Source organism: Mytilus californianus, unplaced genomic scaffold (genome assembly GCF_021869535.1).
Source record: "Mytilus californianus isolate M0D057914Y unplaced genomic scaffold, xbMytCali1.0.p SCAF_15, whole genome shotgun sequence".
NCBI classification, from domain to species: Eukaryota; Metazoa; Mollusca; class Bivalvia; order Mytilida; family Mytilidae; genus Mytilus; species Mytilus californianus.
This window is the reverse complement of record NW_026262637.1, coordinates 29,828,824-29,900,912: the sequence shown is the minus strand read 5'-3', so window position 1 is coordinate 29,900,912 and position 72,089 is coordinate 29,828,824. Positions and strand designations below refer to the sequence as shown.

Here is a 72,089-nt window from a genome sequence, read left to right as displayed (position 1 = left end):
TGAACTGGCTGTTGATTTATGTCCATCTGTACCGTCCTCCTGCTTAATGAACTGGCTGTTGATTTGTCCATCTGTACCGTCCTCCTGCTTAATGAACTGGCTATTGATTTCTGACCATCTGTACCGTCCTCCTGCTTAATGAACAGGCTGTTGATTTCTGACCATCTGTACCGTCCTCCTGCTTAATGAAGTGGCTGTTGATTTCTGACCATCTGTACCGTCCTCCTGCTTAACGAACTGGCTGTTGATTTCTGTCCATCTGTACCGTCCTCCTCCTGCTTAATAAACTGGCTGTTGATTTCTGACCATCTGTACCGTCCTCCTGCTTAATGAACTGGCTGTTGTTTTAACCATCTGTACCGTCCTTCTGCTCAATGAACTGGCTGTTGATTTCTTTCCATCTGTACCGTCCTCCTGCTCAATGAACTGGCTGTTGATTTCTGACCATCTGTACCGTCCTCCTGCTTAATGAACTGGCTGTTGTTTAACCATCTGTTCTATCCTTCTGCTTAATGAATTAGCTGTTGATTTCTGACCATTTGTACCGTCCTCCTGCTTAATAAACTGGCTGTTGATTTCTGACCATCTGTACTATCCTCTTGCTTAATAAATTGGCTGTTGATTTCGGACCATCTTATCGTCCTCCTGCTTAATTAACTGGCTGTTGATTTCTGACCATCTTTACCGTCCTCCTCCTTAATGAACTTGCTGTTGATTTCTAACATCAAGTTCTCTCTACGAGTTACAATTATAACTACCATTATACTTTAACCAATATAGGAAAATCAACATGGAAAGACATGAAACAAACCGGGATGCGGTAATCAGTACGTAGGTGAAACTGGGCGATATTTATCTAAACGCACGCAAGAACACCTTTGTCGTTTAAGAAGCACAATCATCCTTTTAAATATTTAACAGTTCAAACTTTAGAAGTAAATTAATAAGCAGCCTGAGGAGTCTCATTCAAAATTTGTACGATCACGAAAAATAATTGAATGAAATTCGATTAAAAATTACAGACAGTCTATCCTCTCGGTCTTAACGACAATATCATGGGAATTGGTAATATATCTAGAACAGATTCTGTTAACATTTTGGATATAGTTTCTAAAACAGTACGTAAAAACCGTTCTCATGGGCGTAAAATAAATCGCAATCAAAGAAAATTTCGTAATAACAATACAAATATTTCGGACCTAATTTCTATTTCAAAAAACAACGGTAGACACTATCTATTAACCAAGCTCTGTTCTTTGCCTGTTAATAAATTACATCGAATTTTGGAGGAATGCAACACAATTCCATATTGCAGTCCTAAGTATGAAATCGTCCAAATTATAATTGCATATTGTTATTCTAATTTGTTTCCCAAAATTGATCGTCCTGAAGATCACAAAAAACATTTTATTAAAATTAAATATGTCAATGAAGGTTTTGATTTTGTAAATATTGCCGGTATTTTTAATGATCATTCTGTTAAAGAACAAATTCCTGGCTATTTTGATAATACTGAACTTTTTTTTAAATATATTTGTTATGTTTACAAAAAATCTACCTAGAAATATGTGTTTAATTACAGCGAAGTGTGTAAATATGTTAATATCAGTGACAATACACCTACCTCATGAAATTGCAGTAATTCCGAATACATTTATGGCCCCAGTTCCCATGTTATAACAGGAGACCTTAACATCGTTCGTGACCGAGAGTTGAAATCATTCCTCAGTAAAGGACCTAAATATCGTCCCCCGTCAATTACTAATTGGAATGAGTGTCGTAATATCATCCACGACTCACTCCGTATACGTACTTATTGCTCTAAATGGATAAAACGAGAAAAAGCTGACAAGAAATCATTAGATTCTTTTTTTAAATCGGTAATCAACATAGTTGATATACGTATTCAACATTTTAAAGATCATTTTACTCCAAACAACAACCATAATAGCCCAATTTCCCGTATCAAACATAAGCTAAAAGAACTCGCCAAGGAATATATTTTTTGTCCCGGCTGAAAAGGTTGCTAACAATTATCATTGTTGTTTGACGTAAATTTTACATTGATGTTCTACAAAAGAAAATCACGAATTCACCAACATTCCAACTGACTTCATTTTCGAAAAATGACATCTGTAACAAACATAAACTTTTAGCTACCTCTTTACAAGCAGAACCAAATACAATGAAAGTTCCAACTATGTACTGGCTTCCGAAGCTGCACAAAACACCTTACAAATATAGATTTATTTCGTTTTCAAGTCATTGTTCCACTACTAAACTATCTATTCTACTTACTAGTACACTAGGTACAATCAAAAACCTGGTAATAAATTGTTCAAATAAGGCCTTTGAAAATAGTGGAATTAATTACTTTTGGAGTGTCAAAAATTCGTTGGAAGTACTTGATAAGTTACATGCTTATATTGGTGATTTCGAATCTGTTCAAAGTTTTGATTTTTCTACCCTATATACCACGTTGCCTCATAATCTTATTAAGAAAAAATTCACACACCTGATTAAATGGGCATTTAAAAAGTCGGAATGCAAATATATATGTTCAAACTCTTTTAGGTTATTTTTTAGTAACAACAAACAAAAGAACTATGTCAATTGAACCTGCTTTGATACTATAACTGCCCTTGAATTTTTACTAGATAACATTTTTGTTCGCTATGGAGATTCCGTATATCGTCAGTTTATCGGAATTCCCATGGGGACTAACTGTGCACCACTTATTGCGGACCTGTTTTTGTATTGTTATGAGTTACAATTTATGACTAAAATCAGCAAAGACCCATCGAAACAACATCTGATTCAAAAATTTAATAACACTTTTAGATATTTAGATGATATATTGGCTCTCAATAATGACGACTTCAGTATGTACACTAAAGAGATTTATCCTGCCGAACTGACTTTAAATAAAGCTAATACTAACAATGAACACTGCCCTTTCCTGGATCTTGATATCTTTATCTTTAACGGGAAGCTTAATACCAAAATTTATGATAAAAGAGATGATTTTTCATTTCCTATTATTAATTATCCATTTTAAGATGGTGATGTTCCCTTGTCGCCATCTTATGGTGTATATATATCTCAACTTGTTCGATTCGCTCGTGAATGTAACAACGTATTTGATTTCAACGAAAGAAATCTCTGTATTACTGAAAAATTATTACACCAGGGTTTTCGATATCACAAACTAGTCAAAACATTTACTAAATTTTATCATCGGTACAAGGACATCATTCGTAAATATAAATCAACATGCAGACATCTTATACGTTCAGGTATTTCACATCCAATATTTTATGGTAATATTCTTTAAAAAGCACAAAAACGTCGGCATTTACCTCAAAAACTAACCAAACCTTTAAACAGACTTATTCGGAAAGGATATAGTTACGATACTGTTGTCAAGTCATTAAGGATTGCATATTTTGGTATTAGTATTATTCACTCATAGGGCCTTTGCATCGAAAATAAACACATTTATTCTAAAACCAGTTGTTGGCATGATACGGGTTATGTTCTTCTCATATATTTTATGATGGTATGATACTAAACCCCTAACGGGAGGGATTGTACTTGATTTTCATATGATGAAGACATAATCTTTCAATCAGTTTAATTGAGGTCTGGAGCTGGCATGTCAGTAACTGTTAGTAGTCCTTTGTTCATTTATGTATCATTGTCATTTTGCTTAGTTTCTTTTGTTTCCTATTTTGACATCGGACTCGGACTTCTTTTATACTGAGTTTTACTGTGCGTATTGCTATGTGTTTCTTTATTCTACATTGGCTAAAGGTATAGGGGGAGGGTTGAGATCTCACAAAACATGTTTTAACCCCGCCGCATTTTTGCGCCTGTCCCAAGTCCGGAGCCTCTGGCCTTTGTTAGTCTTATGTGTTTTTTTAATTTTAGTTCATTTATATGTTTTGCGTTTAGTGTGACGTCCATTTTCACTGAACTAGTACACAATTTTATTTAGGGGCCAGATGAGGAACACCTCCGGATGCGGGATTTTCTCGCTGCGTTGAAGACTTTTTGGTGGCTTTCGGCTGTTGTCTGCTCTTTGGTCGGGTTGTTGTCTCTTTGACATATTCCCCATTTCCATTCTCAATTTTATTTTATGAACATGCACGTTTTGTACTATGGTAAACTAGCTGACGAAATAACTATACACTTATTGTACCATGTTAAATAACATAGAAAGACATGACCATACACATTTTGTACTATGGTAAAAAAACAGAAAGACATGACCATACACGTTTTGTACTATGGTAAACTAGCTGACGAAATAACTATACACTTGTTGTACCATGGTAAATAACATAGAAAGACATGACCATACACGTTTTGTACTATGGTAAAAACACAGAAAGACATGAACATACACGTTTTGTACTATGGTAAAAAATACAGAAAGACATGACCATACACGTTTTGTACTATGGTTAATAATAGGGAAAAGACGACCATAGACCTTTTGTACTATAGATAATAATATGGAAATATATGATCATACACGTTTTGTACTATGGTTAATAACACAGAAAGACATGACCATACAAGTTTTGCAATATAGTAATAACATGGAAAGACATCACCATACACGTTTTATAGTATGGTTAATTACAGAGAAAAACATTACCTAATCGTTTATAACAGGTATACATGCCCATAGACCTGTTGTACTGTATATAGTAAATACATGGAAATATATGACCATACACATTTTTTACTATGGTAAATTACATGGAAAGGCAATGTGGTTACAAAAACAAACAATCATTTCCTGTGACATTCAAATTTGGTACGATGGCGTCCGTAATACTTTTGAAAAAAGTAAAATAACAAAAATACCGAACTCTTATGGTGTTTATATATCTCAACTTGTTCAATTCGCTCGTGTATGTAACAGCGTATTTGATTTCAACGAAAGAAATCTCTGTATTACTGAAAAAATATTACACCAGGGTTTTCGATATCACAAACTAGTCAAAACATTTACTAAATTTTATCATCGGTACAAGGACATCATTCGTAAATATAAATCAACATGCAGACATCTTATACGTTCAGGTATTTCACATCCAATATTTTATGGTAATATTATTTACAAAGAACAAAAATGTCGGCATTTACCTCAAAAACTAACTAAACCTTTAAACAGACTTATTCTGAAAGGATATAGTTACGATACTGTTGTCAAGTCATTAAGGATTGCATATTTTGGTATTAGTATTATTCACTCATAAGGCCTTTGCATCGAAAATAAACACATTTATTCTAAAACCAGTTGTTGGCAGGATACGGGTTATGTTATTCTCATATATTTTATGATGGTATGATACTAAACCCCTAACGGAAGGGATTGTACTTGATTTTCATATGATGAAGACATAATCTTTCAATCAGTTTAATTGAGGTCTGGAGCTGGCATGTCAGTAACTGTTAGTAGTCCTTTGTTCATTTATGTATCATTGTCATTTTGCTTAATTTCTTTTGTTACCTATTTTGACATCGGACTCGGACTTCTTTTATACTGAGTTTTACTGTGCGTATTGCTATGTGTTTCTTTATTCTACATTGGCTAAAGGTATAGGGGGAGGGTTGAGATCTCACAAAACATGTTTAACCCCGCCGAATTTTTGCGCCTGTCCCAAGTCAGGAGCCTCTGGCCTTTGTTAGTCTTGTATGTTTTTTTTTATTTTAGTTCATTGATATGTTTTGGAGTTTAGTGTGACGTCCATTTCACTGAACTAGTACACAATTTTTATTTAGGGGCCAGGTGAGGAACACCTCCGGGGGGCGGGATTTTCTCTCTGCGTTGAAGACCTATTGGTGGCTTTCGGCTGTTGTCTGCTCTTTGGTCGGGTTGTTGTCTCTTTGACATATTCCCCATTTCCATTCTCAATTTTATTTTATGAACATGCACGTTTTGTACTATGGTAAACTAGCTGACGAAATACCTATACACTTGTTGTACCATGGTAAATAACATAGAAAGACATGACCATACACGTTTTGTACTATGGTAAAAACACAGAAAGACATGACCATACACGTTTTGTACTATGGTAAACTAGCTGACGAAATAACTATACACTTGTTGTACCATGGTAAATAACATAGAAAGACATGACCATACACGTTTTGTACTATGGTAACAACACAGAAAGACATGACCATACACGTTTTGTACTATGGTAAAAAATACAGAAAGACATGACCATACACGTTTTGTACTATGGTTAATAACAGGGAAAAGACGACCATAGACCTATTGTACTATAGATAATAATTTGGAAATATATGATCATACACGTTTTGTACTATGGTTAATAACACAGAAAGACATGACCATACAAGTTTTGCAATATAGTAATAACATGGAAAGACATCACCATACACGTTTTATAGTATTGTTAATTACAGAGAAAAACATTACCTAATCGTTTATAACAGGTATACATGCCCATAGACCTGTCGTACTGTATATAGTAAATATATGACCATACACATTTTTTACTATGGTAAATTACATGGAAAGGCAATGTGGTTACAAAAACAAACAATCATTTCCTGTGACATTCAAATTAGGTACGATGGCGTCCGTAATACTTTTGAAAAAAGTAAAATAACAAAAATACCGAACTCCAAGGAAAATTCAAAACGGAATTCCCTTATCAAATGGCAAAGTCAAAAGCTTAAGTGATGACCTCAATCTTACCATTTATAACCTTTCAATAATTCAATTGTAAGCAGCAATCCTATATATCTTACAAGTTATTGTTGTAGATTCAAACACATCAAATTTGTATTATTGCAGAGATCATAATTGCTAGTTTATCAGAGGTACACAAATTTGGCACTGTCAAAAAAGGAGTGAATAATGACAGAAATGTATGCAATATTTCGCAGTATATTAGATCTGATGTGTCCCCATCGAATATAAATTATAAAACTGATTAAGATGACAACGAACACATTTAGAGGAAAGACTATTAATAAAAGATGTATTTACTGATAGAAACAAGCTATACAAGTTATTGGAATTGCTTTTGTTAATGATAAGATTTGTTTGGCGCCCTTTTATATTACATTTTTAATAACATATTATTCATAAAATGAAAACTGATACGATATTATTGACACAAATATGAATACAAGAAATTTAAACAAAACATGTATTAAAATACTAATTTATCATTAATTCGACTACATATAGGTTTTAGTTATCATTATTTAATAATGTTGAACAATATTGAATAACTGGAATCGATATATTTTAGTGCGAAACAGATATTTTACGCAATGTAAACATGAAGAAAATATTTCTTTCAGGTTTAGCAGTTTAAAGCTTGACATACAGTATATACACTTGTCAATTGCTTAAGATCATATTGTGATCTCTAGATTTCTGTGTGGTTTTTGTGTCGTTAAAAAGATGTCTTATTGAGCCATACCTCATATCCTCTCATATTATGCCAATGTCATCATAATTCACCACATAACGTTTGGTTTAGCGGTCGGACGCATTTCACTTGATTTAATCTATATAAAAAAATTGAGTTTTGTTATATTTACTTCATTTATTTTAATAGTTAAAATCTTATACATTTTTGTCTACCTGATAAGATCATTTCTGTGGGATCTCTTGTTCTATTAAGTTGTCTGTATTTTGGTACTATCATCCGAATTGTTGTATCAGTCTGGCGTACCCATTTTTACGCACCACAACCGGTTATACATTTTCAGTTTCTTAATATTGGTGAAAATGTTGTGAGTTCTAACCTCGCTTATGGCAGTTACGTTCGACACAGATCTTGATTGACTAGCAATGCCAGTTTTCCTGCCAAAGGGCGATTGTTCTCTTCTGATATTTCACAAATAAAAACTCGCCGCCATGATGTAGCAAAGAAAACACCATCAATCAATCAATCATAAAACATTTTGTTTCTCATATAACGACCATTTATGCCAGTAATATCGCGTATATATCTAGTTATTATTAATAAGTGATTAGTTCTAGCTAGTAACAAAAATTTCGTTTAGAAAGTCAAGAAAGGTAAAATATAGTAACTTCATTGAGTCTTGTTTGGTCCTTATTATCTAAAAATCATTTATTATTATAAATCCATCAAATACCACTCTTCAGATGTTTACAGACAATTGCCTGTAAAATATCAGTATTTGTATTTTTGATATTTGTACTGCATATTTTCTTTTGGTTTCAAACTATTTCATTTAATGCCTTATTTAATCAAAAAGTGAAAAAAAAACGGCCAAAATAGCGTCAATTTGAGAACTTGATGTTAATACGCGTATTAATATATAAACAAATCTTACCGGGGTAGGTATTTTGTCTCGAGATGTCTAATACAAAAATGTAGATGAAGTTATACTATCCTGTGTGGTAAAGTACTATTTAGTTTTGAGAAAAACAACACGAAAAAGATAATTGTAGGTCATATATATATAATACGCCCGATTTTGGTGGTTTTGCTCAGTCTTTAGTTTTTTCTAAGTAGTGTTATGTAGACTGTTGTTTGTCTTTTGGTTTTTTCCATGATGTTTGTATTTTTTTTTCAACTTATGAATTTTGTTTCTTTCTTTAGTATGTTTTGCCTCTTTCTTCGATATATGTAAGACGTCACAGTAATAACACAAATGACACTCTGCAAAGTGTCCAGATTAAATCATATTGTTATTCTTTTATAATTTCAGGTACTAGATAATTGCCCTATCATACCTTCTCCTTTTGAATAATTCTAGACATACTTTGCTATCTTAAGTTACTTTACATTACATTTATAACCACAAAATGTACCATGTATGTATGACATTGAATGTGGACCATTACCGTAAAGTAAGAGTTTATCGAATTATTATATTTTTATGTTCCTAGACAAATTAAAATGGACACGTTCTATTACAAACTTTGCTTTTAATGAAATACATTTCACGTAGAAGTAAATATAACATATTTTATTGTTTCATAAAATTTGCTATGGGTTATTTTACTCATTTGACTACATTGAATAATAACTACGTTTTAGTGGGCCTATTTTTAACATTCTGATATCTTCACTAAGAATTTATATATTATAATATGGTAACTCCCTTATTTTCTGTTGTAGTTGTTTTCTGGCATAAGACAAATGTGTTGAATGAATTTCCCTGTTTTTCAACATTGACTAGTGGACTACCAGGATTTTAATATTCCTCTGAAGGTAGGTCTGAATCGTTTCTTATGTGTAAACAAATTAATATATGTCTCATTGCAAATCAGTCTTAAGGATGTACTTAGGTGAGGTTTTGGAATTTGTGTCAGATGTTCGGACTCCTTGGTGTTTTCCCCTACGATACAAGGTAAAATAGTTTGCCCCATAACACCCATTTATCTTTTCATATAAGACTTAATAGCTCATAAAAGGTCATTTACTAATATTTAAGCAGATTCTTGATTTTCTTTCTTTAGATTTGAGACCAAAATAATACCAATTCAAATATAAGGTAAAAGTCAGCTTTTTCCCGCCAGATTTTAAAAATCAAATATCTCGAAAAGGAGCTCCATGACCTATCGATATTTTTAGCTTATTTTGATCCTTAACTAATGCTCTTCCGGCATATAGTATTAATTTTAAATTCTTGATTTATTTAATTTCACCTAAGTACATCCTTAAGTGTTTTGTGTAGTTTTCTGTAGATTTGTTAGACTTTTCGCCGTTTTTAGGTTTTTGCCGCGGCGTTGTCAGTTGCTCTCCAACTGTTTGAATGCCCTCTTGGTATCTATCGTCTTAGTATATGTCATAGAAAATCAATGTCCGTTTTCTGAATTTATTTAGATATTATATTTGCATATACTTATAATGTAGGACCCAACCCCAGTTATCAAGTTTGTGTTTCATTGAGATAAAAACGAATCAGTTTGTCTGTCATTCAAATGAAAACACAATATTTTGATATTCATTTATGAACAACTTATAATTATGAGAAACTGACAGGAGAAAAGTGAACACAACATTTTACTTTGAGAAAAGCGTTTCTTCAATGAATACTTCTTAAGATCCGTCTTGTTCTATACAATCAAACGATATTCGATACTCGGTTTATTCAAGGAGAGGCTAAAAAATATTTCATAAATGTGTTTATGATAAAGTATCAAAATCAGCTGCAGATCTGAAGGCATTTAAATGAAGTTTTGAGAAGATCAATTGGCGCTAGTTTAGTATACGTTTATGTAGTTCCGGTAAATTGTTTTATATTGATACACCGAATCAACACAAATTACTTCGCCTATACTTAACTTACTTAAAAAAATTGCGCTTAATTTACTATGGAGAACAGGTTCAACAGGTCATAAGAAAGCATATTGTTATATCAGCAAGTCGACAGGTTGCCAAGCAATAACATTGTCCTGATAAACAGGTCAATAGGCCAGCAGGTTGAAAAGTCTTGCGGTCAATCAATAGGTTAACTGATCCACAGATCAGCAAGTCGACATGTCGACAGATTAGCATACCGACATGTTTAAAGGTCAACAAATTGACAGGTAAGCCGTTAATAGGTTAACTAGTCGATGTATAGGCAAATGGACATGTAGACAGGTCGACTGATTGACTGGTCGTTAGGTCGACACGTCGACAGGTCAGCAAGTCAACATGTCCACAGAACAAATATCAAGTATTCTTCATTTCAATTCGTTATATGTTTTATAATTATTTGAGAACAGTTCAAAAAGTCAGAACGACAGTAATTTTACATGTCGACAGGTCAGCAGGACAAATATCAATAATTTTAAGTATCAATTCGTTTCATGTTTATAAAATTTATTTAACAACCCTTAACCTAGTCCCAACGCAAACTTTTTGCACTAACGTAATCCGAAGCCCCAACCGTAAACATAGCCCTGACCCTAACCCTACCTATAATCCCAGCCCTAACCTAGTACCTTATCCCAATCACTATCCCATACCCTAACTTTAATCCTAACCCTATTCCCTTAACGTAACTATAACCGGTACCCTTAACCCTAACCTAACCTAGCCCTGACCCTTATCCTTACCGTAACCAAAAACTTAACCTTTAAACCTAAACATATTGACCTGCTAAATTTCTAACTTGTCGGCCTGTTGACCTGTCAACATGCTTACATGTCGACACGTCGACGTGTGGACCTGCTTACTTGTCTACCTGTTAACTTGTCGACACGTCGACCTGTGTACGTTTCGACCTGTCGACCTTTTGACAAGATCCTTTCTCGACATGATAAAAGAATAAATAAGAACCGAATTGCTCATCTTAATATTTTGATCCTACCACATGGACTATAATATCGTATTTCATACTTAATCCGAACAATTTTAAAAAATATTTTATATAAGTACAATTTGCTAAAACGTTTCTAGGTCAAAGGGCCGTTATTTCGCAAATATCAGCGTGCTGGAACAGTAAATAGTCACTTCGAATTTCGAATACAATGTTAACTAAGAATTATAATGGGCAAAGTAAAAAGTTTTAAATTTTCTATCTTATGTTAAAAAGACTTCCGACTCTTTTCTAACAAAAATATTAATTTTAACTCTAACGTCGACGTCTCAACTTATAAAGAACAGATACAGCTAGTTCTTCCTTATATCTTGACATACATCTGAGACTGACAATTAGGGTCGGAGGATAAAACTTTACGACAAAAGAGATGATTTTAGCTTTCCATTTGTAAACTCTCCATTTCTATGTAGCAACAGTCCAGCAACGAATTCATATGGAGTATATATCTCCCATTCGTTGATACAATTTTCCAGAGCGTACATTTCCTGTTATGACTACTTTGATAGAGGGTTGCTGCTTAAAACGAATTTATTGAACCAAGGATTCCAGGTGGTAAAGTTGAAGGCATCCCTAGGACTAGGACTATTGTTTTAATAAAAAATAAAAAAATGGAACACCCAAGTTGCTGTATATAATCTTCTTGTATACTAGAAGCGCGGACCTCGATGCATAAGATCATTTGACATTTTCCTAATCCAACATTAGCGATTCCTAGAAAGCAACGATACGATGGTTGCTTTGACCACCGTTAATGATGATGCAGAGTTCTGTCGATTGTCTTTGGACGGGTTCTACTTAAAAATTATCGATACCTTAAACAAACGAATCCTATTTTATCACAATCACCTATTATAAGACAACTATACAATTTTAAATACGAAAACAAAACTAACTTTTGTATTAAAGTAAATCAGTACCGATACATTAACGGCTGAGGCGGGGGCTTTCCTAACACCAATAATTCAGTCAAACCGACAATAATGATAGTCTTTTGACATAACAATATCATATAAATAAACACCGTTGTCTCCTATGAACAACAGTGTTATAGACAATTTAGATGTCATATGTAGTCCTCCCACTCATTATTTGAAATCAGATGCTAGATGGGATATGAGTTGAACACACATTGAGAATCGTCACGTTAAACATTAGGGAACAGTATCTAATTCGTTAAGTTTCAAGATAACTTTCGTCTCGCATTCAATGGATGATATATATGTTCCATCCGAGGAGGGTTGTTGTTCTATCTTAATATCAATGTTGTACACGAGTTGTGAAAACAAACTAAACAGGTCTTAATTGATTTTCATTGGTTGTAACCAAAGTACTGAAGACTTAAATATGGCTCGGATAATCACATTTATTTATAAGTCCTCGTTAATCTAACTGTATATTACCGATGTTTAAATCTCAAATTTCATTTAAAAGATAGAAATTAAGGTTACAAACAAAAACTGGGAGAATCGCATGAACTCAAAAAATAGGAAGACGGGTACGTCGACAGGGTAGGCGTCTCCCGATAAAGCTGCAGCACCCGCCGTAGGATTTCTCACTCAATCAAAATGTCACAGTAGGGAATAAGACACACTATCGATACAATTACACTGACGACTATTCTAGTATCTGAGTTCGTAGAACGCAAACACATGTAGGTAATGATTTCAGTCTCGGACACATCGTATGGGTCAACTTATTCATCATGATGATCATAAAACTTATATAGTGTTGATTTTCGTCGTTTTGCCTAATAACTCTGTTGGAGTTGTTTTTTTTTCCTGCTGATGTACACTCCTGCTTATGAAGTCCATTTAGTGCGACAATGCACTAGCATACTGTATTTATTGAGACCATAAACGCCATACGATGGGACAGAGGTTGTATGTTACTCCTGAAAATGTGATCAAACTAGGATTTTCGCAATAATTTCGTAGAATGTCTAAATTAAACAAGGAATATCTCAGCTTAATACAAGATAGTGAGATAATTGTAATCTGGGATAAAGATGAGAAAATGCTAGTTGAGATAAACTTTGATTATCATTTAAAGTATTTATGGCGTCTTATACTTTATGATGATATATTTTACAGCCTTTAATGGTCAGATCATATAAAATTAGAGCTTTACATTTAAAATATATTTTCTACTGAGATGGCTATATGCAGTTAAGAAGCTGTTCCCATATTGGATTAACAAAGTATTTTCCATTTAATTGTTGTCTTCTAATAGTAATCCAGTAAACATTTTTTTGTGTCACCACATCTTCGTCATGAACAAAATACAAAGTAAACAAAAACAAAACAAAAAGAGAAAATATCCCGCTCTGCTACAAAAGAATGACTACTGCATGCAAAAGACTCTGCGGTGAAATAGCCCTCAGAAATCAAAACCAAGCTTTAAACTAGTATTAAAGATAGCAATGAAACAAGTGGTAAATGATAAACTTAATTTTCCAATGTATTAAACCAATTTGTTTTACGGGGTTCATGTTGTTCAGTCTTTCATTTTATGTGTTTAACTGTATGGCCATGGTGTTGTATGTTTTTCTTCATTTTATGGTTTATGATTGTCCCTTTTGTACCTTCCATCTCCTTTTTAAAATAAAATATGTAATACCTAAATAGAAAAATAGAAGATATTAAAAATAACATGCATTTCCAAAGGTTTACATTATATAGGCTAAGAGATCGATGCAGTAAAACGTATTTGTCTTCGTACGACTACTTATAGTTACTCATGTTCACTTTTGGTGTAAATAAAGATATCTTTAACATCTGGGACTCAGGTTATACAGAACCCCCCCCCCCCCCCAAAAAAAAAAAAAACACCAAAAAAAAAAAAAAAAAAAAAAAAAAAACACAAAACATGATCAAGATCTGCATGATACAGTTTTCAAGATCAGATCAGATTCTACACGGCATGTACAGCTATAAATTTCACATAGATTAAACAAGTTGATAGTAAATAAATCAGAGTCTTTCACAGATCAATGCCAGATTTTTTAAGGCCGAATAAACTAAAGAAATGTACAATCTGACATACAATTCTTTGTGCTGGATATTAAGAATTTTATTTGTGCAAAAGACTCTGTTAAATTTATTCACAAGCAGTCTAAACTAATACTGATTTTGTTTTCAATAAATTAAAACAAATCTAAATTTGTGTTGCTACATTTATGAAAACTCAGTGTCCTGTCGATGCAATGTTTTTATATTTTGGCATTGCACGCAAGTCATAATTTTCACGCTATTTATGACGTCTTTACACTTAATTCATTGGATGTTTACTGATTTATATGTGAATATTATTATTCATTTATTTGTTATTGGCTTTGTACTAGCTTTCAGTAACTGTGAATTCTCTAATATCGGTCGTATGTGTCATTTTATTTTTTGTATATTTTCATATTGTTCTTATGTCGTGATTTTTTTCCTATGCTAGATGATATTTGACCGTTACAAAACATTTGTAATCCCACCACATTCTTTATGTGCGCATATCCAAAGTGAGGTCCTTTTAGTCACTGGTTGCAGTTGGTTGCTGAAGATTTGTTTTTTATTTATTGTTTTAGAATAAACAACAGCGTTGATTTTCTCGTTTGAATTGTTCCAGATTTTGTGATGTCGGAGCCTTTTAAAGCTAATTATACAGTAAGGGACTTGTTTCTCATTGATAAAGACTGTACGGTTGCTTTCATCCGCGTCATTTGGTGTATAGTTGTTTCTTTATGCTTCATATTACATCTCCTTATTTTCATTTAAAAAACTAGGGTTGATTTAGAACTGGATACTTTATAATAACACTTGATGATCATTGAAGGCCGTGTCTTGATCTTTATTTTAATTTTAATAATGCTGTTATGTTATCTTGTCCTTTACGTTTGCGTAAACCTCAATTAAAAAATAAAATGTGCAGATGTTATCCTATCAAGTCAACTGTCGTTCGGTAGTATGATAAGCAGTGGACAGACAATTTCCCGTTTCCTTTGCATTTTGGGTAAAAGCACAGTTAAACGATACATATTATTATGTGATTGACAACCAGGGTTTCGACGCTTGTTTTAAATAGTTACAATAGCAATTTGCAAAGGATGATTTTAGACGATAATACTAATACTGAATAATTGTTCAATTTGGGAAACTTAACTAAATAATTTGAACTCTGTTTAATTTTTTATCTAATTTTAAGGCGCAGTCAAAAATTATAAAGCGCTGAAACTCTAGTTTAAAGTTTATAATATTATAAATATCGATACAATCTAAGCATTGCAGCAAAATCAAGAACAATTGATAAACTGCTATATTGCAGAATGTATATTGTAGTATATACTCTCTTAACGCACCTGATCAGAAAAGTCAACACTTTACATGTATTTCCTGTGCCGGAGGGAGATATGAAGATTTGTTCACCCAAGAATATTCATATTTCACGAGGGCTCTGCCCGAGGGAAATATGATTTTTCGAGGGTGAGCAAATCTTCATATCTCCCGAGGCAAACGGAAATGAATGTTTTATTCCACTGCCTTTGCTTTGTTTTCTATCAATACATTAAATATTATTTTGCATACATTTTTATTCTTATCCGCTTGTTTTTGAAAGTCAAACTAAACACGACATACCCCTTGATTAACAGTAAAGATCAAAATTTAATTATAAGTCTTTTTGTTTTATCGTGTGAAATAAATTTGAACATGATAATGATTTTTGCTATCGATATTTTAAGAAGAGTAAGAAGTTCAAAACGTTATGTACATTAACCGCGCGTAACGTCGCACGAAGTAATACCGACATTTCAGAGGGGAATATGATCCTCAGAATTGAATATGAAGATTTGTTCAATGACACGTGGGATAATCTCAACCAATCAAATATTGATTAAACTATCAATATGTTTAAACAGTGGAATAATATAATTAATTACATCCACTTCATTTGAAGTTTGGTGGATAGATTGTAGTCTCATTGGCAATCATACCACATCTCCTTATCTTTATATTAAACATTATTTTTACTTTAAGTCAGTGGAGCATAAATACATAGTTGGGTAAATGGTTGGCTGTTATCCCTACGGTTATTGTCCGCTTAGTTGTCAATTAACGACGCTAGCCATGATTCATTAATTATGAATATATTTCATACATTCTTTGATAATAAAATTTGTAAAAATCTAAAACAAAATCTAAATTACATCTCTCTTTTATATAGGCAAAGATGATAAAGGGAATTTTGACAAAAGTCTCCATACCTCTTTGGTTATTAAACCATCCATGCTTACGCTCCGAGTATGTACCTGGCAAATGTAAATCCAAAAGATGCAAGTTTTATACAACACTACAAATTGGCCTCTATATTAGTCTGTTCTGCTGTTCGAGATATAAGACTCATGTAGTTTATGTGCGTAGCTCTCTGTATGGCAACAACTCAAATGAAGGTCTATAGTTGGCATATTGCAAGGCCAACTTTAACTCCCATTCAAAATCACTCAAGTCTACCTACTATGTAAAGCATACCTATCAAGGTTTTTTGTTAATTAATAACCGTATTGTCAAGAATAAATATGAAATAATTGCGAGTTGACATTAGTCAGACAACAATCAATCAATCACAAAATCGTCATTTAAGGTTTATGCAGATGGTCTTAGCTATTTTATATCCCTTTTTGTTTTAAAACTCAGAGTGATATTGAGAATATTTGATGAAATAAAATCCAAAAATATTTTACTTTTATCACTTACTAGAGAAAAGGCATTAACAGATTTATAATATCATTAGTTAGTATTAAACCTTATCACATGAAATATATCAATATTCTATACATTTCATATTATTATGATAATAAAACTAATATAAAAATAAAAATCTTTCAAATCACACTAGGCCTATAGATATGATCTTAATATGAAACAACCATACAATTACACATTTTTATATATATGTTACAGTACAAATTGGAATTCAGTAGGATTTAAAATCCTCTTAGTACATATCGGAATTCCAATAACTTTTAGCACAAATTGGAATTCCAATATCTACTAGTACGAATTAGAATTCTGATTTATACTTATTGAAATTCAGTACGAATCAAAGTTTCAGTATCTACTGGTTGAAATTGGGACATGCAGATTTGTATTAGGAGGATGTTGGGTTGTACTAGATGATTACTAAAAAAGACACAATATAAGAAATATTTTGTTGTTTTTTTTATATTGAAATAAACTAGTATAATCAAACTTGTTTACCAAAATGAATAAGACCATGTTAACTTTTCAATAATGTCTCAAAATTAATATTCAGAGGACAATCTTGTTAATTGCGCAAAATCTGTTAAACTTAACATTATTCATGTTGAAGAGTCAAACGTTTTTGCTTTCCAAAATACCATCAACAAAATTTAACGAAAGTTTATGTATTTTACCATATTTTGTCTGTAATATAGTATTGCAAATGGAATTATATTACCATTTATTTTGATTTCTACTTGCAATCAAGTGCAATAGAAATAATAAATAATAATAAAAAAAAAATGAAGTAGAATCCAGAATCATACTTACTATTGTTTTCAGTAATATCCTGGATAGTGCTAGAAATTTAATACAATCCAGAACCCTCCTAGAACAATTCCGGATATCACAATTTCTACTAGCAGATATTTGAATTCTGATTTGTACTGGATTTCAATTAGTATAAATCAGAATTCCAATTTGTACTAGTAGATATTCTGGATCCTACTGAATTCCAATTGGAACTGTTACATACATGTTAACAAATAATAAACAATATGTCAACTTGGCATCACGTATCACACTTAACTAATAGTTCTTAATAGACCCTGTAATAAATATACAATCAAAAAGCTAGACAACAGTTTTTTCTTTCTTATTGAAATATCTTATAATATGACAGGTTCTGTGTATCTCATTATGGTTATTTTGAAAAAGATTACATCGATTTAAAGCATTACAGATTTAATCAAAGGTTACATGTTTCTGTTTTTTGCCATGATGTTGTAAATTTTGGTTGAACTGATGAGTTTGATTATTCCTTTTTTATCTTTCTGTTTATGTTCATTTCGCGCGACCAAAATAACAACGATATTCGCGAAATAAAATCATGACTTCATACCATATATGGCATTTTAATGCCTCTTGTTCAATTTGGATGTACGGTGATAAAAGGGTGTTGGTAAATCATTCACTGCTGTCATTATTATGTTTATCATTAACATTGTTATTTGTCGTAATAAAAAACTATCATAAAAGAGGGACGAAAGATACCAGAGGGACAGTCAAACTCATAGATCGAAAACAAACTGACAACGCCATGGCCAAAAATAAAAAGACTAACAGACAAATAATAGTAACTTTTTTCAAATTTTTCCTTCAACAATATGGCTTCATATTGTGAGCAATTAAAATAAAGGAATGTAGAACAATGGAATTTATTTTTCAGTGAAATTACCCTTTATAAATTTGTGAGTCTGAAGCACTTGTCTTGATTGACATTCTTCAGAAACGCTCAAATCAAATATTAAATAGCCAAAGATGCATAAATACTTGAATATTTTACGAACTTCATGGCCCAAAAAAAATCTTAAAAAATAGCCCAATCCTTCCAAGGCGAATTTTAAAGCAGCAATCATCATTTCGAAAGCGCATTTCTAGAATTAACTTCAAAGAAAATAACAATTGTTTTAAATTCAATTAATTTTAAGGATTCATTAATACTTGAAGACTTAGGGAGCTCTTTATCTAAAAGGGTCATAAAAAGAAAAGCCAACTCCGCATAAGTTCAACTTTGCCTAAGGGAAATTGAACCTTAGTTTCTTCATACATTCCAAATGTATCAACAGACAAGAATGGTAAAATACAGGTTAGTACCGTAACGTTCACTACGGAGCTGATAAAATCCTCGGGAACTAGCAGTACCGGCAGCAATATCGAATCAGTGCTAGAAAGGAAAGTAAGATTATGGATTTAGTGTGTCCGAAGCGCTTTCTGAATTTACCTTCATCAAGAAAGACCAAACCGAAACAAGTGTAGGTATCTGAAATACACAAAACCACAACAAAGACTTACAGAAAGGATGGAATTCGAAATAAACGAAAGCACGTATTGATAATGTGCTTATGATTTAGTTTTATATTTTGTCATCATTGTTTTGAAAAAGACACGTAGTTGCCTTCGCATAGCAGATGTTCTAGTAGTTATCCTTGTTGTAGGAGATTTTTTTTAATAACGGATTTTGTGAGCTCAATTTATGATTCAATTTATTAGATAAATTTATTATATAACCAATAGCATGTTTGGCATAAGATTAAAGTAGAGCTTATGTAAATAATTGTTGACATTCGCAAAATATAGTTTTGAGTTATAAGAAGGTATATGTAAATAAGTCCAAATTTGGAGGTGGATATCTGGAATATTTCAAATGTAAAGACATACATCAGAATGTGGATTGGGATCTACAACATGTAATTTCCAAAATCTGTTTGTACAACACTCTCTATAAGTCGCTCAAACATGTCATGGATAAGGTATTCACAACCCAGCAATAAGATGCACACAACAAGTCTGGTTTTAGATTTCTCATGAAGATGTTGAACAATCAAAATTACGCTGTTAAGACACAAAGGAAACACATAGCTCCTGATATTACAATTAGTGCATCAAAGAACGTTTTATTTTTTTTAACCTGTTCAATCACTGATAAAAAAAGTGTCTATATCAAAATATTTCGGACTTGTAAATGGCCATTATAAAATTATAAACATCAAACAAAAAATGTCAATGTAAGCACATTTCAATGTATCTGTTTTTTGTACAAGTAATAAAAGAAATATAAGAGATGCTGAATTCCTAGTAGATGTGGTAATATCTGAAAAAAAAAATCGTATTGTAGATTTCATTAGAACCACAAAATATGTTTTTGATTTAAACTATTTATGTTCTTTGTCTTACGCATTAAGATCCTTGTCTTCTATTTTAAAATTGACCGATCATAATCTACTTTACTCCCAGGTTTTGATGAGAATCGTGTTTCTCAATCTTGTGTTATTTGTGCAGTGTTTTGATGTTGTTGTTGTTTGTCTTTTACTTTTCTTTCAGTTTGGCCATCGTATTGTCTGTGTTTATATTTGATCGTTCTTTTGGTATCTTAACTTTCGTCCATTTACAACCAATTAAATAAAATAAAAGATGTTTCTTTGTTGATTAATTTTCACAGAAAACGATTCGTGAATTCAACAAAATGCGTCTCTTGTGAAAAATGAAGAGAAGGTACTTGCATACTGTGTGTTGAAATTATATTGAAACTACTAACCATTCCAAGATACGAGAATAAAGACTCGATACATAAACAGTAAGCTCCATTTCTGCGCAATTCCCCGATATTCTCCAATTTGGTCCAATATACTCATGTTTTTTCAAAATATTTCCTTTTTGGACTGAATCTGTAAATATGTCTGTGATATTAATTTGCATAATGCACATCTTTTGCAATACAATTTGAACCGTTAATGGTATTAAAATATTCGTGTTGGAACATTTTTTTTTATCGATTTTTGTACATGGCCTTTCTATGCTTGAAATGAATTATAGTTTCATGATCGTATAAAGTAAAACTGTATGCATTTTGAACCCATAAAGTACAACTTAGTAAGAAGAATTTTGTATAACCAGATGCATTAAATTGATTTATATTGTGCAAGAAAAAGAATATGAAACAAAAATGAAAGCACTTGTTAAAAAATTTGAATTTGAGAATAGTGCTACTACTACTAATAATAATGTTTTTTTTTATGATATATCGAACTCTTGTTAGTATGTATCATAAAAAATATTCGAATTTGAGAATAGTGCTACTTCTACTAATTATAATGTTTTTTTTTTATGATATATCGAACTCTTGTTAGTATGTTGATTTTCATTATTAGAAGAGGCATTGTTTACAGTTGTAATGTTTTGCATCAAGCAGTAACGAATTAACTATGGCAGAAATTCTGATATAAATATATAAAAAGGGAAAAAAGAGAAAAAGCGATAATTTAGGCAACAGTAGTTTACTGCTGTTCAAATCATAAGTTGATTGTAAAGACACAAATATGAACTCCAAATTAAGCGAGACTTGGTAGTTCGAAAAGGTTACCATATCCTGCTATGCATGCGTCACCGGCCATGTGACTTTGTCAATTGTAAATTTTCTATGTTGTTTGTTGTGTACTATTGTTTGTCTTTTCGTCGATTTTCATTTTTCCTATGGCATTGTCAGTTTGTTTTCGACTTATGATTGTGAATATTCATTTGATATATTTTGCCTCTCTTTAAATAAAATTACAGATAAGACGACTGTTCCTTAGTTAGGAATTACGGTTTAGAAATGAAAGTATGTCGTCTAGACACTTTTTAACAACTTGTTTAGATTCTGAGCGAATAAGTCATTTAGAGCTTGATACATATTACAGATAGTTGTGTAGTGTTTAAGAACGCATGTTGATCTCTAGATATGAATGCAATGATATGTAGGCTATTAGTCAACGTGACAGCACACAAACATTATAAAAAACCAAAACGACATTTAGACGTATTTGTTGTTTTGTGTATATTTTTGACTGATGTCTCATTTGATATAAAAAATACAGCAAATCTGAGGACTTACCTTGTTTGTATTGGATACCTGAGCTTCACAAAATTCCGTACAAACAACGGTACATTGTCGGCTCATCTGCATGTTCTACAAGGGAATTGTCCATTAGATTGACAAAAAACATATCCGCAGTGACAGAAGGTCTTCAGAAATACTGTGAAACTGTTTACTCGCGTAGTGGTATGACCCCTATGTGGATTCTAAAAAAAAAAAGAATTTCTGGATAATTTTAAATCTTGATCTTTCTCTGTAATTAATTCTATCAAAACCTTTGATTTTTCAATCCTTTATACCACCATTCCTAATGTAAAATTGTAAAATCGTCTAAAAGAGATAATCCATAATGCTTTTCAATATAAAAATGGTAGCATACGCTGTAAATGTATTGCTTTGGGATACCGTACGGCATATTTTGTTATCAGTGAACAAATAGGTAATACATGCTACACCGAGGAACAAGTGATCAGTATGCTGGAGTTTTGTTTTTTACTTTATAATAGATTTATAGCACTAAAGCTGTAAACAATGACCTTACTGCTACAAAGGAGAAGGTCCGGTAAAGGCTAGTTTTCTCCTTACATTCGAAGTACATCTGATGAAAGAGTTTTACCATTTTTTAAACACTTAAGTGTCTACTTCAGTCGATTAAATTAGTTTACGTAAAATATTTGAACTGATTTGGTCATGAAAGACGCTCAAATTCAAGTTTGAGTATGAAGATCTATCAAATATGCCATAACACGTCACATTTCAGATGTTTTTTGTCTAAAATGGAAGTGGCCGCATTCGTGTTCAGTCTCAACCTTTATATATATTATGTATGATCATCAAATACAACATATATGTAAATATTAAGACTGAACACAAATGCGGCCACTTCAATTTTAGACAAAAACCGTCTTTAAATTAGCACAAATGTCAAAACTGTGAAGATTTCAGTAATATTGCATGAATTTATGATGTTGTGTGGACGAAACGCGCGTCTTGCGTATTACATTTTAAACATGGTACCTTTTGTTAGCTATTATTCGTATGTTTCTCTGTCCTATATGTTCTCCCATTTATTTGTAGTGTAGTCCTGTCTTGTACTTTTGTCATTTTAATGTTATATTTAACATTGCCATAAAAGCGGGAGGTTTAACTAGCCACAAAACCAGGTTTAACCCACCATTTTTTTCTTAAAATGTCCTGTACCAAGTCAGGAAAATGGCTATTGTTATATTATAGTTCGTTTCTGTGTGTGTTAGATTTTAATGTTGTGTTTCTGTTGTGTCGTAGTTCTCCTCTTATATTTGATGTGTTTCTCTCAGTTTTAGTTTGTAACCCGGATTTGTTTTTTTCTCAATCGATTAATGAATTTCGAACAGCGGTATACTTCTGTTGCCTTTATTTAGTACCAGATGCATGTGCATTGTATTGTCAAAAACAGCCCGTATTTATAGAACAGAAGTATTCTTCTTTCCAAAAATGCTATATTTTGGGGCCAAACAGGAGTCTTATCGGACCTACTCCTTTAACCGTAAATTACCCTGATAATGTTAATATGCTGGAGTTTTTTATTGACAACATGTTTGTTGAATTTGGAGGTATACTTTTTCAACAAATTGTCGGCATTCCTATGGGAACGATCTGTGCGCATCTCCTTGTCGAGCTCTTCTTATTTTCATACGAGTCGGAGTTCCTTCAGACAATTATCAAAATTATGAGGATCTAAGAAGCCAGGTCATTTAATTTTGACATTCAGATATATTGATGAAGTTCTTTCCATTAACAATCCAAACTTTTCTGATTGGGTTCAATTAATATATCCTCAAAGACTAGCATTTAAAGAAAAAAACAGACACGGCTTCCTCTGCCTCACTTTTAGATTTATACATCGAATTTTACATAAGCGGTCATCTTAGTATCAGAATCTATGACAAACGAGACGATTTTAATTTTAAAATTATAAATTTCCCCCACCTTAGTAGTAATATACCAACTTCACCTGCATATGGGATATACATTTCCCAACTCATTCGGTATTCAAGAGCTTGCAGCTACTACTCAAACTTTATAAACGTCACCAGTGTCTGAGCAGAAAGTTGATGAACCAGGACTATGTCAAAGAACGTCTCGTCCTTTTTCTAAAAAAAAATGGTTCATCGGAAGATACCTAGACCTTGTTGATAAATATTCCGTATCAACTTCACAAATAATACATGATGATCTTGAAGTATAGATTCTAGGTACTGACCTTAATTATCATCTTAATTACGTGTTATAATGTTCTTTTTATTTGTCTTTGTATGTTTTTAACCTTTACTACTTAGTTCATTTTTTGTAAAATCCTTTTGGCGTGGCTCGGTATTTATACATCCCGTCATTATGTTATTGTGTTATGGTCATTTTTTGTATTCTTGTCTTTCATTTTTGCTGATGTGCTTTGTCTAAAGAATGTCTATATGCCATTTTGTTTTTCTTTGTTGACATAGTTTTTTGGTTTTTTTATATAGTGATTAAGATTATTACACAATTTTGACAGATGTACCCTAATTTTTGACATTTTTACCTATTATTTCTGTTTGTTTTGCTCACATATTGTTGTCAATCTAATGGAATGATATGCTTTACAATTGATAATATTAATGTCTTTAAAGATATGAATTTACTATTTAGATGTTAGTTAAAATGTCACAATTTTATGCGACTGTCATACAAGTGAGCGGTTTGGCTAGCTATAAAACCAGGTTTAATCCACAATTTTCTACATAAGGAAATACCTTTACCAACTCAGGAATATGCCATTGTTTTCTATTCGTTTGATGTATTTGAGCTTTTGATTTTGCCTTTTGATAAGGGACTTTCCGTTTTGAATTTTCCTTGGAGTTTGATATTTTTGTTATTTTACTGTTATTTACCTTATTACTGATATACTGTTTTAATGATACAATTGAATTTATTATATTTTGATAAAGGTTTATGCAGATGAGGTTTGGAAAATGACTAAAACAATTTTGATAGATATTGAAAATATTGTTTTTCCTACATTATTGATAATCTCCTTTTCGCACTCATTTTTAAAATTGGTCTTGAATTGTGCATACAAAAATTATAAATTGACTACTCACATACGGGTATAATGATTTGTCTTGTCAAAGTTGGTATCGGTAGAGTACTTCCTTTCTTCTTACTTCTGGTTGCCTTACATGTATTTCGCATAAAAGTTTTAAAATAAAAAAACAAATAAAGCGGATAAGGTTAACAAATAGGTAATATTTATATTTATCAATTGATTTGCAAATTATATGTGCAAGGACATGTACAAAATGTATATATGTCTTCTTCATAACTTTAAAATGACAACGATATCACTTACTTACATATCAAAATACTCGATTCGAATTTTAATTTATTAGAGATACAAACCGTCGATTTTGTAGTAAACACTGCGAACGAATTCATTAATTTCTCATGATCATTACATAGCATGGCAAAAGCACATTTCCTTTAAAAGAAGGAAAAGCGGCCTCTCTATCTGGCAAATTCAAGACAAGTAACAAGGATTTGTTCTTACATGAGCAACACGACGGGTGCCACAGATGAAGCAGGTTCTGCATCCTTCCGGTGCACATGAGATCATCCCCGGTTATCGGTTGGGATCGTGTCGCCCCGACTTTAGTTTACAATGTTGTGTTTTGTCCACTGTTGTTTATCTTTTAGTCCTTTTCTTTTTCTTTCCTTGGCGTATTAGTTTATTTTCGACATATGAGTTTGAATATCCCTTTGGTATATTTTGCCTCTCTTTTCAATTTTGACATTTTTTGAAAGAAAAATTTAAAAAAAGGATATGATCATTAAATTTTAAAAAATTACAACAATTCAAATTTACAAGGAATAGAATCATCGATGTCTAAATACGGTCTTTGATCATTAAACATTTACCATACTACAATCTAAACTTGCTTTTAACCGTTTAAGTCTGCAGACAAATTATTTAAGACGACAAAAATATACTATATTAAGACAAAATGGAAAAATGGAAAAATGGAAAAATACAATGTAATGATTCGAAAGATTTTCAATTGATTCTTAATGTGTGTTGTTACGCCTCAGTCTTATATAAGGGGAATGACTGAGTGCACACAGACTTGTTGACCTTCTTTTATTTGTCAATTTATATAATTTATATAAGTCATTTTAACAGGACACAACGATAACAATTGAACATATTAAGATTATGGATAGCATACATTAAAACGAACTATTTGATCAGTTTTGAGACTAAAACAGTTACAAAAAAGTACTTATCGGTATACATTTTGGCGACAGTTATAAGATGAAGTTAGCAAATGACAAAAACGAGATATTTCATTCATCGGTCGTTTTATATATGAATAAACGCTTTTTGTTTCATTTTTACATAGTTGATCATGAATGGTGCATTAAAATTCAAATGCAATAACAGCTAATGTTCGATTTCTACTGTCAACATTGTCATCATTAAACTGATTTTTTTAACTTTCTGCAGATAGCATTAGATTTAAGAATAAGTGTTAAAAAAAACTCACCTTCTCATATGTAAATAAATAAAAATCTGAAAGACGATTGTTACATTTAAATAGTAAGTTTCATTGACACAGATAATTTGATTTAACAATTTTATCTGCAAAGTTATATAACCTAGTGGTAATATATTCATGAAACCTTTATTGATAAGGAAATAGTCTTCTTACTTTCAGTTATATCAAAACAATCTTTATTTCTGATGTTAATCATTCATCGAGACACAATACGGAAATACATGTAATTATTTTTATGGCAAAGCGTACAGATGTTGGCTCATAAATTTATGTATTGAAAGAAATATCCTTTGTATTGGCAGGAAATAGGCCGCACTTTGTACTGAGTTCCTCCCGTGTTTAGTGGGCTTCATGTATCTGTATCTTAACTTTACTGCCAAACGTTGTGTGTTGTTTTGTCGATTTTCTTTTGGCCATGATTTTGTCTGTTTTTCCTTGACTTATGGTATATGATTGCCCTCTTGGCATCGTCTCCCTCTCATTCTTTGTGTTCTCATCTTTATAAAATTTGGAATTAATCAGTGTCAAATCCACTGAATATAACCAATGGAAAAAGACACATATCACACTATGAAGATATTTATTTTGATGGAGTGATAAACTTTACTGATCATTGGGATACACGTAAAACGTATGTAGTTTCAATTTCAGTCGTTCTTAATAAGAACTCTGTTGGAGCAGATTTTGTGTTAGGAGCACATAGTATATAGATATAAGAAGATGTGGTATGAGTGCCAATGAGACAACTCTCCATCCAAGTCAAAATTTATAAAAGTAAACCATTATAGGTCACAGTACGGTCTTCAACACGGAGCCTTGGCTCACACCGAACAGTAAGCTATAAAGGGCCCCACAAAATTACTAGTGTAAAACCATTCAAAAGGGAAAACAAACGGTCTAATCTATATAAAAAACGAGAAACGAGAAACACTTATGAACCACATCAACAAACGACAACTACTGAACATCAGATTCCTGACTTAGGACAGGTGCAAACAAATGCAGCGGGTTTAAACGTTTTAATGGTACCAAACCTTCGCCCTTTTTGCCCGCTTATAAACTCCATACAGTGTGAATATGCATGGGCGTAACGATGGAAAACGGCAAAAAATCGGCATTTTCCTTCATTTTCACGCATTAAAAATCATTCGTTATAACATTGAAAATATACTCATTATTATCATTAGTTGTATTATCAAGCCAAAGAGAGAAAATATTAACCCTTTGCTATGTTTATCCGTTATCGACAATTCCATGCATGATACGCTGAGCGCTCAGGATCATGTGTTACCTCGCCACAATCTGTATTTTTCCTGTAAATTGTTTCACATTTTGTCATGTCGGGGTCTTTTATAGCTGACTATATGGTATAGTTTTTTCTCTCACTGTTGAAGGCCGTACGGTGACTTGTAGTTGCTTACATCAATGTCAATTGGAATCTGATAGATTGTTGTCTAATTTTGACAACCAAACGAAGTCTTCTTATTTTCATATTGAGAGAGAAATAACGATGGTATATTCAAATTCGATTTTTGAAAAAACAGCTACAATAAAAATATAAGTGCATTTTCTGATTTTTACACTTCTTTATCATTTAAAGATAAAACGTTCAAGCACTGTTAAATATAATTTAGCATATCTTTATGTTTTCAGTAAATACTTAATTAAGGCATTATCTATTCTCATAAATCGACTAGGAAGACAAATAAGAAAATGATGGAATAACATGAACTCCAAAAGGATCGAGACTGGGTGTTACGACAGTGTAGCATGACACTTAAATCAGTTGATCTTGATTTATTGTCAAAAAAGTTGTTGCTGCTCAGTACTTTATTTTATATAAAGATATATATATATATATATATATATATATAAACGCCTAAAAAGTGTACACAACAACACCAATAACAAAAAAAAGGAACTATAAATGTAATTATTTATAAATATTTCGGATAACAGATATCCTTCATCAGTAAATATGATTGTGATGTTGAATGAATCATATATCAGTCTACTTAGATTAAACTATACCAATCTTGAAATTTATACAATAAAAATGTCAAACCGAACATCAGGTAAGACGCTTGCACAATTCTAAATATGTGTTAAACACGACATAGGTTATATGACTAATTACAACAGAGAGTTCAAATATATGCTTTAAATAAAAATAAAAATGTGCGATATGAACTAGCACAATTCTAAAGCTTTAACGGTGACGACAGTTATGATGTTACAAGAACGATTGCGTCAATAAGAATTCCAAATAAACAGCACTGAACGATCTAAATTTGTAAATATTTCAAATTTGACGACGGTAGAGTAGTTGCAACAGAGTCTGCGTATTTAAACATCGCAAACAAACGGCCGTTAAAATATAATAATAAATTTTGACTAAGGTTAACTAGTTGAACGTGGCTTGGTACTTTTACATCCCTCAAAAAATTAAGCAATTTAAATTGGTATATTCAACAGATTTATTTTAGAGATGATTAAGGTAAAGAAATAGAAACAGAGACTGTAATAAAAAGTAATATTACCCAAATGTGAAGCACTGCATGGAGTCGAACTACATCTTTTCATTTATCCCATTTGGTGCCAAAGTTGTTAATTTTCTTATCCAAAATCTTTCCCGAGTGAGTCTTTCCTCCCTAGACCAAGCAGAGTTGTGGTCAATGATTGTAATGGTCAGTCGATTGAGATCTGCCTTAGTGTGGCCAGGGGATCTCAAATGTCGACTGAGAGGGAGGTCTGGCTTGCATTGGTAGTATATATATATGTAGGACTCTAAAGTACGATGGGGAAGCTAAACCGCGATGGTCACGCTAAAGTGCGATGGCCTACGCTAAAGTTCGATGGTTTGATACGCTAAAGTGCGATGGTCTGTGCTATTCATTTGAACACGCTAAAGTGCATTTTCCGCAAAAGTATCGATCTTAGCAACGTTAAACAGCATTATGACGAGAATGTTTGTCAAGATTAAGGGTTTTTATTACCCAAAAACAGAAAGAAAAGAGAAACAAATGATCACAATCTGGAATATTTTTTTGGTAGTTGCTGGAAGAGGTTATCTTAATTTGTAAAATTGTAAAAAGAAATTTAATCAAAACAGCTGGGGTGCCAAAAAAAGTTTTCTTTTTTACTTTCTAATTGAATAATTCTATAAAAGAAAATTACAAAATGGTTTGTTATTTTTGTTAGATAATGAATATACCGCAACTAGACAGCAACCTAACGAACAGATGTGTAGTCACATCATATGATTGCCAATAAGACAACTCTCTATCCAAGACCTTATGTCATTAATGTATGCAACTTTATGTTACAGTATGACCTTTAACGCAGAGCATTGGCTTACACCACATAGTATTCTATAAAGACCAAAGGGCCTCAAAACAACCAGTGTAAAACAATTCAAACGAGAAAAATAACAACCTGATACAAAACAATACACGAACAGCAAATATGAAATATACCAACAAAACGACTACCACTAAATTCCGGATATACTAACTACTGTAATGTAACCATTACATTTTTGGACCACTATCGAACTTTAAATAAAAATAAGTAGATGTAGTATGAACTATCCATCCAACCCCAAATGTCGTTCATGTATGCAACTAATAATCATACGGCCTTCAACGTAAAGCATTGGCCCATGCCGCATAACAAGCTATATATAGTTATACAATGACCAGTGTAAAACAATTCAAAAGAGAAAGACTACGGCTTGATATATAAATAAAACAATAAAGAAAAAGTAATAGGAACTTAGCAGCAAACGAAAACCATTGCTTGAACCACATTCCCGTTACACCATCGGACTTTAGCGTGTCATACCATCGCACTTTAGCGTGTCATCTGATCGCACTAAAACAAAAAACAACCATCGGACTTTAGCGTCTGACACCATCGCATTTTAGCGAAGACCATCGGACTCTAGCATGACCATCGCATTTTAGAGTACCATCGCACTTTAGAGTCCTACATATAAATATATGTGTATAAACAAGTCTAAATTGAAAACAACGTTCAAACCTATGATTGCGTTGGATAAAAACCGCAATTTTTATACGTGTGCATGCAAAACAAATTATTTGGTAGAGGGGTCTAAATACAGCAGAAATAACATTTTCCAAAAGACCAAAAAAGTGAAAAAGTAAATTTTAACAAAACGCATTTGACTAGCAGGTCGAACAACGGATGTTCTTAAACCCTGCTGACTGCCATTGGCGATTGCCAAATAAACGGATCACCAGATGTAACAAAATGTATCTTAACTGTGTGTGTGTGTGTGTTTCTCGGTTACATCTTTTTTTGAAAGAAAGTTAAACACCTACCTTAAGTCGGTGTGTAAATGTCTGAAAGAAATTGTCACAGTTTAAAACACATTATTTTCGTAACAATTTATCTATGTATGAACATGCTTATACAACATATATAGATTTATATACCTTTAATTAATAATACATGCACATCATTTTCCTATTAAACCATTCAAACTGTAAAGATATGTACAAATGGCAGTCATTTTAAATGAGAAACATTCACGTTAAAAATCTTTTGAACTATTCATTAGTTTATCAAGGGTTATTAATCGTTCAATATTCTTGAATCATTTAATAATAAAGTTTATGTTTTTGTTGTGCTCAGTGCATTTTTTTTTATTGAACATCACCATGAAAGATCAGAATTGTAAGCTTGGGGAAATACAAAAAGAGAAATAAAAAATAATCAATTATGAAATAGATGCAATTTTTTCATTTGCTTTCAGCCAACAATCAGCGAAGTATTGATATGACTCTGTTAGCAGAAATCGTTGTGGAATCGAGACTTAAAATAGCACTTATGTATGAACAGTTTCAAACCATGATAGGGTTAACAAATTCCAAATGTCAAAAAACGCAAGAAAGTGACGATCCAGGATCCTCTAGGACTGGCGCGAAATATATAATACTTATGGAGTTATTGATTAATTCCTGGAAAATATTCTTGAGAAAATGAATAAGCTAATGTAATAACACGTTTTATTTTTCATCGAGAATCTTGTAATCGCCGTTGTTATATATTTATCAGTCAATTGTGACAGCTCGTATCCCTTCACTTTTCGGTTGTGAGAAGGAGATGTGTGTATTGACAACATGCAAAAGTTAAATATTTAAAAACCCGTAAATGCAAAAATTTTCAAACTTGATCATAAGATAACATTTCTATTGTTCAAGGGTCCAATGCTGTTAATAGGGGATACAATTGATAAAGAATAATTACTTGAAATATCTGAGCAAGAAAATGTTCAACCTTGGTACTACACTACAGGTCCTACATTTAGTTATATTGAATCCATAATTGTTCAGTAACTTTTGATACAAATATTTCTTAGTACAGGTCAATGACAGCCACAGAACATTTAGATCATTTTGGAAAAAAAAGACTTGAGAGATATATATTGACCACAAGTGGAGTGTTTGAACAAACTAAATTTACTGCAGTGTACATTTATGTTTTAATATTGTCTGAATAACCCACTTGCACATCATTTAGTCAGTATTAAAATCATTTCACACCAAAATTGTTGTTACAGTCTATAATCTATTTACAAGTGAGATATAAGTATTTACAAATTTGTATAACAACAGCGAAAGTGTCATGTTAATAATGCTTAAGTAGGCTACATTTAAGAATGACTAAGACGTTTTTGATTATGTGACAGTACTTGTGGTCTCCAAAGGACATTTTGTGGCAGATGAAGCTTTTAAAAGAAGGTGACCTATATAAACTTCTTCTCAGAGAAGTAATATAATGAAATAATTAGATATTTACAACGTTGAAAATTAAATGCACAAACTATTAAGCCAAATGTTTCCGAAGCGTATTATATTTTAAAGATTCACTCACAACGATAACTTTCGTATTTTTTAAGAATTATTCCTTAACCTTCGACAATAATACTTATTCACTAGTGATGTTGTGGTTGTTAATGGTTGCAATATTAGCGTACACTATTTTTTTTTAATAATAATAAAATCAACAATTGGAAAAACTATGCAAATATTGAGATAATATTCTTTAAAATCGACACGAAGGTTTAGTTATTTTATATACAATCAGTGCACATTCAAAGGTCATAGAAAGGACGTGAAAGTACATCTATCTTGTTTACGTATAGATTTTGAACACGAACTGTAAATGCGCTGTATGGACATTTATATTATATTATATTTATATTTACTTAGTGAAATAAATGAAATAATGTTGACGACAAAAGAAGGAAAGAAATGAAAAAAATAAACACTAAATAAAACAAAAATTTCAAAAAATTTCAAACAAAACAGTGAGTGTCACTGGTATATTTCTGAACAGATTTAAAAATAGCAATATTTATATCATGAGAAGATAATCTGTTTCCAAAAAGTAATAAGTCAATATTTATGTCATCATTATCACAACAGTTGAGTAAATGGAATCAAGTAAGATCTGTTTTACATGATTGTACCTAGGGCAAAAAGAAAAGAAATGCTGGTTATCCTTATCAGGGTGATTCCAGTTTGAACAAATAGTATTCTCTGATAAAAATTGATTAAACTAATGATATTTTAGGTTGCTAGCATTATTTCTAAGTTGACAATGACTAATATTATGTTTCCTTATCCCATAATTAAAAGGTTTAAATATTTCACCAGTCCTATAAAATTTGTCTACCTCTAAATATACACAAGCTTTGGGATGTTTGTATACTTAGATATTCCATAGTCTTATATTGGAAGGAATGAAACTAATAAAGTAGGAGCTAGTTCTAGCAAGTGGGAGTGAAAAGTATTATTTTCATTCCTCAGAGTATAAGGGGTTTGTCTGGGAAAATATAGCTGGACTAACTCATATAAGTATGCAGGTGTCATCCCATTTAATATTTTTAAAACTTTATTAGCTTATGTTTATTTCGTCTATTCTCCAGAGATTCTAATCCTTATTCAATATAAAGTTTATGTCTTGAGGAATTACGCCGTAGTCCAGTAATAATTCTAGCAGCTTCTATTTTAATATTTTCAAGAAGCTCGGACTCATGCTGAGAGCAGTTGCCCCAAACAACATCAGCATACTCTAATATAGGTCTAATAAAAGCATAGTAAATATGTATAAGTGAATTCCTGTCTAATAAATGTTAAACTTGACGATGTACAGATAAAGGAGAGCATGCTTTTTATAAATATTATCAATTTGTGTGTTCCATGAAGCTGATTGCTGAACTGTTATTCTAAGATGACGGTGATTATTTATTTTTCAACTTCTTCACCATTAATCCCAAAAAAATACAGATGGATGCTCCTTTTGCCTTCTAGTAAATACAATATCATGAAATTAAGATTCCAAATCCCCCTGGCAAAGTTGACCTTTGACGAATTTATCTATTCTGTTTAGGTTATAGGTCCTTACTGTCGCATAGCTCCGAACGTGTCTACGTATATATAAATCCCTGACTTCAACTGTTCAGGTTTAAGCGTTCCCAATAAAGGTAAATCCAGAAAATCGCAATACGGTTGACGATTGTTAATTACTTGTGTAGGAAATATGCGACGGAAGTATTTAAATTGTCAATTTGTATTCAATAACATTCTTTAAATTCTTTTTCCTGGAATGTAGTACTGACATGAGAACATTTAAAGGCAAATATGTTAAGTCGTTGATATATTTGGACGATAAATGAAAAAGACTTTTAGTCCCAAGTCAGAGGTCTGTAATTCAGTGGTTGTAGTTGGTTGCTGTCTGTCATATTTGCATTTCATTTAATGTTTTAGAATAAATCAGAGTGTTAATTGTTTTCATATTTTGTCATGTCGGGGCCTTTTATAGCTGATATTGCGTTGTTCATCGATGAAGGCTCTACGGTTGCTTACATCCGCTGCATTTGGACTTTTGTGAGTAGTTGTCTCTTTAGCAATCATACCACATCTCCTTATTTTTATATAGACTGGGGTTGTTTCAAAACTTTAGATTTTAAAAGGGCACTTGTCAATCATCGAAGCCGTGTCTTGATCTTTATATATATATATATATTGATAATGCTGTTATGTAGTCATGCCTTTTATGTTTACCTAAACTTCAATTCAAAAATATTGTGCGCAGGTATTATACTGTTCAGCCGACTGTCGATCGGAAGTCTAATAAATTTTATTATGTGATTAACAACCAGGGTTTCGACGCTTGTTTGTAATGTTCGCATTAGCAATATCCCTTTGGTATTTTTCGCCTCTCTTTTCGCAAGGATGGTTTTGGTCGATGTTGAAATACTAATACTGAATAACTGTTGAATTTGGGAAACCTCACTAAATAATGTTAAGCCTGTATAATCTTGATCTAATTATTAAGGCCCAGTTAAGAATAATTCAGTTCTGAAATTCTAGTTTTAACTTTCTATTAGTATAAATATCGATTCAATCTGCAAAGTGAAAAGTGAAAAGTGAAAAGTATTATCCCTTCCCATAAGTTCAAAAGGACACATGGTTTCAAATTATAGATTAAAGGTATCAATAGACAACCGGTGTTTATATCTTATACATCCATTAAGAAGATAAATTTGTTATTTCTATATATGAGAGAGAGAGAGAGAGAGAGAGAGAGAGACGGAACTGTTTAGACAGATATATGCCTCTCCTGCGTTTCCGCAAAATCAAGAACATTTGATAAACTTTTATATTGCAGCTAGTATATTCAAGTTAGTTTCACTTTGTAAGTAATTTCTAAACGCACCTTATCAGATCCGAAAAATCAATATTAATCAATACAGTAAATTCGAGTCAGTAGAGCATAAATGCATAATTTGGTCAATGGTTAACTGTTTTCCCTATAGGGTATCGTCCACTTAGTTGTCAATTTAAGACACTAGCCATGATTTATTATGAATAGTTTTCATAAATTCTTTGATGAAAATTTGGAAAAATCTACAACAGGTTTGATTACACCTTTCTTATATACAGTATAGGCAAAGATGATCTAAGTTAATTTTGACAATAGTCTCAATGCCCTTTTGGTTATTAAAAAATCTTTGCCTCTGCTCTGAGTATATTCCTAGCTAATGTAAATCCAAAAGATGTGCACGTTGAACACAACAAAACAGATTGGCTTTAGAGGAATTTAGACTCTCCCTCAATATTCGTCCAGTCGGTTGTACGAGATCTATGACAAGTGTAGTGAAAGTGCATAGTTATCTGCACTGCAAAAACTCTCTTACCACTCAATCTACATAATTTGTAAAGCCAACCTAGAATTCTTAAATAATTATCAAGTCCAGAACATGTATGAAATAATTGGGAGTTGGCATTAGTCAAACAACAATCCATCAATAAGTTGTCATGCAAGGTTTATGTAGATAGTCTAAGCTATTCTATACCCCTTTTTGTTATAAAGTTTAGGGAGATATTGAGGATATACATACATGTTTTACCTTTATCATTTAGTAGAGATAACCCATGAAAATCTTTGTAACATCATTTGTTAGTACTAAATCTAATTATATTAAACACAACAATATTCAATGTAAACATTTCATATTAATACGATAATAAAAAACATAACTTCATAAAAATAAATACATATACTTTTAAATCACACTATCTCTACAGATGAGATCAATATGAAATAACCATATAATTATAAACTTTCATATATATGTTAACAAATAATAAACAATGTATCACATTGGCATCATTGATGACATTTAAATAATTGTTCTTCATAGGTCCTGTAACAATTATATATATAATTTGTCTCAAATTTAGCCCAACAATATTAGATCTGTAAATTTGAGTATATATAGACATGATTGCATAATCTAAATGTTCGACAACAGTTTTTTGTGTAAAAATACCTAATTATATGATAGATTCTATTTGGTCATTCTGGTAATGTATGGAAGAAACTCAATTCAAAGCAGTATAGATTCAAGCAAGGCATACATATCTTCATGTTGGACCCACATAACAACGATAGCTTTAAACTAAAATCATGGCTTCATCCCACATACGGGGACTAACATTTAACCAGCAGCGATATAGACTCAGTGCTAGAAAAAGAAAATAACGCTTAAAGATTTAATATGTCCTAAGCGCTTTCTGAATTTACTTTCATCAAGAGCGTTTTCAAACAAAAATGTCTAGACTACGCCCGTTTATGCTGTACGTAGATAGTGTAGAGGTCTAGGCGACAAACAATGCTTACAAAAGAATGGAACACGTAAAAACTCGAAAGCACATAGTGATAATTCTTTGGATGATTATTTTCATGATTTATCACCATTCTTTTAAGAAAAATGTCATTGCTTATCAAAACAGTCTCTCTGGTAAGTATTCTGTTATAGGAGATTTTTTTAATACCGGGTTTTATTTTAGCTCAAGTTGTAATTCAATTTAAAAGAAATGACGAGGATTATTATGTGAAATCACAGAAAAGACAAAATGTGATGCAAAAACCTAGGCAGTTTGAGTAACTGTTAATTTCTTGACTTCAGAGTTATACTGGTCTTGCACATACAGTGTACTACTGTGAATTGATTCATATATTGCTGTTACTTTAAGCAGTTAAAACATTGCTTGAATCTATCTTACAACAGAATATCTTCAAGTTTGGTTAAAACGCATACAAATAATGTGATAACTATTTCCCGAAATCTTTGTTTGTCTCTCCGAATCCTAATAAAAAAAGTTTTGATCATTTGGAAATTGATGTTATAGTTAATATATAGTTCATAGCTTATAAGGCATACGATTAGGATAGAGCTTAGGCAAATAATGGTTGTTATTGGTGAAACAAAGTAATGAGTTATGCAAAAGTATATGTATACTAGTCCCAATGAAGATGTGGATATCTGGAATATTTCAAATGTAACAACATACATGAGAATATGGATTAGAATCTGCAATATGTAGTTTCCATAATTTGATTGCACAACACTTTCTATAAATTGTTCAAACATGTCATGGATAAGATATTCACAACCCAGCAAAACGATACACACAAAAAGTTTTGTTTTTGGTCTATCATAAATATGTTGTGCAATACAAACTGCATTCATGGTTAAGATGTAAAAGAAACACAATACTCCTGATACTACAATAAGTGGATTAAAAAACGTTTCAACTTTTTTAACCTGTTCACTCACAAAGAAAAATATGTCTGCGTCCAAATATTTTGGACTAGTAAATGGCCATAATAAGAGTATAAACATCAAACAGAAAATGTCTATGTACAAATGTTTCAATGTATTTTCTTCTTGTACAAGTAGTAAAAGAAATATCAGAGATGCTAAAGCCCAAGTTGATGTAGTAATATCTGAAAACAATGAAAGTGTACGTTTATTGGACCACACAATTATTTTTTATCTAATTACATATATGTTCTTGTTTAATGCATTAAGTTCCTTCTTTCCTATTATAAAATAGACCAGTCATAACCTATTATACTCTTTGTTTTAGTGTGGTTCATGTTATTCAACCGTTTTGTTATAGATGTTTGTATTTTCGTCGTTTTTGTTTTTGGCCATGGTGTTGTACGTTTTCATTGGACTTATAATTTGTTTTCTCTCCGCTTGGTAATTTCTCTCTCGTCTATTTACAACAGATACGATTAGAATAATAGACGTGTCTTTGATAATCAATCTTCACAGAATATGATGCGTATGTATACACAAAGGGTGTCTTTTTTTTGGAAAACAAAGAAGAGGATACTCGCATACTGTGTGTTTGTCTTGTGTTAGAATTACCCACCTTTCCATACAACGAGAATAACGAGTTGATACAAAAACAATAAGTTCCATCTCTGCGCAATTCCTCGATATTGGTACACTATATCCATTTCTTTTAAAGATTTTCTAATGTCTCACTTTTAATTGAATCTGAATATATTATAGAGATATTAATTTGCATATTGAAATATTTTTGTTTAAAAAAAAACCCATATTTGTGGCATTCTTTTTCTATATAATTGAATGCTTATTCTGAATGATTAGTACAACAAATATATTTCAAATATCATTAATAGTTAGAGCAGTGTATCGAGAAAAAATATCCAATTACTTTTATTTTTTAATTGCCAGTTGATGTTAACTATGATTCTTGTAATAAGTTTAACTATATAATTTCTTACATGTTATATCTAGAATATCGAATGTTAAATATATACAAAAATTATTTAGCTAAAATATGAATTTGCAAAATCAAATTATTTGTAGTAATTTAATGCTGATTTTTATAGTTACATTTTCTCTTGCATAATTTAGTAAAATTCCCTCATAGAAAAATTGTTCACCGTTTTATTAAATAAATACCATTGAGACGACAATTGATATTAAAAAAAAGCAAACAAACAGTCCAAAGAGGAAACTAGCGGCAACTGCTAACTCAATCAATGAAAAATCAATGAAAAGAAAAAATAGATAACAAAACGTAACTTAAAAATTGTTCAATAAATAAAATCGTTTTAATAAACAAGTATTTATCTTAAACTCCACAATACACTGCGCAATTAAAAATCACTAACTGATGCCATATCATTGATACAATGTACTACCAACTTTGCTGCACTATAAGCCCATTTCGACAATTAATCTATCGTAAGGTGGTAGACCTGAGTTATGGGAGACAACTCTTACAAATGTATTGGAAGTCATTTTTCGTTTTAACTTAGCACTAATTTAAACAGCGATATAAAAGATTGAGAATGGAAACTGGAAACGCGTCAAAGAGACAACAATCCGACTAAAGAGCAAAAAACAGCCATAGGCCACCAATGGGTCTTCAACACAGCGAGAAAATCCTGCACCAGGAGTCGGGCTTCAGCTGCCCCCTAAACAATAATGTATACTAGTTCAGCATTTATGTTGTTTACATTTAGTTTTGAAGTAACATAGAAGTATTTAAGAAAATTGGACAAGTTTGACTCCTCCAAGCATTAAATTGTATATTTTTGTTTTTTTTGAAGATTCGAAAATCAAAAGCTGAAAATTAACATTCATATATTTGTACATGAAATGGTTTTGAAAAATAAAATTATGTACTAAGGAGTTTTTTGAATGACTCTTGACATCATTTAGGGGTTAAAATCTTTGGAAGTTTGAATAGGGAAACAAAAGGATTGAATAATGAATTCATAAGTTTATAGGGCTAAGCTATTGGTTGATAGGCTGAACATAACTGTATGTCTTTGCTTTTTTTCAAATACAAAAGACAATTTTCAAGGAGATATAATCTGAACATTCATCCTTGTACAATCTAATGCTAACAGATAACCTACATTAACACAATGATAGTATTAGATAGTGACAGATTGTCACAACATTGACTTCCTAAGGGTAACTGGAGATTAGAAATATGGTCACTCTCCGTCTTCTTCCGACCGACAGTAGAACTCTTCCAAAGGGGGGTCAGTTTGGATGTGCAGGATGCACAAGTACGCAGCCACGACCAGTCCAGAAAGAGGACGTTAAATCCGATGCATCGTGTAAAGAGAGTGCCACGCTTTTTGCACGTTAAAACCCCTTGCAACAACTCTTTGACGTGTCCGTACGTGGTCTGTTGCAAGTCTAAATTTCAGACCCTATCCAATATACCATCTTTTCCCCGACCTTCACCCCAGACGGCCCCTTTTACCTATGTTATTTTTTGCTAATTTAGTCTCGTCCTAAACATACATGACATATTTGCCACTGGACGTTAAGCAACCATCAATCAATCAATCAAAACATTGAATGAAGCGTTTGTTGACTCGATGACAAGAAACATTTTGTAGTCTTTTGGAAGGAAACCAACGTTATTATTAAGTTGATATGTCAATTCGTCCCAAGGTAATCGTCCCTTGCTGATTATTGCTGTTTTTTCTTATAAACTTGAGTTCAGTTATTATTGGGACAATACAATTTTCACTCAAGAACACACGAAAAATGCAGACTGCAGACGGTTTTTGATTAAAAAGAATAGTTTTATGAACAATAATTGTTTCAGCAATTTTTTGCAGGAATTAAACGATAGCATTTTTTCTGCAAAATAAATGTGTTATCTGAGCTGGCCAGAAATTTCGACTTATTCAATAATTTTCAACCATTTATTTACATTCAGGCTACAAATATTACCATAACATTCCAGATTTACTTTATGTTTCTACTACGAACAGTCATGGGTATTTGTAATGAGAACATGTGCAAAAACTTACGATAATACAGACCTACAAGTGTTTTCATACGTTTTTAGGGTACTCCAAAACTGATCATATTCAATATACCCTAAACCTAAAATGCAACGATGAATTTCAACAAGACTTTGGCAGATGGTACATGAACCCCTACCTTTTAAATAGCGCAAAGATAAGAAAAATTAAACGAGGGGAAATTTTTGAGATTATCAAGGCATACTCCCTTACGTAATGCCCTAGGCCACAATATTTCAAAAACCACAACTTTCTTCAAAAGTTAAAGGGCTGTTAGTAAAACACTAATTCTTGAAACTTATATCTTTAATTTGTTTTGATATCTACATTTCAATAGGAGGTTGCGATTACTATATATTTATACAGAAAACCTACAATTTGTTTGATTCAGTTAACCAATGTGTTTCCAAACCCAACCATTCTTCTAATATGGAATATGTGGTCTGACAAATTGCTAAAGTCTCATGTTGTAAACAAGAGTAAAGAAACACTAGTGAAAAAGTTAGATTTTTCTAGCATTCCTAAATTATTTTTTTTTGAAATTGGTTACGAGAAATTGAGGATTTTATTCTACATTTGGACATGAACAATGTGAATTATGATGGCATCAACAAATTGTATGAGAATTGTTTTAGATATAAAAATAAAAAAACGAAATGAACGACTGTCTAGACTACAAAATTGTGAAACTACAAGATGGACATAGTACCAAAATGAGGCGCACAAAGAAACCTAGGTGGTCTGATCGTCTTACGGTTCTTTGGAACAAAGTCTGTGAAGCGGAGAAAGACGTGGTAAAGTGTAAGATTACGTCGAATAGACGCGAGTTTAAAAATGTGTTCATTATGAAAAGGAAAAACTTTGGCAGAGAAGCAAAACGACATTATTGGAGAAATAAAGTGTTAAGAATTGATGATCTGGAAAGGGGTTATTAACGCGATTTCTGGAAAGAATTGGCCGGTCGGGGTTGGAAAAGAACGACGTAAACTAATTTCAATGGAAGTACAATTACCAAAAGGAGAAATAACGAATGATGAAGTCAGTGTACTTTCAGAGTGGAAAAATGCATTATGTGATTTATTAAATGCAAGCGATGACATTAATACATCGGTAACTTCAATGGAACTCACAAACCGGATATTGAATATGGAGGATTAAATGACCTAAATGATGAAACAAGTATTCATGAAGTGCAAAGAGCAGTCCGTAGCTTGAAAATGAGCAAAGCAGTCGGTGTGGATGAAATACCATCTGAACTTTTTAAATAAAGGCAACAGTAGTATACCGTTGTTCAATAGTCATAAATCGATTAAGCGAAAACAAATCCAGGTCACAAACCAAAACCGAGGGAAACACATCAATTATAAGAGGAAAACAACGGAACAATAGAAACACTGAACTGCAACAAAAACAAACGCCAACATACATAGAAACGGACTATTTGATAACAACTGCCATATTCTTGACTTGGTACAAGACATTTTAAGAAAAAAGAAATGGTGGGTTGAACCTAGTTTTAAGCTTTTCAACAAATGTTTTTTCGCAGGAATATTCCAGAGATTTAAGCGACATGAATTATAAACCCTGTTCCTAAATCGTCTACAAGAAGTTCTCGGGATCCGATAAATTATAGAGGGATAACGTTGGTTCCTGTATGTTATAAACTTTATTGTCATTGTTGAATAAGAAACTTACTGCATGTGAATCCGAAAATAACATTTTATGTGATGTTCAGAACGGTTTCAGGAAAGGACGCAGCACTATTGATCATGTAACATCGCTAACATCAATTATTGAAACCAGAAAATGTAACCGATTGTCGATATATGATTGTATTGATCGTAACATTTGATTTCGGAAACTTCAAAGTATTGTTATTCAAAGGAATATATATAACACTATTCTGTCCCTGTATAAAAGTGTGGAATGTTGTGTGCATATATATGGCTGCAAAACAGACTGGTTTAATGCGAGTTGTTGCCTGAAACAAGGCTGTTTATTGCCGTTACTCTTTAACTGTTACAGTAATGACCTTGCTATTCATTTAACATCTTAAAATTAAGGAGTTGACATTGGCGGAAAAAAGTTTCGGTGTTATTATATGCTGACGACCTAGTGTTATTTGCAAAATCTGAAAACGAACTACAAATTGTATTGGATTTAATGAATATATGGTGGGCCAACAATAAAGTAAATGGAAACAAGTCAAATGTCGTACATTTTCGTCCGAATTTCTCAACAAGATCTGCATCGATTTTTAAATGTGGAAATATACCTTTGCAAACAGTCGATAAGTATACATATCTTTGACCTGTAGTGTCGGAACATTTGGACTACCAGTTAATGGCTAAACATGTTGCAGCTGCCGCCAACAGAGCTTTAGGACTTTTGATATCGAAACAGAAAGCATTTGGAGGTTTTCCGTTTCGCTCTTTTTCCAAACTTTACGATTTGACGGTTTTGAGCACTATCAGCCGTGGAGCTGCTATTCCTGTACTAACGCTGTTCAGAATAAACCGATTCGCTTTTTTATGGGTGTTGGTCGACACGGCGATAGTCGGTGACTCAGTATGAATACCAGATAATGTGAAACAATGGAACAGTGTTAATAACCAGTGGTAGAGACTAAAAAACATGGACTGCGATAGACTTAACTTCAATATTTTCAATTGATAGGAACTTTGTAGCTTGAACGCACGTAGATGTAAAAACTGGAACTATAGAATCCAACAGCAATTTTTAATGGATATAATGGTCCTGTATGACGCCGAAAATGTTGATAAACCCTTTGTTAAAAATGTACTCTAAGACAGTCTTTTATCTAAATTTTACAATGAATGGTCAGAAAATCTTAGTAAAACATTATCTCAAAGGAATGGAAATGGTGGGAATATGTTGAGGACCTACAGAACTTTAAAAACGTCAATATTTCTAAATGCGAATCGTAGTATATTAAGGAATTCGTCAATAAGACAGCACTCAAACATTTAAAATAGACCTCTCGTAGTACGTAGTCAGTATTCAGCACTTATGTATTGACATGAAATATTATTAAATATGTTCATTTTCAATAACAGATTATAAAATGTTAAGTCATTCGAAACACTAACGTTTTAATACCCTCAGGCATATATTGCCTGCGCCGAATGCGGCACATCTTTTCGGAATGTTTGGTTTTAAATGCTCTAATACTTCGTACTGATTTGGTCTTCTAACTGTTATGGTTCGAGCGTAACTGATAAGTCTAATGTAGACAAAACGCACGTATGGCCAACCAAACTATCAGCCTGGAATATTTGATGAGTTTTTTTTTATACATACAGATGAGATTATCAAATGCAATAACAATTTTGATATATTTTGAATTCATCGCATTTTCTTACCTTATTTCATAATTGATCATACATTTTGCATATAAAAGTTATCTAATTTACTATTAACATACGGGTATACTAATTTGTCTTGTCAAAAATCGTTATCACTATAGTACTTCCTTTTTGTAACTATTGATTGAATTACATTTAATATGTATAGAATTGAATAAAAAAATAATTTACGTCCTTATTATATAGATATATAAAAGGCGACCAGACCATTGTCAAAGTTAAAAAGTAGGTAGTGTTTACATTACCCATTGATTTTACAAATTGTTATGTGTAAGGACATGTACAGAAATGTGTATATGTCATCGTTAAAACTTTAAAATGACAAATATATAACTGACTGACTTGTATTTTTTATCAACACACTCGATTTGATTTCTAATTTTTATAGAGATTTAACTCAACAATTTGTATTGTAAATGTTGAGAAAAAATTACAAATTTCTTGGTAAACATATGATCTTCATAGTGACAGAAAAGAATCGATCGACATTCTACTTTTCTTTTAAAGATGAAATTGAAAAAGGAAGTATTTATATTAAACCGAAACAACGTCCAAACAGATCAAGTATATAATGATTAAAAAGTTCCCATAGCACAAGCCGAACTTGCTTTCAACCGTTTGTGTCTGAATAAATTATGAGAGAAGACAAAACTATACCATTTTTAGATTAAATAACTCAAAATTAAATACGTATTGACAAATATAAAGAACTCCATGGCAATTTTAAATAAAATGCTCCGCAGGGCGCAGCTTGATACGACCGCAGAGGTCGAACCCTGAACAGTTGGGGCAAGTATGGACACAACATTCAAGCTTGATACAGCTCTGAATTTGGATTGTGATTAAATATTTGACACAGCATAGGTTTCTGACACAGAATGAATGTGGTCTAAGAACTTAAAAATTTTAAATTGGACATTCACCTATTATGGTCCAATATCCAAAATCTAAATACATGGTTAGATTCAGCATAACAAAGAACCCCAAGAATTCAATTTTTGATGAAATCAAACAAAGTTTAATTTTGGACCCTTTTGACCTCAATGTGGACAAAGTTGATAACGGGGCCCAAAAATCAAAAATCTAAATACATGGTTAGATTCAGTATATCAAAGAACCCCATATATTCAATTTTTGTTGAAATCAAACAAAGTTTAATTTTGGACCCCGATTTGGACCAATTTGAAAACTGGGCCCATAATCAAAAATCTAAATACATGTTTAGATTCAGCATATCAAAGAACCCTAAAAATTCAATTTTTGTTAAAATCAAACTAAGTTTAATTTTGGACCCTTTGGACCTTAATGTAGACCAATTTGAAAACGGAACCAAAAATTAAGAATCTAAATACACGGTTAGATTCGGCATATCAAAGAACCCCAATAATTCAATTTTTGATGAAATCAAACAAAGTTAAATTTTGGACCCTTTGGACCTCAATGTGGACCAATTTAAAAACGGGGCCCAAAATCCAAAAACTTAATACATGGTTACGGGTAGATTCATCATATTGAAGAACCCCAAGAATTCAAGAATAAAACCCCATTGAAATTGATCAAGAAATAAGCAATTTATACGAAGTATCTTCTTTTGCACAATACTGTGCAATTGAATATTTCTTGCTATTGCGCAATACTGTACAATTGACAATTTCTTGCTATTGCGCAATATTGTGCTATTGGATACTTCTTGCTATTGCGCAATACTGTGCAATTGAAGATTTCTTGCTATTGCGCAATACTGTGCAATTGAAGATTTCTTGCTATTGTGCAATACTGTGCAATTGAAAATTTCTTGCTATTGCACAATACTTATTATATAATAATTTATACATCCTGTTTGGTGTGTATCTCCTACCATATCATTATTATTTGCTTTTAAATATAAATCAGAAATAACCAACTTAAAATGGAAAATTTTAAAAGAAAAAAAAAAGGAAAAAAAGAAAAAAAAAGAAACCCCCCCCCCAATTTTTTGAACCCCCTTATGATTCATCACCCCCAAACTCAATCCCAGCCTTCCCTTTGTGGTATGGTACCTTGCAGTACAATTTCAGAGAGATCCATACACTTGAACACAAGTTATTGTCTGGAAACTAGAAAAATGCTTATTTTTGGCCCCTTTTTGGCCCCCAATTCCTAAACGTTTCGGGCAATTACCCCCAAACTCAATTCCAGCTTTCCCTTTGTGATATGGAACCTTGTAGTACAATTTCAGAAATATCCAAACACTTACACACAAGTTATTGTCATGAAACTAGAAAAATGCTTGTTTTTTGCCCCTTTTTTGGCCCCTAATTCCTAAAATTTTGAGGCAATTACCCCCAAAATCAATTACAGCCTTTCCTTTGTGATATGGAACCTTGTGGTACAATGTCAGAGGGATCCATACACTTACACACAAGTTATTGTCTGGAAGTTACATAAATGCTTATTTTTGGCCCCTTTTTGGCCCCTAATTCCTTAACTGTTGGTACCATAACCCCCAAAATCAATCCCAACCTTCCTTTAGTGGTATTGAACCTTATGGTTAAATTTCATGAAAATCCATTCACTTAAACTAAAGTTAGAGTGCGAAAACCAATGTGTCTTCGGACGACGCCGTAAGACGCCGGACGACGACGACGACGACGACGACGACGACGCCAACGTCATACCAATATACGACCAAAAAAATTTTAATTTTTGCGGTCGTATAAAAACGGGAAAGTCCATAAAACCTTACAAAAGCAAACGCTCGACTATATCAACCAACGAAACGAATGGAAAACAACTGTCATATTCCTGACATGGTGCAATCATTTTCCGAAAAAAAAATGGTGGTTGAAACCTAGTTACCTGCAGTCATGATTTAAATCCTTTTTAACTGATTTTCATTTCATGTTGTCACACCAAGGCTAGGGAGGTTGAGCGCTCACAATCACGATAAACAGAATAGCATGTTGCATGTGTCTGTCCCAAGATAGGAACCTGGGTACCAAAAAAGATCGGGTACCAAAAAAGAATTGTTTTCATTGGTTGCTGCCTGCCATACTTTGTTAACGTTTATTATTAAAATTCAGGCCATTGGTTTTTTCTTTTGAATTATCACATTTGAAATTCCCGGCGCCTTCTATATTTTACTGTACTTTATGGTTTTACACATTATAGAAGGAAGTTCAGTGATCTGTAATTTTTTCACAACTTTGTTCCTTGATGCGTGATGCTTAGTTGTCTATCTCTTCATTTGTATATCATAAACGTTAAGAAACCATGACATGCACTGACAAATACCTGATCTGACACAGAAATAAGTAGATTGGTAAATCGTATTTCCTGCGAAAACAACCCTCCCCCTTTAATCTCCAACAATGGAAGAAAATAATTATGAACAAAATATTAAACTTCACAAAACATTTTTGTGTCACATATATGTCTGTTAAAACGAACTAGACATATATTCCAGGTACCGTGAATATGTTTATCAATGGGATTTTCTTGATGAATCCTGACAATCGGTAATATGTAGCCTTCATATCATAATAGTTGCAATTGACACTACACTTGATAACCATCCTGACCAGTTCATTTTGATATCCCCTCCCTTGTTGTAATGTTTCCTTTAACTGATAATAATATTTTACTACTACTCTGGTTAGATTTTTCACAATTTCGAATAGTATGTTATGTTTGTGTATGTAGTAGATTCATAGGCTTGAATCGATGGAAATTTCTATCATAAGGGTATTATTGTATCAAGGATTTTCAAAATATTATTTTTTGTCAATCTAATATTCATTTGATATTAGTTTTTACAGAGCAAAAACTAAGTACGTTGCTTTAATTTAAAAAAGGAAACTACTTTAAATGTTCTTGTCTTTCACAAAGACAAAACAATTATTAAGTGCATTTAAACATTTTACGTCAAAACTGATGTTGTGATTTCGAATCTCGCACGTTGCAGTTGCGCTCGACTCCAATCTTAATTGATTAGGATTGTCAATTTTCCTACCGAAGTTCGGAGGTTCTCTCCGGGCACTCCTCCACCAGTAAAAACTGACCGCCACGAAATAGCACAATAGTACTGAAAGTGGCGTTAAACACCAATGGATCAATCAATTAAGTATTTCAAATTGTTTCACTAAATTAACAAATGGAAAGAAACAATTTTGGAAGTATTAGTACTTAAACTTTCATGATCCATTACAATTCAGTATTGTGGTGATAAATGCAGATAGATATATCCAAAAAAGAAAAAAACAATATAATTGTATATTTTGTAAAATGTTATATGCAACTGAAAACCCAGAATATCGTTGAGCATGTTAAAAACTATTATTTTACAGTCATATTGTCAATAAAAAGAAAATTACGTATTTTGTTACTGAAATCATGAAATAAATTATAGTTTCATGATGGTAAAATAAAACTGTGTGTATTTTGAACCCATAAAGTACAATTTAAGTGGGAAGATTTTTGTAAAACTAGAAACATTTAATTTATCTATATCACGCAAGAAAAAAATAATGAAAAAACGAAAGCACATGTTAAATAAGTCTGAATTCATGAATAGTAATACTGATGTTAATAATGATAGTTTTAAATGATATATCAAACTCTTGTTAGTATGTTGATGATAATTACTAGAAGATACATTATGTACAGGTGTAATGTTTTGCTTAAAACAGTAACAAGCAAGAAACACTATGTAATACGCATGAACTATGGAAGGAATTCTAATATAAGTATATAAAAAGTTTCACAAAAAATTCATAATAGCCTTGAATAAGGCAACGGTAGTTTATCGCTATTTAAATCTCATAAATGGATTGAAAGGACACAAAGCAATGTAACAAACAAAAACTGAGTAAATATGCATCCATAAACCGCCATGTGAATTCATCAATGTTCTATGTTGTGGTTTGTGTACTGTTGTTTATCTTTTCGTTTTTTTTTCTTTCGTTTTTTGCCATGCCATTGGCAGTTTGTTTTCGACTTATGGTTTTAAATATTTATTTGGTATCTTTCGTCTCTCTTTCAATATAATTACTGAACAGACGATCTTAGTTTGGAATTATGGTTTAAAAATGGAAGTATATCATCGATATAGTTGTTCATAACTTCTTTAGATTCTGAGCTTGACATGTGTTACATATAGTTTTGCATGTGTATTGTTTTAGAACGTATGTTGATCTCTAGATATGAATGCAATGATATGTAGGATATAAGTCAATGAGACAGCATACAAACAATATAAAAAGCCAAAAAGACATCTATACGCTTTTGTTGTTTTGTGTATATATTTGACTGATGTCTAAGTAATATAAAACTATTATTGATATAATTCGGAATAAATGAGCACTCAGGTAATCCCACATATAAAAACATATCATTTGACAAGGATGAGATTTTGGCGAATCAAAAGTCCTTCATGGTTTCAATGAACATTACATTGAACAGCAAATCTAAGGACTCATCTTGTTTGTATTGGATACCTAAGCTTCAAAAAATTCCGTACAAACAACGGTACATTGCTGGTGTGTCTGCATGTTCTACAAAAGTAATTAATTTCTATCAAAACGTTTGATTTTTCATCCCTGTATACCACCAGTCCCCATATGAAATTTTGCCATTTTATAAAGGACTTTCCGTTTTGAGTTCGGTATTTTTGTTATTTTACTTTTTATTAATACAATTGAATTAAGTTTATTTTAAAAAAAAGTTCATGTAGATAAGGTTTAGAAAACGACTAAACCCATTTTGATAGATATTGAATTTACCGTTTTTCCTACCTTATTAATAATCTCCTTTTCCCACTCAATTTTAAATAGATCATGAATTGTGCATATACAAATAATAAATTGACTACTCACATACGGAAATATCTATTTGTCTATTCAACGCTGTTATCGATAGAGTGCTTCCTTTTTTGTAACTACTGGTTGCATTACATTTATTTCGAATAAATGTTTTAAAATAAAAAAAACAAATAACGTCCTCTTTACATAGATATAGGTTAAAGACGGTCGAACTATTGTCGTATTGTCAAAGTAAACAAGTAGGTAATATTTAAATATATATCAATTGGTTTACAAATTGTATGTGCAAGGACATAAATGTATATATCTTTTAAATGACAACGATGTCACGTACTTTCTTATCAAAATACTCGATTTAATTTTTAATGTATAAGAGATACAACAATTTAAATTTACAAGGAATAGAATCATCAATGTTTTAATACGGTCCTTGATTATTAGACGTTCACCATACTAAAATCTAAACTTGCTTTAAACCATTCAGGTCTTTACAAATTATAAGAGAAGACAAAAAAATACAATATTATGACAAAATTCTCAAAATAGAAAAAAAACAATGATGTGCTGATTCGAAAGCCTTTGAATTGATTCTTAATGTATGTTGTAACGCAGTCTCAGGTAAAGGGAAATGGCTGAGAGCAGACAAACTTGTTAAACCCAATCACATTCTGTATGTTTCTATCTAAAGCAAGGTAAAAATTACAAGTTAGAATTTCCTTGAAAATGCATCCATGTCGCTGGATGCTATAGAGATATGGGCTTACACTTTTGTAAGTTATTTAGCGGTATCACCTTTTTCCCATGACCCTCTGTTATTCTTCTATTTCTAAAATAATTTATTTAATTCATTTAAACAGGACACAAAGATAACAAATTAATATTATAGATAGCATAGATTAAAACGAATTCTATGATTAGTTTTGAGAATGCAAAAGTAAATGTGTAGTAAGTTTGTCTTATTGTAAATTGTAAATATATCTAAACACAATATTTTGTCAAAACTATTTCTTCCAATGTCTTGGATAAATCTTTGCATAACGAATTTTCAGTACAGACGTCAGAGGAAAAAATACATGACACCATCACCAGTATATTGGCGGTTTGGCGGTTTTCCATAAAATATTAAATTGAACTTAAAGTTCACACTTCACACTCAAATTGATGCATATTTTATGGTGGACCAACAAAAAATCATTAAGCAACTATTCCTTCTCTAACATCTTGTCTGTGTGATGGTTGAATTTGAGCTTTACATCTAGTAAATATACTTGTCTATTGTTGAATTCCATATGTTGACTTCTAGTTAGGACAAATAGATATGTAGGGGATACGTCAATGAGACAGCTATCGAACAACACAACAAAACGGAAAAAACAAGGAGATTATTTTCCGTTTTGTTACAGTTGGATTGCAGTATTGTTCGTAATCGTACATCAATTTTTTGGTTCGTGTAAATGTTTATTTTTTATAATAGTGTCGTAGGTCTATTGCAGTTTGGCAACAGTGTATACAGATTAAGTGTGCAAATGACAAAAACGAGGTGGATCATGTACTTCATACATCAGTGTTCTTTATATTACAAATGAATGTTCGACTATTTTCATTTTCACATAGTTGATCATGAATGGTACACGGTCGATTTCCTGTCAAAATTGCCATCATTAAACTGTTTTTTTTTTTTTTTTTTTTTTTTTTTTTTTTTTTTTTTTTTATTTACTACCATGGATTGCATTAGACTTCAGAATAAATGTAAAAAAATCTCATCTCGTTATATGTAATAATATATAAAAAATAAAGACGATTGTCGCATTTTTTAATAAGTACTATTGAAATAGATAATTTAATTTAACAATTATATGTGCAAAGTTATATTACTTAGTGTTAAATATATTCGTGAAACCTTTATTGATAAGGAAATAATCTTCTTACTTTCTGTTCTATCAAAACATATTTTATTTCTAATTATTCATTTATCGTGACTCAATACGGAAACAAATCTAATTATTTTTATTACTATAAAAAAAAAAGCGTAAACATGTTGCCTCATAACTTTTTGAATATATGTATTGAAAGAAATATCCTTTGTATTGGCAGGAAATATGCCGCACTTTGTTCTGAGTTCAACCCGTGTTTAGTGAGTTTCGTGTATCTCAATCTCTTATCCATTCCTGCGAAGCGTTGTGTGTTATTGTTGTTTGTCCTTTTGTCGATTTTCTTTTGACCATGATTTTGTATGGGTTTCCTTGACCTATAGATTTTGATTGCCCTCTTGGCATCGTCTCCCTCATATTTCTAGTGTTCTTGTCTTTATACAAATCAGAACTATTCAGCGCAATTAGTAGAGTCAAATCCACTAAATATACCTAACGGAAAAATACACATATCATACTATGAAGATATTTATTTTGATGGAGTGATCAACTTTAATGGTCATTGGAATACACAAGTAAAATTTATGCAGTGTCGATTGCAGTCGTTTTTTTCTCATAATTCTGTTAGAGCAGAAATTGTGTAAAGAGCACGTCCCTTCTTACAAAGTCCGTATATTTAGAAAATACATGAGCGTAACGAAGAAAAACCGTATAAAATCGGTTTTTTTCTTCATTTTCACACATTATGTGTTGATTATGACATAATGACATGGTAATTCTTTGTCAATAGAGCAAATTTATACATACAACAACAGAATGATAAAGCCTAGCGACATGGGCTACTATGCAGTAACAAAAAATTATACCATAACAACGATTGCATTTTTATCGAAGGCAAATTATATTAAAATATCGTCATTTTTTTTCTATGGACGATTGAGGGTAATTTTTTTTAACAAATTGAGCATATAAACCTTATGAATCAGGTAGAATGTCAGGTAACATATGCAAATTATTGTAATGATCATATGTGGGCAATAAATTCAAATCGTAATAAATTTTCAATAATGATTGAACCCTTTTAGTCGCAAAATAGTGACAAAAGCCCAGTTTCTTTATTTGATCAAGAAACATTGAAGATATAACCACTATTTTCATCATTTGATTTGTTTTTTGTTGTAAAAATGAGAAAAGATAAACTTTTTGGTTTGCTTCTCTGCTTTATATGCTTTACCTTACCACATTATGTATGTGTCTGTTCAAAGTGAGAAAAATTTAAATTAATCGGATCGATGGTAACTTTAAGACATATTAGTGTTTTCGTTTATTATTTTGTCAAATATCGGGCCGTTAATTTTCTCTTTTGAATTGTTTTACATGTTGTCATGTTGGGTACTTTTATATATTCTCATTGCCGAAGACCATACGGTGACCTATATTTGCTTTCATCTACGTCAAATAAACTGTGATGGTTTGTTGTCTCATTTGGCAATCATATCACATCTTCTTATTTTCAAACTGAGAGTGATATAACGATTTTCAATTCATTTGTTTTTTGGAGAAAATAGCTTTTATAGAAATATTCGTGTATTGTCTGTTCTCTTAATTAATCCATTAAAAAATATTATTTAGGCAATGGTATTTAAGCGATGTTGAATTCTCATGAATAGATTAAAAAGACAAATAATAAAATTATGGAGGACATGACCTCCAAAAGGATCGAGACCAGGTGCATCGACAGTATAGGCAGCTGACACTAAAATCAGTTGATAATGTTTAATTGTCAAAACAAGCTGTTGCTGATCTGTACTTTACTTTAAATATAAATATGCGTGAGTTTCTCGAGTATTCTAGTATGTCTTTGTTTAAAGGAAGTTAAACACCTACCTTAAATTGGTGTGTAAATGTCTGAGAGAAATAAGCAGTTTAAACACACATTATATACGTAACGAGTTATCTATATATGAACATACTTATACAACATATATAAATTCATATACTTTTTAAATTATTAATACATGCGGATCGTATTCTCTTTAAATCATTAAAGATATGAACAAAAGATATTCATTTGAAATCAAATCCAGTGATGTCAAAAAAACTTCAATCGTTTATGAATGTTTTTAAATCGCTCATCATTCTTGAATTGTTTAACAATAATGGTTAAGACTTTTGCTGTGCTCAATGCACATTCTGGGTTAAACCTCACCAGGAAAATTCAGATATATAAGTTTGGTGAAGCTGCAAGTGGACAATTGCAGGAGGAGATACATTATAAAGATTAACCATTTATCAACATAAAAGTCCCTTACATTTTAACCCACAATCACCGATGTGTTTACATGGCTCTTTTATACGTATGAATCTGTTGCCACAATTCGTTTAGAAATCAATACTGAAAAGATTGATTGATTGCTTTATTGGTATTTAATGCCACTTTTAGCACTATTGGCTATTTTGTGGTGGCCATTTCTGTTTTTTGGTGGATGAAGCTAGGGTGCACAGAGAGAACCACAGACCTTCGGTAGTAAAACTGACAATCCTAGTCAATTACGATCACGGTCTAATGTACCTGCTACTGAAAGAACAATTACTTATGATCAGCTTTAAACAATGATAAGTGAGGTTAAAAAATCCTTAATGTTTAAACAAAAAACTCAAATAACCATTCAGAGAAAGCATCTATGTTGTGTCATGTGTACTATTGTTTGTCTGTTAGTGTTTTTCTTTTTTAACCATGGCATTGTCAGTTTATTTTTCGACTTTTGAGTTTGAATGTCCCTTTGGTATCTTTCGCTTTTCTTTTAAGAGTGTTTAAGCAGTTTGTAATTATTTGACAGTTATTTTGTTTTCGAAAGAGAACCTTGCGTAAAAGATAGTAGTAGAGTTATTAGAGGTCGGTGACCTATCTAAACTTCATCTCAGAGAAGTCATAAATGACTTAATTAGATATTAAGAACGTCAGGAATGAAATGCACAAAATATTAAGCTAAATGTTTCTAAATCGTATTCTTTTTTTAAAGATTAGCTCACAACGATTACTTTTCGTATTTTTAAGAATTACTCCTTAACCTTTTTACAATAATACTTATTCACTAGGGATATATAAAATCAACAATAGGACATACTATACAAATATTGAGATAATGTTCTTTAGATTCGAAGTTTTATTTATTTTATATATAATCAGTGCACTTTCAGAGGCAATGGAAAGGACGTGGAAGTGCATCTATCTTGTTTACGTATAGGTTTTGATCACTGTAAATGCCCTGTATGAATATTAGATAATTTTACTTTCTACAGAATGATTTTTATTCCAATTGTAGTATCAGACAATTATTTACGTTTTGAGCCTGCTAGAACTGTCGATTTATACCAGTGAATTGAGATATTTTCTATCAGTATCCTTACATTATTTGATGAATTAAAAATGTTTACAGAGGATAAAAAAAGGTACAGAATAAATATTTTGGGTTGTATTAGTCTATTTGTACTTTGTACACACTATTGAACACCTTAGATTAATGATAATCGTTTTTGCATACGCTTAATACTTAATACAGTGCTGAATTTTAAAACATTTCTTCTTCTCTTTTAGTTACACTCATCTATGCTAAAAAGTGAGGATCGAAATTTTAGCAAAACACTTGTTTAACCTCGTATTATGTTCACATGGTGCGTCTACAGGATTAGCTTCTCCTGCTATGCATGCATCACCCGCCATGCAAATTCATAATCAGTCAAAATGTCATAATCGAAAATAGGACAAAATTCGTAAAATCCCAGTTCAGACGACTTTACAATGTTGACTACTATACCCCAATTTTTGACGTTTGTACCTATTATGTCAGTTTGTTTTGCTCACACATTGTTTTCACTATAATGGAATTCTATGCGACTGTCATACAAGTGAGAGGTTTAGCTAGCTATAAAACCAGGTTTAATCTTCCATTGTCTACATAAGAAAATGCCTGTACCAAGTCAGGAATATGACAGTGGTTTTCCGTTCGTTAGATGTGTTTAAGCTTTTGATTTTGCCATTTTATAAAGGACTTTCCGTTTTGAATTTCCCTTTGAGTTCGGTATTGTATTTTTGATATTTTACTTTTTACTTTTACTTTACTTATCCAAAACAATAAAAAAAAAGGTAGCAAAATGAAAAGTGTGTTTGCTTCGGTTACTATACTGATTGAAAGTTATTTTGAAACCACCAAGATAAATCATTATTCATGGTGCCTGTTTATTAGAAGTAAAATTTTGTCAATTGATCTCTATGTGCAGGTTCTTGTTGTCTTCCCGAGAAGAACAGATCTACATTTTGGTAAAGAGATGCTTTGAAGATGTGTTGATTCTTGCTACATTATAACAAGTAATCTTGAAAAAAAAAGTATACATACAGAATGAAAAGCTCCGTACTCCAAAAATTAACTTAAGCAATATTAATTATCCAGAAATCTTCAATACTTTTTCGAGCACAGCGATGTTATAAAAAATACGGTAAATGTTAATTAAGGATGTTGCCTTTGTTTGCCTATCCCTTATCAACATGATGTCTAAATTGAAAGGAAAATGATTTGAATAATTTTCCGATAAAAGTAACTGTTACACTATCTATTATTTTTTAATTATGAATTGTGACTGCTTCGATTTTTACCTTTTTATTCACACTAAAATTATTACGAGTACGCCCCAATCGAATTTAATGATTTAGTTTTTTATAGTAAAGATTAGTACCTTTCTTGAATATTCATTGTGTAGCACTGTACAATAAAGAATACCGAAGTGTTTCCGTGACACATGTAGCTAGTAATATAATACATTGAAGCTCACATTGAAGCTTGTACGTTACAAATGTTCTCGAATGACACCGTAAAATTATTTAAAACACCTTTATATACAAAATTTATGCATAAACACGTTTCGTGCTCTTTGTTAAACATACAATGTTTTTCTAAAAGGCTGCCAATTTAACACTGTAATTAGATCTTTGAATATTGTTCTTATTGGTATTAATATCGATTGTGTTATCAGTAAATTAAAATCAAACTTAATATCATTTATATATATATATACATATTTATGGCTCAACAATCTCTCTCTACCTGTATCTTTTCATTGCACAAGGTCATGTTTTTCTCTGACTGTTAATGACGTCTTTATACTAAGTGCATTGGATGTTGGATGTGTACTGATATTTTAGTCTTAGATGCATGATTTTTTTATTAGTTGTTATTGGCTTTGAACTAGATCTTATACCACTATCCCAGGTTAGGGAGAGGGTTGGTGCCTTCAAACTAGTTTAACCGCGCCCCATTATGTATGTGCCTGTCCCAAGTCTGTTATTCAGTTGTCGTATGTTGCTGTGTATCATATTTGTTTTTCGTTCATTATTTCGTACATAACTCAGGTCGTTAGTTTTCGCGTTTGAATTGTTTTACATTTGTCATTTAATAGCTGACTATGCAGTATGAGTTTTGCTTATTGCAGAAGGACGTACGGTGACCTATAGTTGTTATGGTAACTTCTATGTCATTTTGGTCATCTTCTTATTTTTATAAATAATAGAAAAAACGATATAAAATTTGTCAGTAAGATTCGTTGATATTGCACATTGCAACTTTTCTGCAGTTTTAAATAAAATGAATTATTGAGTAAAATATCTTGCACAAACACAAGTAACTCGCACCAATACAAAATCCGTCAACTTATATATGACTAGGTAATTAAACGAGTTGCGTATTCTCATATATTCACAACCGTTTGGTTAAGCTGCAAGTAGTCTAATACAGGGAGAGATACATTAAAGTGATTAATCAATAAAATAGAGGTCCTAAAGAATTGACAAAAATGTTCCTTACATTTTAACCCAAAATCACCGATGCATTTATATGGATCTTTTTAACGCTTGACTATGTTGTCACAAATCGTTTTGAAATCGATACTGAAAGATTGATTGATTGATTGGTGTGTCACGACATTTCAGCACTATTGGCTATTTTCAGGCAGTCATTTGCTATTGCTGGAAAGAAGATGGAGTGTCCGGGGAGAGCCAACAGACCTTCGGTAGACAAACTGACAATCCTAGTCAATTCAGATTAGAGTCGAATGCACCAGGTACTGAAATGAACAATTTCTTAGGAACAGCTTTAAGCAATGATGACCGCGGTTAAAAATCCTTAATGTTTAAAAGTAAATAACCCAAGAGGGTGAACATCCAAGGGATCCTCTAAGTCTCTTGCAAAGTATGATATTAATAGAGAAATGGATTTTATTCTGCAGACGATAACTAAGCGGGTGTAATTTTATTTTTACTCAAGAATAATCATCAATTATAATGGCCATTGTCCCCTTTTTTACCAGTTAGAGAGAGCACATATTACTGCATTTTAGGTTGCAATAAGCCATTGAAGCTGGCAATTGGCAAATGTTAAATATTTTAGAGCATTTAAATACCAATAAACCTTGAACAATATATACTTTTTCAAACTTGTTCACAAGAGTTTTCTATTGTTCTAGGGTCCAATAATGTTTAAAGAGGGGGAACAATTGATGCAAAATTATAATTTAAAATGTCTGGGCATGAAAATATCAAATTTTGGTACTATACTACAGTTCTTCTGATTGTAGTCAATCCATAATTATACAGTTACTTTTCAAAACAGTATTCCTTAGTTCAGGGTAATGACAATCACAGAACATTTAGATCATTCTTAAAAAAGAATTGACAGAATTTACCAACAATTAAAATATCAAAAATAAATAACTCCAAGGAAAATTCCAAACAGAACGTCCGTTAGCATATGGCAAATCAAAAGCTCAAACACATCGAACTGTCATATTCCTGACTTGGTACAGGCATTTTCTTATGTAGAAAATGATGGATTACACCTGTTTTTATAGCTAGCTAAACCTCTCGCTCGCACAAATTTACAATATATTGGCAACAATGTGTGAACAAAACAAACAGTGGAGTGTTTCAACAAAACTAAATTTCCGCGATGGCCAATAATGTTTTTTAAATTGACTGAATGACTGATTGCTAATAATTTAGTCATTATTGAAAAATCGGTTAACATTAAAATAGATGTTTTGATTTTGAATATATTGACAAGTGAGATATAAATATTGAAACCTTCGAATAAAAGCAGCGAAAGTGTCATGTTAATAATGCCAAATTAGACTACTTTGAACTATAATTGTTAACTTTTTATACATTGTGACTTGGAAAGAGAGTTGCCTCATTGGCACTCATACCACATCTTCTTATTTATATACATTTAAAAATGACTAAGAAGTTTTTTTTTGATTATGTGACAGTGATTTTGTTTTTGCAAAGACATCTTTTGTAGTACATCAATCAATAAGAGGTCGATATGTAAATTTCTTCTCAGAGAAGTAATATAATGAAATAATTAGATATCTACAACGTAGGAAATGAAAGGACAGAATTTTAGCTAAATATCTAAAAAACGAGGATTGAATGAAAAAGCGTATCAATCTTTAAAGATTTGCTCACAATGATAACTTTAATCCTGTGACAATAATAATATTGTGATTGTTCAATGATTGCATGGTTAGTGTACACTAATTTTGAAGAAAAGGAATCAACAGTTGGACATACAATGCAAATATTTAGATAATCTTCTTTAAACTTGAAACGAAGGATTTCTACCTAAAGGCCTTGAACAGGAATTGTAAAGGCGCTGTATGAATATTTAGATAGTGCTACTTCTTACAAAATGTCTTCCATGACCATTGTAGTATCAGACAAATTAACGTCTTGGACTTACTAGATCTGTAAAACCATACTATGAATTGTGACATTTTCTATCAACACCCAAACATTATTTGATGATTAATTTTAAAAACATACATATAAAAAACAATTGAAGAATAAATAGTGTAATGCTAAATATGCTTTACAATTGATAATATTAATGTCTTTAAAGATATGAATTTACCATTTAGATGTTAGTTAAAATGTCACAATTTTATTCGACTGCCATACAAGTGAGAGATTTAGCTAGCTCTAAAACCAGGTTTAATTCACCTTTTTCTACATAAGGAAATACCTGTACCAAGTCAGGAATATGTCAGTTGTTTTCCATTCGTTTGACGTGTTTGAGCTTTTGATTTTGCCATTTGATAAGGGACTTTCCGTTTTGAATTTTACTTGGGGTTCGGTATTTTTATTGTTTTACTTTTTATAAGTCAATGTATAAACAGACGATAATTAAAAGAATATCAGTCCAAATTATAGGATCTTTAAACGAATGCATTACGACAGGACTACTCCTGACACAAACACTGCCCCTGCAGTACTATGAAAATTAAGACTGAAATTGGTCTATTCCTACTAGTATCTTTCTATTTCTTTTGTTAATTCTAGTAGTATTGTCCGTGCTTTGACACTGACATATTTATGACAAACATTTTTGAAATTCCCCATCAATAAATTCAGAAATTACCAGGAAAATTAAGGTTCCAAATCCCAAGGGCAGAGTAGACCTTCGATGAATTTGACTATTCTTTTAATGACCCTTTTGGTCGTAAAGTTCCTTACGAGTCTACGTCTTTATGCATTCCATGATTCCAAAAAGTTTGAGCGTTCCAGAAAATTGAATTGATTCGCATGCACAAAATTATAGAGTGTCATTTTGATCATCTCAATGTGTTCTGTTTTTGTGTTTTTTTTTTTTGTTTTTCTTTTTTTGTCATTGGGAGATACACTGTTGATGACAGTCTCTGTTGATTTTTTCTTCTTTTTTTTTTAATTTGGGTTCAGATCTTGTCACAGGGTTTTAAACACACGTCTTTTTTTGACGTACTGATGTTTTTTTATGTCTTTTGGTGTTTTTTTTTTTTTCGTCACTGCAAATATCCCCATATGCAAGAAACGGGACTTGGACTTTCGTAAAAAGGAGTCGATGAAATATCATAATCAGTTAAAAATGTATTTGATGCAAATTAAAAACTCAATAATCGAAATAAATTCAGGGTAAAATGAGAACACGGTCACTTTTAACGTTAGATCTATGATCACACTGTTATTTTAAATTTAGATATACAGAAATCTGTAAGTCATTCAAAGAGATCAAGACATCCAAAAATGTGCAGATATTGTTGATATTTATGGGATTACTTCCTTTAAAATAACGTTAAGCCGTAAACGGTAATTCATAACATGTAAGAACTATATCTACTATTAAAAATGTGGAACACATTTCATCCCCATTCTAATAATTCGACGATATACAATATCTCAAACCGGGAATGAATATATTTTACGCAAAGGGTTTTTGATGAAGTCCGAATAATGCATTGTAAGAAATGGAACAACCTATACAGTATTGTAACGAATAATGATAATAATAACATAAGAATGACAAATAGGCCTTTCCGTCTGGATTCAGGAAAGACCTTAAACTTATTTTATCATGTCTATAACAAAAACAGACGTATGTAATATATGTTTTTATACAATTTTTGAAATGGTTTGCCATTGAAAATAATCTCACTTTAATTTTGTTGTACTTATATCAATCAATCAAACATCTCCTTCAAGTTCATTTCTTCATGATCAAACAAATAATGACTCCTTTCGAAAATCAAAATTTACTTTTATATACCAGAACATTTCAATGAATCAAAACCAAATTTATCAAAATCTCTTGCAAAATATAGATTAAGGCGACAGGAGTTTACTGCTGTATGAATCTGGTAAATCGATTAGGAAGAGACAAATCAAGGTAACAAACAATTAATGTTTTGATCTAATCATAGATCTAACGTTAAAAGTGACCGTATCAATTAATGTGACTTACCGAATTAGACTATTTACCGGATTTGTAATAACATAAGCAACTCGACGGGTGCCACATGTGGAGCAGGATCTGCTTACCCTTCCGGAGCACCTGAGATCACCCCCAGTTTTTGGTGGGGTTCGTGTTGCTTAGTCTTTAGTTTTCTATGTTGTGTCATCTGTACTATTATTTGTCTGTTTGTCTTTTTATTTTTGGCCATGACGTTGTCAGTTTGTTTTCGATCTATGAGTTTGACTGTCCCTCTGGTATCTTTCGTCCCTCTTTTTTAAATGAGTCAATCAAATGACTTCCGAAAGGAGACCTGAAGCGTAGACTGCATAAGCGTTTCCCGCTTTGCATACATCACCCGCCATGCGAATTCACACTCAGTCAAACGGTCATTAATGTGAATAAGACACATTCGATAAAATTACAGATCAGACGACTTTACTGTTACCTAAAGACCTAAGAACGCAAAAAAGTGCCAGTGAGTTTAGATACCTACACATCGTATCGGTCAACAAATTCGTGATGGTGACCGTAAAAGTATGTATATTTCGTCATTTGGTTTCTTATGGAGAGTTGTCTCATTGGCAATCATGGCGCATCTTCTTATTTTTATAAACAATGATAAATATATCTGTATTAAATTGTATTGTGTTTACTGAAATTGACGAAAAAGCAGAGGGCAAATAGAAAAGAAAAAATAACAGAAAATGACAGAAAGTGTAGACAAACCCAGACAGAACGTCAACGATATGCATCAGGGATATATATTCATAATTTCAAACGATTTCCTACTATTTTCATCCTGTTAACGCAACCGATCTCGCTCCATTTGGAGTTCATGGGATTCCCTCATGTTTTATCTTGATTTGTTTATTCTAGTTTAATACACTGTTGTTTCTAATCTATCACTGCAAATTTCATAAAATCAATATCCAGATATTCATTAGATGATGACATTTTTAAACGAGTTGCGTTATAAAAGATGAAAATTTGTTAATTGTACAGAAAAACCCAAACGGTGGCTGTGTCATGTGTTTCATATTTATCAAATAATATAGAAGATAAAAAATTCAATTACTTTTGGAATGAAAAAGGAAGTATCTAAAGTGTCTATAGCTTGACCTCTTAAAATAATTGAAACCGAGGTCAAGGTGCTTTATTACTCACATGTCTGATGATCCTTATAAGTTGATGTTATATAACATTTATTTTCCTTTTTTATTCAACAACAATATTGCAAACGCTGTGAACAATTTCTCCAACATCTATTTTCCAATGAAATGGTGCAGAAACTTTCATTAACATTATATGAGGACAAAATGTAACAGGTAGAACATAGATCGATCTCATTGCTTAATATCAATAAATGTAAATGACAATATAAGATGAAAAACAACTGAAGCGAAAAAACAGATACACATGCTTCAACCGATGCAAAGCAGTTAGAGATATATTTCTAAGATATTGAACAAAATCCCCTTTTTAAAATTCGACCAATACGTGTCGGTAACTCTATAAAGATATTTGCTAGAGATTGTCATTGTAGAAAATAATAGCCTTTGGTATGTGACCAGTACACTCTACGCTTCAACAATGGTATTACGTTTGAGTCCAGAACAATAGAAAAATAACAAAATGGATAGTTTGTTTACCTCGTTTACCGTACTGAAAAGTAAAATAACAAAATTTCCGAACTCCAAGGGAAATTCAAAACGGAAAGTCGTTTATAGAATTGTCGTGTGAATCTTATAATGATGTATTTCCCATTTGGGAATAGTGACAAAAATTTAACTTAAAGTTTGAAAGCGCATTATCATAAATATTAGACTGAGACATAAAAAGTTATATAAAAATCGAATTTACGTACATGAAGAGTAACTCTTTGTTCGGTTGTTTTTTTTAAATAGACAAGTAACTTAGATAAATAAAGATTCTTTTTTTTTTTTGGACATTTCACAACAAACAATGTTGTTTCTAGAAACTTATCCCTATATTTCCATTGCAGATATACCTTGGATTTTTTTACTGTTTGATATCCTCAATTCTGTACTGCTGGATTTGCTGATAATTGCTCATAGATGGAGTTCAAATCATGCACACTTTTAATCATTATACTAATCATCTAACCGCAAACATACATGAGAAAAAATTGGAGATACAACACAGTAAAAATATTTTTTCTCTGAACTAACTAGATAAATAAGCCATTATAATTCAATTGGAATGTGGAGATAGAACATCGTAGTTCTAACAAAAACTCGTAGAGTGTAGAAGTCTCGTATTATACCTGTATAGGGAGATAGAACATTGCACTTGGATCTCATATATATATTAGCAATATCCATTTTTATCAAAAGTGGACATATATACATTTTCATTTCGGGGCCTTTTATAGGTGACTATGCGGTATGGGTTTTTCTCATTGTTGAAGGCCGTTCGGTGACCTATCGTACCATATCTTCTTATTTTTATATAACACTATAAGATTCACACGACGAAATGGCAAAATTAAAAGACTTATAGTTATTTTGATACCACAATGATAAATGTTTTCATAGTATCTGCTAGAAGTCAATTAGTCTATATGTGCGACTTCTTGAGTCGAATGGATAAACAGAGTGTTACAGAGATGTTTTGAAGATGTTAATCTTTGCTAAATAATGATAATAAAAAATCTTGAAATACTTTTATACATACAGAATGAAAAGCTTTTTCCTTACTCCAAAAAATAATGTGTTCCTGATAATCATATGGATAGTTCATTTTCGTGATTCTAATTTTAATGCATTTTCAAGCATAAATGGCTAATCAAAATTTCTTTCGTTTGCATATCAAAATAGGAAAATAAATTGTATGTCACATAAATGATTTTCCGATAAATGAAATTGTTACTCTGTCTATAATTTGTTCGATTATGAATTAAGATTATTTCGATTTTTACCTTTCTATTCACAGTAAAAATTATGAATAGTAACGCCCCAATCGAATTTAACGATTTCATTTTTATACTAAAGTGCATACTTATATGTTTACTTCTGCTTGTAGGTATAGTATACTTGAATATGCATTGTCTAAAACCATAAAATAAAGAATACTGAGGTGTTCCAATGGCAAATAATGCTGGTATTATATAATACATTGAAGCTTGTATATTACATATTTTTCTCGCATGAAATTTTTCAATTATTAAAACACTTTAAGATACAAATTTCTGCATAAAAAGGTGTATATGCATCAAGATTCTACAGCTTAGCTCGGGTCAATAGATAGGTTGAAAAAATAAATCGCAAACAAATACATCAAAAAATGAAAATAACACCAATAAACCATCATGAAATTGAGATTTGAAAAAAAATGATAGCCTTTAACTGTGTGCCTTACGGAGAATGAAATGGTCTTCATCAAGTCCAATACAAGTGTATATATTTTACTACTGAAACACATTCAGAATTTTATTTACGGATAACACATCAATAGTTTGTTAAATCTTACATAATTCTATTTTAAACTGTATTTGTAATACAACTTGTTTAAGACGTTTCTAGGAAAAAATCACAGAGAATACTGTTTGAAAAATTCAAAATTGAAAGAAGAACAAACCCAATTCTCTGAATCCTTAGTATTCAACTTTTGATTTCTTCTTGTTGAACATACAAATAATAGAATTTGTCACAGAAAGACATTTAAAAAAATTGTCAGTAAGATTCGTCAATATTGTACATTGCAAAGCTACGGCATCGTTGGAATAAAATGAATCATTGAGTCAAAATGCCTTTACAAGTAATTCGAACACATACAAAATCCGTCATCTTATATAGCTAGATAATTGTGCAAGTTATACAATCTCATATGGCGGCACATGAACGTTTATCTGTACATTGCGTATACTCGTATATTCATAAAATGTTATAACGACTTTGAATCTAATCCATTAATAGTTTCGGCACTGAGAAGATTTATAACATATCTTTCTTAGATTATCCGTTAACAAATTTAGAAATTATTAAGAAATACAAGTTCCAATGAACTCAGGCAAAATTGACGTTACATAGATTTAGCATTTTTGTACAGTTCGATCGTATAGCTCTGCAGGTATGAAAGTATTTATACATCCCCTGGCTTTTCAACTGTGATGTTTTAGCGTTCCTGATGAAGGTAAACAAAGAAAAGTACTTCGGACGTAACTAATATATAAAGCGTAATGTTTTTACATTATTCATTGATACGTTTTTTTGGTTAAGTGGTTTTTGTTTGTTCTTTTTTATATTTTTTTATTATTTTCTTATCTTAATATTGTAATAACGTTTAATTTAACATCTATGAGAAAGAAAGAAAATACAGTATTATCCTGAAGCCACATAATTTGTGTTACTTTAAAGTGTTATGCATGTTTGCTATAATTATCGTAGCATAGTGATAATGTGATGTAGACATTGACACTACCAGTAAGCGATGCTTGGTGTCTGGACAGGAAGATTGTATCTGCCATTATGTGTAATTTCCAATGTCGTTTGCTTTAAAAGGTTTAAATTAATTCTTATTACTGTTTGGTTGTGCTCTTTGTCGACTCTTAATGGTGCATGTTCAGAAAGACTTTGTTGAATTAAAAGCCAACTGAATATTATTGATATACAATGAACATCCACGGTCCTACAATCTGTCGATACCTATAAATTTGCAATTCACAAGGTCATGTTTTTCTCTGACTGTTATTGTCGTTGTTACACTAAATCCACGGGAAGTTGATATGATTTAGTCTAAGATATATGATTTTTTTTATCAGTTATTAACTAGTTTTCAGTATTTGTGAGTACTATTAGAACACTACTTAGTATCTTTTGTGTTTTTGTTAGTTGTTTTTGTGCTTTGTATTGATCCTTTTCAACGATGTTTTGTAGTTTGTTCTTATGCATTGCTGCTACACCAATTTTCCAGGTTTAGGGAGGGCTAGCACGCCCTGAAAAACGTTTCACACTGCCTCATTCTGTAGTTAGTTTTTCTCGTTTGAATTGTTTTACATTTGTCATTGCGGGTTCCTTTATAGCTTGATATACGGTATAGATTTGCTCATTGTTGAAGGCCGTATGGTGACCTATAAATTCTAATCGTCTTTGTCTTTTTTTCTCTGTTGATGAGTTGTCTGATTGGCAGTCATACCACGTCTTCTTATGTTAATACCAATTTAATCAATCAGTATGACTTTGTGCACAGTGTAGTTTGTTTTCATTATTTCGTTTAAATTATTTTTGGCATAGTTTGGAAAAGATAGATATTTCCGAATGTGCTTCGCGTTATGTTATTCGGATTCATGAGCGAAACGGAAATATGTGAATACTTCCGTTTTACCTGTAAGCATATCGAAAAGTGCCAATTATATCTGCTCCTCCCAACTAGTTCAATACAATTTTCTCATAATTGAAGCAGATATTTTTTCTTTCCATTTATTTGATTGCCAAATTTCAATTGCTTTCTTATATATGTAGCCCCTTCATGTTTGTTAGCGGAAATCGTGACGGTTCATGACCAGCATTTTAGAGAAAATAATATTTTGAGTATTAAAAAGGTAATTTCGTTCACTTTCTGGTTTAAAACAAAAATAAAAGTTGAACCATTTACACGGAAATACATAGGTAATTTTTGCTCCCATGATTTTCACATGAATCTCACGTCAAAATCACGTGAAAATATAACGTGCAATTTACTTCAAACGAGCTTATACGTGAAATTTTTTAAGGGAATTTTATGTGAACTTTACAAAAAAAAATTGTTCATGATTTTAGTTAAATTTGAAAATTTAGACACGTTAAGTGTTATTTGAAAAACCTTTTTTTTTTGTGAAAATTTATGTGAATTTAAGGTGAAAAAATATTATGTGATTTTAACGTTAAAAAGATGTGAGTTTCACATGATATGCATGCTAGTTTCACATGATATTCATGTGAAACTCGCATGGAATCAATTCACGTGGGTTTCACGTATAAGCTCGCTGTAGGTGAATTTCACGTGAGATTCACGTGAATCCAAGACATTCAGGTGAATGAAACTTCCCTGTGTACCCAAACAACCATCAACCATATATATATTCAAAAATCACAAAAATACGTCATAGAAGTTTAAAAACAGATGCGCGTGTCGCTCCATTCAAATTCATTTCAATTGGATATTAGAAGCTTTGTACTTGATTACTAGTTTTAAGTTATCAAATATTAAAAAAAAACTCTTCTTAGTGGTAAATAATGGGTGCTTCCTAACTTTGTCGAAACAGAAATTTAGTTTAATGTGTTGGGTGTTTCTGCTTTTATATAAAAATATTCAAAGTATTTACCTTGTATTGAATATATAAACAGATATATGATAAACTGTATCTCATTCTCAATTTAAAGGGATGTTGAAAACCTATTTTCTGCTTCTAGTTCTAAATAAATAATTCATTAAAAGGCTACCTATCGGTCTTGTAGTTTTACGACACTCATCAATAAACGGGCTCGAATTTCATCGTAAAGTTCAAAACACTCAATATACACATCAAACGGAATCTAACAATACATTAAAGAGAAAGTCATATCATATATGATTATAAAATGACTGTTTGAAAATAAATACAGTTTAATACAAAACAAAGAAAATATTTTTTCTAGTTGCTCCTTTTTTTCTTATTGAAGTTAGGTTGTTAAATTGTTAGAATCATTGCGTGAAAGTACTTTATCATCACTGGTAATTCAATGTGGCTGAAAATAATGAAAGTTCGCTTGAAGTTAATTCAATACCAGATTAATGTACTATGTTTCTTCCTATACAATTCACTATTAAAGATAAATCACAAAAGCCTAACATCATTTATTTTGTATCAGGAATGTTTTTATTTCATCAATTCTAACGAAGTGTTGCTTCATTGGAGACTGAAACACAGTTTGCCTATCATATTGGTTTTAAAGTAACTGAAATAATCACGACTTCTACGATCGCCATTACGAACTGGATGATAGGTATCGTGTCTCGGTGTCTCAATTTCACTTTACCTGTTGACTGTTTACCTGTCATAATTCCTGCATGTTCTGTGTCGTTCATTTGATATTCATACTGATTCTTACGTTAACAATATCTAATAAGGATAGCAGAAATCATCAAAAATACTTGACAGCGCCACAGACCACATCATAAATTATATAACTGATTATGACATGTGCCTGGTCGTGACGTTTGGTGATTTATATGACAACTTCACAAAAATACCAGTATTTCTATTTAGTACGCCAGACGCGTATTTCATATTCATTAGACTTTTTAGTGGTAACTTTTGTGTCGACTACATTTTCTCACTGGTTTGACATTGATTTCGGGACTATTTCTAATATTCTACCTTCATGCTAATTATATCGATAATCACTTAAGGTAGACTTTACAACTTTACCGAAAGTGATTATAGGCACAATAAACACCATAATATAAAATTGTTAAATCAAAATATTTTTTACAAATCAATATCCACCAGATTGCTTATAATTGAAAAGAAGAGATATATGGTGTACTAATTTATGATAAAAAAAATCCTATGAACTTGACATAATCCAATGGAAAAGGCCTTTAAACACGTCGTAAATGCTTATCTTTGCTCAGCGTGATCTCAAAGTCTCAGTTGCGCCTTCAACACAGTCCAAAAGCTAACATAGCATGTTCTTGATCTCAATGCCGTACTAATGCATTCACGCTGAGCAAAAACGTACATTATATGTTGCCTCAGGACATCTTTTGATATATAAAGTACATGTCTAATTAATGATAATGACAAATCCCTTCCTTAATATTTATGTACATTTTAAATGTTGCGTCCCTATTATTTTTGGAATGCTCTTGCTAATAAAATTTGGACGATTATGAAAGAATTTAAGAGTTTTATTTTAATAATAACTGAATAACTGAGACCAAAAATAGAAATGCAAAATATCGAAATAAATACTCTTCCTCGTTTCGTTTAAGTTGATACAAAACACTATAGGGAGATTACTCTGTAAAAATCAGCTGAACGTTTTAATCACGTTCTATTGTTAAGGAAATATTAAGCTTCTCAATGATCAAAATTAGTTTTTGTCAAACTGCTATATATCCAATGAAATTTTTCCGATAAAGTGTGTGGTTCAAGATTTTTGATTTTTTTATATTTTTGTCAAAGGCTCAAAGTAAATATTTTATGAAAATTAAACGAGCCAAATTAATTTTAGCCGATACCTTTGGTACCTCCTTAAGAAAAAAGAAGCATCATTAAAACATTGTATATTAAACTTTTCCGTAGCATCAAAGATAGTCTTGCTTACTTTCTTTTTAACAACTGTTATTTAAAAAAAAAATTGATAGCGATAAATCATATCTACCAAATAGCATATGTTTTCTTATCAGACATGATTATTGTTCTTGGGGCTTTTAAGGAATGTGCAATTTCTCGTTTTTGTTCAGTATAAATGTTCTAAATCGTAAAATCAGTGGGACGTGGGAAAATATCATTGTAAATCTTAAAAAACAAAATATCAGTGTAAATCTTAAAAAATAAAATATCAGGAGTTTAAAGAGCTCCTGGTGTTCCTGAAAAATGATAAATGTTTCGTTTGCAAACTGAAGGGGAGCCCATTAGTAAAATATTGTCTAACTACTGTATTTCGGAATCGACTTATTTATACGGCTGTGTTTATATTTAACGCTACATCTTCTAGATGCTCTCATGTATTGCTTAAAAATTATCTTAAGATTGACAGCAATTTACACGATGGTACATCATTTCGCAAAATTTACAAATATTTAAAGAGTAGAATAAATCAAAGATTAAACATGGATAAGATTGTATTCCTTTATATTACATTTTATTCTTTCCTTGTCAAATCTAGATATATGTTTCATAACAATTAGCCATATGGTTAATTGCTATAGAATGTGCATATGAGAATATCACATTATCAATATTTTGTAACTAGATAAATATATGACACGCACAATTTATTACTTCATATCGAATTATTTTTGCTTCAAGTTGATTGTGAAACTCTCTAATTCTCTATAGACAACTTTGAGGTTTTCTACCAATACATAAATATAGTTTCATAATTGACTACAGCACTTGTAAATGCCTAATAACCTTTAAATTCTACAATTTAGATGGAATAAGTTTTTAATCATAATCTAATTAATTTTGTTTGCATATATGAAGTTTATATACATTTTTATTGTTTTAAATTTGCCAAAACTGAAGTTGCAATTTCTTCAGGCAAAGTTAACATTAGACCTTTTCGTAGTACGATCTCAGACCTTTTGTGTTTGTGGCTTAAGACTTTTTAAATCTTATTTTCCAAACTTTCGGTCATGACTGACCAAGAATGAAAAATAACATATCTTATGGACGGTCATGATAACATTACACAGAAAACAAAGATTAAGCAATACAAATCACAAGCAAACAACCGATAGGGCAAATGAATATCAACACATCTGTTAACTCATTTTGAGTTGAAATTTCTATTCAAAGTCTGTAAATGTTTGAAAATTGAGTTAATATAAAAACCCTACAAAACAGAACAAAATTCATCTTTTCTTTCGTATTTGAAAGTTCCAAAATCAATCAAAGTCTTATACATGTACATGTATACGTGCACTTGCTTAAGGTGGATTTCTATCCGACGCAGCTCATATGTTATATTCAAATGATTATCAGTCAAAGTAATACCCAAATGACTTTTCAGCCTAAAGAGTCAAGATTACATCATCACATCAATTTGTTAATTGATCTAACACAATAAAAGAAGATTGAATGATGATACTATTGTTTTTCATGTGCTAGATAATAGTTCTTATAATATCTCCTCCTTTTTTATTTCGATTTATTTTGATGTTAGCTATAACTTTTGTTTGAAGTTTCAATTACTTATTATTGAAATTTGTTATGATTCAAAAAGGAAATCTGCATGCCTTATCCACAGTTATATGACATTTCTGTTTGTATGAATAAGACATTATTGATCCAAGGAACACTGCAAAAAACTTTGCAAAAATTGTTCCTATTCCCTATCCTGACATTTTGATTGAGTCTTGATTTTGAGAGTCGGGCTAATCGTGCATAGAAGGAGAGGCATGCATATCCTGTAGGCGAACTTGTTCTCGCTCGGTTTAGATATATGCGATTCCCTCTGTTTTTTTAATCTTACCTTGTATATTCAAAATGGCTTTATAATAGTTGTACATTAGTTAACAACTGTTGTTTCTGATAGATTCGAAACCGTTTGTAGTTCACACCTAGAACTAATAGTAAATAGATTGACACTGGGCACAATGAAATGGTAAGCGTCTCCTGTTATGTATGCATCGCCCGTAATGCCAATCCAAACTCAGTCAAAAGCCACATTTAGAAAGTAAGATACAATCGGTAAGAGACGGGTTGCGATAAGAATATTATTCAATTAGTTTTTCAATGAAACTTGAATCTGTTATTAAAGAT

The 72,089-nt window shown here is 31.7% G+C and overlaps 1 long non-coding RNA gene across 3 annotated transcripts; it reads right to left on the bottom strand.

Moving 5' to 3' along the window:
- Window positions 1-20,075: 20,075 nt before the first annotated feature.
- LOC127725839 (uncharacterized) lies at window positions 20,076-53,728 on the bottom strand. Of its 3 annotated transcripts, none has more exons than XR_007993222.1 (7): window positions 53,688-53,728; window positions 38,312-38,439; window positions 30,896-30,916; window positions 25,101-26,566; window positions 22,003-22,190; window positions 20,668-20,797; window positions 20,076-20,223 (listed from the first exon to the last, which is right to left on the bottom strand). It is a non-coding gene; the product is annotated as an uncharacterized LOC127725839 (long non-coding RNA). The 3 variants fall into 3 exon arrangements; XR_007993220.1 differs by lacking the exon at window positions 53,688-53,728 and adding an exon at window positions 49,984-50,204; XR_007993221.1 differs by lacking the exon at window positions 53,688-53,728 and adding an exon at window positions 49,903-49,975.
- Between the last annotated feature and the right edge of the window lie 18,361 nt (window positions 53,729-72,089).